We start from the raw sequence: 62,408 nt of genomic DNA on the forward strand, positions 1-62,408 counted from the left end.
GGTCGGAATTTCACTTCCTGTGATAGGGTGCAAGGTCGGAATTTCACTTCCTGTGATAGGGTGCAAGGTCGGAATTTCACTTCCTGTGATAGGGTGCAAGGTCGGAATTTCACCTCCTGTGATAGAGTGCAAGGTCGGAATTTCACCTCCTGTGATAGGGTGCAAGGTCGGAATTTCACCTCCTGTGATAGGGTGAAAGGCAGGGGAGATTAAATGACAAAAGGAATGATGGAGCAAGGCAAAAGGAGGTGGTAATGGGACAAGTAAAGAAACAAAAGATGGGTCTAGAGCAGTTAAAAATGACAAAAGCAGAATCATTACTAGCAGCTGCTGTTCGAAAAATGGGGGCGGAGGATATGGTCTGAAATTATCAGAACACAAGAAATAGGAGCAGGAGTCGGCCATTTGGCCCCTCGAGCCTGCTCCGCCATTTAATACGATCATGGCTGATCTGATCACGGACTCAGCTCCACTTCCCTGCCCGCTCCCCAGAACCCTTTATTCCCTTATCGCTCAAAAATCTGTCTATCTCCACCTTAAATATATTCAATGACCCAGCCTCCACAGCTCTCTGGGGCAGAGAATTCCACAGATTTACAGCCCTCTGAGAGAAGAAATTCCTCCTCATCTCAGTTTTAAATGGGCGGCCCTTATTCTGAGACTATGTCCCCTAGGTTTAGTTTCCCCTATGCATGGAAATATCCTCTCTGCGTCCACCCTGTCAAACCCCCTCATTATCTTATGTTTCAATAAGATCACCTCTCATTCTTATGAACTCCAATGTGTAGAGGCCCAACCTACTCAACCTAGCTTCATAAGTCAACCCCCTCATCAGATGAGCCTCTTCTACAGTTCTAGCGCTCGCACAGATCGTTGGATCACCTGCAAATTTGAAAATTGTGCCACCAACCCCTGAATCCAGATCATTAATAAAAATAATAAATAGCAACGGTCCCAACACTGATCCCTACGGGACACCACTGGTGACCGGTCTCCAAAGAGATCCAAATCCATCTATAACTAGCCTTTGCCTGCGTCCTGCCAGTCAGTTCTGAATCCAGCTCAATATATTTCTACTTCCTCTTATAGGGAAGCCTCTTGTGTGGTACCTTATTAAAAGCTTTTTGGAAATCTAAGTAGATAACGTTTATTGGGCATCCTTGTTGTTTCATTGATACAGATGTCAAAGGTTGGTTCTCTTATAGGATGTTTCTACTCACAGTTATGTACAATGAGTGAAATCGTACAAACTGATTCTGATACAATAAGTATTCTCACTCCCCGGGGCCACATTTTATGCTGTATCCTTGTCAAGCGAACTATGTGTCAGAGGCCTACTCTTCATTGCAGTTTCATCATGCATTCTGCATACTGTGTGTTTCGCATGTAACAGGTCACACTTGCACACAGATCGGTATCCCAGGATGAAATATGATGGTTTCAGGCTCAAACCATTCTTGTTCTTCCAGGCTATAGACCAACAGGTCACGTGCAGCACTATGAGCACTTCCTCTTGCAAGGTCCCAATATTACAGGCAGTGGCTAGGCCTCGCAAACACTGGGAGTGAAATGGTCATTTCCGGAAGGAAAACTGCCTGCCGTATATTCTCGACTCCATTTAACAGACTGTGGGGATTTCAGAGCATGATCTCCTTTCCTGGATGTAGCGTAACTAAACAATTGTACAGTATCCCCAAATCGATCTCACTCAGGGCTGAGCAAACAGGAGTTCTGTGTTTAATTTTTTTTTTTTTTTTTTTAATTCGTAGCCAATCGTTCCAATTCTTTGTCAAATCACAAACGCCAGAGGTCACCTTGCACATGCCAAGGATCACTCTGCGCCAATGCTCTTAGCCAAAAGGCCTAGAGCCACTGCACCGTTCCTGGAAGTACTGCAATACCAGGTTCGTGCCATGGAGGTGGATGGGTCAAGCCACCCCACACACCTCCGTGGAGGTGGATGGGTCAAGCCACCCCACCCACCTCCTGTTTCCAAAAAAGCAAGCATATACCTTCCTGACCAGGGAGAAACCACCCGGAGGTCATGGTGGCTGGTCAGGTCAGTTACGCATGATCTTAGCCAAAAGGAGGAGTTCTGTGTTTAATGCACTTACAGTTGTCGGGATCATGTATCTCACAAGGCTGTCGGGTGTGGACAAGTATTCCCATCCCATCCCAATGTCACTTCACAGTAATGGCTCCTCTCCCCACTTCTTTCTTTCTCTAAACACCCAGCTGACCAAAGCAGGGATTCCCAGACTGTGCTCCTGTCTTACTCCCCGTGTAACATAACGCAAGTATCTTCTGTATAAAAATTCATTAATAGCTCTATTTACATTTTAAGTAAAGAGGATTTATTAAATCCCAAATCTACATACGCAAAATACTACAGCCGCTGGAAATCTGAAATAAAAGGAGAAAGTACTGGAAATACTCAGCAGGTCAGGCAGCATCTGTGGTGAGAGAAACACAGTTAGCAATTGTTGATGTTGAGTCCAGGAGGCTGTAAAGTGCCTAATCGAAAGATGAGGTGCTGTTCCTCAAGCTTGCGTTGAGCTTCATTGGAACAGTGCAGGAGGCCGAGGACGGAGAGATCAGAGTGGGAGTGCAGCGGGGAATTAAAGTGACAGGCGATCGGAAGCTCAGGGTCACACTTACAGACTGAACGGAGGTGCTCTGCAAAGCGGTCACTCAATCTACACTTGGTCTCCCCAATGTAGAGGAGACCACATCGTGAGCAGCAAATACAGTATACTACATTGCAAGAAGTACAAGTAAATCGCTGTTTCACCTGGAAGGGGTGTTTGGGGCCCTGGATAATGGGAAGGGAGAGAATAAAAGGGCAGGTGTTGCATCTCCTGCACTTGCACGGGAAGGTGTCGTGGGAAGGGGAGGGGTGCTGGGGGTGACTGCGGAATGAACCAGGGTGTCGCAGAGCATCACAGTGCACCAAACAACAATGAGGCCACCCTTGTCAGCAGGCTTAATGTTGGGGTTAGACCTGAGAGAGCGAAGTGCTACAAATTCAGTAGGAGGTAGATTCAAGTAAGTGAGTGGAGGAGAGAAACTGAGACGGCCAATGTCCCGCCGACAGTTCCCAATGAGAAGATCAGGAGCGGGTCAGAGACTAGAGGGAGGGGGTCAGGTGGAGTGAGAGTTCTGAATACTGGGGAAAGCGGGAGAAGACTCCTGGCCAAAGAGGTGGACGAGGAGGCAAAGGAGGGACAGCCTGAATTACTGCTCAAATAGATTTTTGTTGGACATTTATCCGAGCATTTTATAGTTATCCCCAAGTTGTTTTATGAAAGATCATCATTATAGGCAGTCCCTCGGAATCGAGGAAGACTTGCTTCCACTCTAAAAGTGAGTTCCCAGGTGACTGTAGAGTCCAATACGAGAATTACAGTCTGTGTCACAGGTGGATCAGACAGTGATTGTCAGGGGTCAAGCAGGGCTGTGTCATCGTACCAATGCTGTTCTCGATCTTCCTCGCTGTAATGCTCCATCTCACTCTCAACAAACTCCCCGCTGGAGTGGAGATAAACTATAGAACCAATGGGAACCTGTTCAACCTTCGCCGCCTCCAGACTAGATCCAAAGTCATCCCATCCTCTGTCATCGAACTACAGTACGGCTCATTGCAGACTTCTCAATGATCTCTCTCTCTCTAACTAGTAAAAAGGAGTTGGCAGTATATGTGAGAACTCGGTATATGTGTGCAAGCAGGACATGTATATGTGAGTAATCAGTACATGTATATGTGAGTACGCAGTATATGTGTAACCAGTACACTGTGCTTTATTTGCAGTCCACAGTGTTCGGTATTGGCCAACATTAGTGGGACGGACATCTACAGAAACAGGAAAGACTATGTGAATGTAAGGAAGTGACTTTATCTTCATTCAGCACTACTGCTTTTCACTCTTTGCTGGGTTTGCACATGTAACAATTGAACATTTTTATCACAGATTTATGAGCCCGAGGGAGTAAAGATCTTTAGATGCCCGTCACCAATTTTCTTTGCAAATGTAGAATTCTTACGGACCAAGCTTACTGAGGCTGTAAGTTGTTCTTATCATTCAGTTTCTAACACTACCCAGTTTCTCTATGATTGCTGCTTTAAATTTCAGTGAAATTAAAAATGCTCTGTAATGAATATTTAACAGTTCTAGAAGTACTGGATTGATCCCGAATGCAGTATGTTTTGATCAGATTCAAACGATTCTCTGACTGAAAGTGAGATTACATTCTAAATCCGCACTGTAACTAAACTGCTTACAATCTGTGTATTGTAGATTGGGTTTAATCCACTCCGAATCCTGCGGAAACGGAATAAAGCCCTGCGGAAGATCAAGAAAATGCTACAAAAAGGAGAGTTAATGATCACATCAGTAAGTTGTTCGAGCTGTACAACAACCCAGTCCAAAAAAGAGAGGATCCAAATATAAAATATACTCAATGAGTCTCATTACATGTTACACAGAGTGGGGAATTGGGCTACTATCAACAGCATGGTTTTATGAAAGGGAAATCATGTTTGACAAATTTGCTGGAGTTCTTTGAGGATGTAACGAACAGAGTGGATAAAGGGGAACCAGTGGATGTGGTGTATTTGGATTTCCAAAGGCATTTGACTAGGTGCCACATAACAGGTTACTGCACAAGATAAAAGTTCATGGAGTTGGGGGGTAATATATTAGCATGGATAGAGGATTGGCTAACTAACAGAAAACAGAGAGTCGGGATAAATGGTTCATTCTCTGGTTGGCAACCAGTAACTAGTGGGGTGCCGCAGGGACCAGTGCTGGGACCCCAACTATTTACAATCTATATTAACGACATGGATGAAGGGACTGAGTGTAACGGAGCCAAGTTTGCTGATGATACAAAAATGGGAGGAAAAGCAATGTGTGAGGAGGACACAAAAAATCTGCAAAAGGGCATAGATAGGCTAAGTGAGTGGGCAAAAATTTGGCAGATGGAGTATAATGTTGGAAAGTGTGAGGTCATGCACTTTGGCAGAAAAAAATCAAAGAGCAAGTTATTATTTAAATGGAGAAAGATTGCAAAGTGCTGCAGTACAGCGGGACCTGGGGATACTTGTGCATGAAACACAAAAGGTTAGTATGCAGGTACAGCAAGTGATCAGGAAGGCCAATGGAATCTTGGCCTTTATTGCAAAGGGGATGGAGTATAAAAGCAGGGAAATCTTGCTACAGTAATACAGTAATACAGGGTATTGGTGAGGCCACACCTGGAATACTACGTGCAGTTTTGTTTTCCATATTTACGAAAGGATATACTTGCCTAGGAGGCAGTTCAGAGAAGGATCACTGGGTTGATTCCAGAGATGAAGGGGTTGACTTATGAGGAAAGGTTGAGGAGGTTGGGCCTCTATTCATTGGAATTCAGAAGAATGAGAGGTAATCTTATCGAAACGTATAAGATTATGAGGGGGCTTGACGAGGTGGATGCAGAGAGGATGTTTCCACTGATAGGGGAGACTAGAACTAGAGGGCATAATCTTAGAATAAGGGGCCACCCATTTAAAACTGAGATGAGGAGGAATTTCTTCTCTCAGAGGGTTGTAAATCTGTGGAATTCGCTGCCTCAGATGTGGAAGCTGGGACATTGAATAAATTTAAGACAGAGATAGACAACTTCTTAACCGATAAGGGAATAAGGGGTTATGGGGAGCGGGCAGGGAAGCAGACCCGAGTCCATGATCGGATCAGCCATAATCGTATTAAATGTTGGAGCAAGCTCGAGGGGCCGTATGGCCTACTCCTGCTCCTATTTCTTATGTTCTTATTATCTGGATGTCTTTGTGCATGAAACACAAAAAGTTAGTATGCAGGTACAGCAAGCAATTAGGAAGGCAAATGGAATGTTGGCCTTTATTGGAAGGAGAATGGAGTACAAAAGTAGGGAAGTTTTGCTATAACTGGCGAGACCACACCTGGAGTACTGCGTGCAGTTTTGGTCTCCTTATTTAAGGAGGGATATACTTGCATTGGAGGCAGTTCAGAGAAGGTTCACTCGGTTGATTCCTCAGATGAGGGGGTTGTCTTAAGAAGAAAGGTCGAGCAGGTTGGGCCTATACTCATTTGAGTTTATAAGAATGAGAGGTGATCACCATACCCCAAACCCTTACACTACTGTACCCCAAACCCTTACACTACTGTACCCCAAACCCTTACACTACTGAACCCCAATTCTTACACTACTGTAACCCAAACCCTTACACTACTGAACCCCAAACCCTTACACTACTGAACCCCAAACCCTTACACTACTGAACCCCAACCCCTTACACTACTGTAACCCAAACCCTTACACTACTGAACCCCAAACCCTTACACTACTGAACCCCAAACCCTTACACTACTGAACCCCAACCCTGACACTACTGAACCCCAACCCTGACACTACTGAACCCCAAACCTTGCACTACTGAACCCCAATCCCTTACACTACTGAACCCCAAACCCTTACACTACTGTAACCCAAACCCTTACACTACTGAACCCCAAACCCTTACACTACCGTACCACAAACGCTGTCACATTCTTGTTTCTGTGCAGAAAGGTTATATCCACACTACGGATGGAAGTAATCTGAACGATTCGGAGAATGAAGATAGCAACAGTATTGATGAGTTGGATAAAGCGATAGATATGAAAGAGTTGCCGATGCGGATAGATTGGAAATCTCCTCTCCCAGCCAGTATTCCTGTTCCCAGTGTGGAAACACACAGCATTGTCCTGGACTTTGCTGCAGTATCGTTCCTGGATGTGTCTGCGATGAAAGGCTTGAAATCGGTAAAAACAAGTTCTCACTGCAGAATAAAATGTTTACCAAAGTCTATTACTGTGGAGAAGTGCGTGGTTTCTCTCCTTGTTAATCTGGCGATTCCAGTTAGATATATTTTGTCACGAGTCCATGTTGAAGTACGATGGTGGCATGATATTCAGCGATGAGCGGGAGAGGGCCCCATTCTGTCCACACACTGAACTTTCCAGGAGGGTCACTGTACAGTAACCGAGATCAGGGCAATGTTCTATTGCCTGGCCTGGAGGCATGGAGGCCAACAGCCTTAGTCCCACTATTGCCAATCAGATCCTTCACACAAATAGCGGGTGGTCATATTTCAATCACAAATCTGCCTTTGCCTTGGCTTATGAATAACAGTCTCAGCAAGTTCCACCAGTTTCTGAGTGGCCTACTTGAAATAATTTGCCAAAGTGTAACAAACGACATTACGGCATAGTAACTGCACCATCGCACCCCCTGCCCCCCGCCCCCGCCTCACCCCCCGATGTTCCAAGCTGCTCTGGGCATCTAGTGGAGAAACTAGGAAAGATCATTGAGTTAAAAGTTTACTGAACTTTCGAATATCAATTGTACAGAAAGTGACCTCTTAACCCTCTCTCTGTCGCGACAGATCTTGAAAGAATTTGTTAGGATTGAGATCGATATCTACATCGCTGCTTGTGACAGTAAGTTCCCTTTTCATTAACCTTCTGCCAATACTCGAAAAACAAACAATACCCAGTTCAGGAGTGTGATGGAACACACTCCACTTGCCTGGATGAGTGCAGCTCCAACAGCACTCAAGAAGCTCGACACCATCCAGGACAAAGCAGCCCGCTTGATTGGCACCCCATCCACCACCTTCAACATTCACTCCCTCCACCACCGGCGCACCGTGGCTGCAGTGTGTACCATCTACAAGATGCACTGCAGCAACTCGCCAAGGCTTCTTTGCCAGCACCTCCCAAACCCGCGACCTCTACCGCCTAGAAGGACAAGGGCAGCGGGTGCATGGGAACACCACCACCTCCACGTTCCCCTCCAAGTCACACACCAACCTCAGTTGGAAATATATCGGCCGTTCCTTCATCGTCGCTGGGTCAAAATCCTGGAACTCCCTCCCCAACAGCACTGTGGGAGCACCTTCAGTACGAACCCCACCCCCGGGACTAACCCCCCCGCTCCCCCAGGACTAACCCCCACCCCCCAGGACTAACCACCTCCCCCCACCCCCCCAGGACTAACGTTCCCCCCGAGACTACCCCGCCGACTCCCGGGGCTAACGGGAGGCGCTAAGCTGCCAAATTTCTCCCCCTTGAACTATAAATATTTGAATATCTAATTATTTTGTTTATTCTCAGATCTAATCCTGGAAAAATTAGAAAGATGCGGATTTTTTGATGATGAAATCACTCCAGATATATTCTTCCTTACAATCCACGATGCTATGCTCTGCATATTGGATAGACATGAGCCCAGCAATTCTCTGAGCTTCATATCTGACAAGGTTTGTTGCTACTTGATGATTTAATGGAACCAGGATCATCATTAGATATTTAAAACCACTTCCTGGTTTGGACTATAGCGGGGACGGTACACAAATGGACAACGAGAACTGGGAGGGGTGCAGCAGAGCAGTTCTCCAGTTGTCTTGGGTAACCCTTGCCACTGGACCAAGACCTAGCTCTGTCAAGCCCGTGTGGTGGCTGGTGTGCAACGGTCACCCAACGTTAAAAAAATCCACACACAGGCATCTTCCACCCTTCAGGATGTAGTTCAGGATCTGGAATATTGGGTCCTTCATTGAAACACCTGTGAACTCATCCCTTTTTGGCGTGGAAGCAAGTCATCCTCGATACGTGGGACCACCTAAGAATGAACGGTGGATCGAAGCGGCAACTTGTATTTGGTCAATGCCTGCCCTCAGGGTTTCCCAAACTGCACAGAACGTTTTAAATGTAGCCACTTGCCCCGCCCAGCCCACTGTGCTGCTCCCCCCGCAGTCCTCTGTGCCCCCCGGGCCCGGTCCTCTCTGCCCCTCCCCGCAGCCCTCTGTGCCACCCTCCAGCCTTCTGTACCCTCCCCCCCCCCAGCCCTCTCTGCCCCCCCGGCCCTCTGTGCCCCGCCTCTCAAGAATCTACAAGGCACAAGTCCATCAATACGATTACAAAGTGACTCACAGATTATATGGGCAGAATCAGAGACACTGGTTCAAAATTAAAAGGCAGGATTTTTGTGCCCACACATAGTGAATATAATGGAGAAGAGGTAGTTACTCCTTCACAACAGAGCTTAATGTGATATAAAAACAGAAATGCTGGAAATCTCAGCAGGTCAGGCAGCATCTGTGGAGAGAGAAAGCAGAGTTAACGTTTCAGGTCGATGACCCTTCGTCAGAACCCAGAGCTATACGTGGATCTGACTGGTAATGGGTGTAATGGTTGGGGGAGTCGCTGGTAATGGGTGTAATGGTTGGGGGAGTCGCTGGTAATGGGTGTAATGGTTGGGGGAATCGCTGGTAATGGGTGTAATGGTTGGGGGAGTCGCTGGTAATGGGTGTAATGATTGAGGGAATCACTAATAATGGGTGTAATGGTTGGGGGAGTCGCTGGTAATGGGTGTAATGGTTGGGGGAAATCGCTGGTAATGGGTGTAATGGTTGGGGGAAATCACTGGTAATGGGTGTAATGGTTGGGGGAATCGCTGGTAATGGGTGTAATGGTTGGGGGAATCGCTGGTAATGGGTGTAATGGTTGGGGGAGTCGCTGGTAATGGGTGTAATGATTGAGGGAATCACTAATAATGGGTGTAATGGTTGGGGAGTCGCTGGTAATGGGTGTAATGGTTGGGGGAAATCGCTGGTAATGGGTGTAATGGTTGGGGGAGTCGCTGGTAATGGGTGTAATGGTTGGGGGAGTCGCTGGTAATGGGTGTAATGGTTGAGGGGGTCGCTGGTAATGGGTGTAATGGTTGAGGGGATCGCTGGTAATGGGTGTAATGGTTGAGGGGATCGCTGGTAATGGGTGCAATGGTTGGGGGAGTCGCTGGTAATGGGTGTAATGGTTGGGGGAGTCGCTGGTAATGGGTGTAATGGTTGGGGGAGTCGCTGGTAATGGGTGTAATGGTTGAGGGGATCGCTGGTAATGGGTGTAATGGTTGGGGGAGTCGCTGGTAATGGGTGTAATGGTTGGGGGAGTCGCTGGTAATGGGTGTAATGGTTGGGGGAGTCGCTGGTAATGGGTGTAATGGTTGAGGGGGTCGCTGGTAATGGGTGTAATGGTTGAGGGGATTGCTGGTAATGGGTGTAATGGTTGAGGGGATCGCTGGTAATGGGTGCAATGGTTGTGGGAGTCGCTGGTAATGGGTGTAATGGTTGAGGGGATCGCTGGAAATGGGTGTAATAGTTGGGGGAGTCGCTGGTAATGGGTGTAATGGTTGGGGGAGTCGCTGGTAATGGGTGTAATGGTTGGGGGAGTCGCTGGCCCTGTTCCCCGAGCTCGGGGTGGTTCCTGGGGAAAGCAGCGGCTCAGGGTGCAGTGGGAGAGATTCAAAGAGAGACCAGTATATGGAGTTTTTCTGGATCACTCAGTGGGATATTTATGCTGAATTTTTCCTCGGATTAAGGAAGTGGCGTGGTGTCAATTGAGCAAACAGCCTTTTCTCATTTCATCATTTCTTACGCACATCTGTATAGGCACAAAAGAGGCAAGCTAATTATTGTAACATCAGACGATTCTTAACTAACCAACTAACCATGTGTAGAAAACTATTAACTAACCAATTAACCACATGCAGACCATTAACCACATGCAGACTATTAACTAACTAACTAACCACATGTAGACCATTAACTAACCATATGCAGACCATTAACTAACTAACTAACTACATATAGACCATTAACTAACTAAGTAACCATGTGTAGACCATTAACTAACTAACTAACCATGTGTAGACCATTAACTAACCACATGCAGACCATTAACTAACTAACCAACCACATATAGACCATTAACTAACTAATTAACCATGTGTAGACCATTAACTAACTAACCATGTGCAGGCCATTAACTAACCAAGTGCAGAAAACGAGTAATTTAGAGAATGCAACCACTGTGCTAATTCCCCAGTGTTCAGGCATCTGGATTACTGTAGCTACATCAGAAACATTTTATAATATGGAACAATTGGCGCATGCTGAGTCCTCAAATTACAATCCCTTTCAATATTGTCGTAGGTACAAGGGACTAAGGAAACATTACATTCCGAAGGAGATTTAAAAAAGAGGGAGTGCGTGGTAAGTTGGAAACATATCCTTTGTCAGTTTTAGTAGCCAATATTATTCTTGTCAAGTTAATGGCTCCATTATCTGGTTTACTTCCAGGTGCAATCAGATACACAGTTCTGATAGGCTGAGCATTTGAAATATGAAAGAAAACTGATGCGGAAAGTATATACAACCCTATATTGAAAACTCAACCATATTCAGAAAGGTCTATCATTTGGGATTAATTTGTGTTGGCCCTTTGTACAGAATTAGTTCTGCATTAAACTATCGCAATGCTGAGTTCATGTTGAAGCTTTGGATCATCAATATATAATTGTAATTTTTTAAGACAAGGATGTGACAATGTTATGCATCATAAAGCAATACAGAAACAAAGACCCAGTAACAGCCAGTATCCTGCAGTGTTGCATTATCGCAGGTGGTGAGAGATCTGCCCGTGAGCATCGAGAGCACTCTGCCCCAGGTCTGCATACATTCATTTGGAGCTGCTCTACTGACCCTCCAGCTCCAGTATCCCAACCTTCTCATCCCCATTTGGGTACTGTATAAAAACAACATACCGTCTGCAACTGTACGTTTAGTCACAGCAACAAACAGCAATTTATGGAAGGAATGCCTGTTATTAGGCCAATCACCCTTTGACTCTGGTAGGGTAGCCCAGGAGTAATGTTATAGGACTAGCAATTTACTGACACTGGACCATCACAGTCAGTGGGAGGGTCGGTGGGTTGATGACAGGACGGTCAGAGTCGGTGGGTTAGTGACGGGACGGTCAGAGTCGGTGGGTTAGTGATGGGACGGTCAGGGTTGGTGGGTTAGTGATGGGACGGTCAGGGTCGGTGGGTTAGTGACGGGACGGTCAGAGTCGGTGGGTTAGTGATGGGACGGTCAGGGTCGGTGGGTTAGTGATGGGACGGTCAGAGTCGGTGGGTTAGTGACGGGACGGTCAGGGTCGGTGGGTTAGTGATGGGACGGTCAGGGTTGGTGGGTTAGTGATGGGACGGTCAGAGTCGGTGGGTTAGTGATGGGACGGTCAGAGTCGGTGGGTTAGTGATGGGACGGTCAGAGTCGGTGGGTTAGTGACGGGACGGTCAGAGTCGGTGGGTTAGTGATGGGACGGTCAGGGTCGGTGGGTTAGTGATGGGACGGTCAGTCGGTGGGTTAGTGATGGGACGGTCAGGGTCGGTGGGTTGATGACAGGACGGTCAGAGTCGGTGGGTTAGTGACGGGACGGTCAGAGTCGGTGGGTTAGTGATGGGACGGTCAGGGTTGGTGGGTTAGTGATGGGACGGTCAGAGTCGGTGGGTTAGTGATGGGACGGTCAGAGTCGGTGGGTTAGTGATGGGACGGTCAGAGTCGGTGGGTTAGTGACGGGACGGTCAGAGTCGGTGGGTTAGTGATGGGACGGTCAGGGTCGGTGGGTTAGTGATGGGACGGTCAGAGTCGGTGGGTTAGTGATGGGACGGTCAGGGTCGGTGGGTTAGTGATGGGACGGTCAGGGTCGGTGGGTTGGTGACGGGACGGTCAGAGTCGGTGGGTTAGTGACGGGACGGTCAGTCGGTGGGTTGGTGACGGGACGGTCAGAGTCGGTGGGTTAGTGATGGGACGGTCAGTCGGTGGGTTAGTGATGGGACGGTCAGTCGGTGGGTTAGTGATGGGACGGTCAGTCGGTGGGTTAGTGATGGGACGGTCAGTCGGTGGGTTGGTGACGGGACGGTCAGGGTCGGTGGGTTGGTGACGGGACGGTCAGGGTCGGTGGGTTAGTGACGGGACGGTCAGAGTCGGTGGGTTAGTGACGGGACGGTCAGGGTCGGTGGGTTAATGACAGGACGGTCAGTCGGTGGGTTGGTGATGGGACGGTCAGGGTCGGTGGGTTGGTGACGGGACGGTCAGGGTCGGTGGGTTGGTGACGGGACGGTCAGGGTCGGTGGGTTAGTGATGGGACGGTCAGGGTCGGTGGGTTAGTGACGGGACGGTCAGTCGGTGGGTTAGTGATGGGACGGTCAGGGTCGGTGGGTTAGTGATGGGACGGTCAGGGTCAGTGGGTTGGTGACGGGACGGTCAGGGTCGGTGGGTTAATGACAGGACGGTCAGTCGGTGGGTTGGTGACGGGACGGTCAGAGTCGGTGGGTTGGTGACGGGACGGTCAGAGTCGGTGGGTTGGTGATGGGACGGTCAGGGTCGGTGGGTTCGTGACGGGACGGTCAGGGTCGGTGGGTTAGTGACGGGACGGTCAGGGTCGGTGGGTTAATGACAGGACGGTCAGTCGGTGGGTTGGTGATGGGACGGTCAGAGTCGGTGGGTTGGTGACGGGACGGTCAGGGTCGGTGGGTTAATGACAGGACGGTCAGTCGGTGGGTTGGTGATGGGACGGTCAGGGTCGGTGGGTTAGTGATGGGACGGTCAGGGTCGGTGGGTTGGTGACGGGACGGTCAGGGTCGGTGGGTTAATGACAGGACGGTCAGTCGGTGGGTTGGTGAAGGGACGGTCAGGGTCGGTGGGTTGGTGACGGGACGGTCAGAGTCGGTGGGTTGGTGACGGGACGGTCAGTCGGTGGGTTAATGACAGGACGGTCAGTCGGTGGGTTGGTGATGGGACGGTCAGAGTCGGTGGGTTGGTGATGGGACGGTCAGGGTCAGTGGGTTAGTGATGGGACGGTCAGGGTTGGTGGATTAGTGATGGGACGGCACTGTTTACTGACACTGAACCAGAATATCTCCCAATGTGCATGGAGTGTGAAACCAGTGGCTGGTGCTTTGGTGGAAGGAGAGGGAGAGAGAGAGGGAGGGAAAGTATCAGTCTCCATTAGTGGATTTTGGAAAATCTCTGAATCCCTGCCCCTCCCCCTTACTTTACTGTCATTGGTCTATTTAACTGACAGGTCTCTGAACTTACCAGCAGCCAATGAAATTTGTTGGTTATAAATGAGCCATGTGCTTACTGGCCAATGAGATTGCTGGAAAGCAGCATAGTGACACTCAGGATTCTTTGATCAATCGCTCTCATCTCCTGATTCTGACCATGACACACATTGTTTTCTGTATTTCCATAGACGCCTGGCTGTAGTTACTTTGACGATTGTATCTGAGTTATGAAGCGCTGTTAATTACGTGGAGAAATGCAGATGGTACTTTGTACCGTCTGTAACCCTTGCTCACTCTGTGTGATGTGTCTCACGGAGGATCACAGTATCAATGGGACAGGTGAAGGAAAATACATCTATTGTGACCAGAGATGAGATTCGTGGGTTTATCTAATTGTTTGTTATATAGAAGCAAAAACTATAATTAAATAATTGTATTTTTTCACACCTGGTTCATGCAACTTGTGGGAGCAGGAATGTTGGATACGGTTTGATCATCACCATGTTGTGATCACCAGCTTCCCTGCAATTCTGTTCTTTGAAAATATGTTTTGGCGAGTATGCTTTCTTTAAAACTGAGTTTTTTGAAAGATGCAAGTGAAATATGTTATACACAACCAGGTAAAAAATAAATCGCCAATGGTCTAAACAACTCGCTGTCTGTCTTTAACTCATCACCTTCTCAACACTCACTAAATTGGTGGTAAGGCGGGTTGAATGCATTGCACGGGCTCCATCAGCAGCAAGGTACAGTTCTGCACAGCCCTGTGCTGGCAGCAGTATTCCTCGGGCCCTGTACATTAGGGTGTCCATCTTTTCTAAACTCAACCCGGGTGCACAGCAACACTGTGCAGGTTCATCCCCCAGTGTCTGAGGTCACACTGGACCCCACTCCCCCCAGTGTCTGAGGTCACACTTGACCCCTTCCCCAGTGACTGAGGCCACACCTGACCCCTCCCCCCCCCCCCAGTGACTGAGGTCACACCTGACCCCTTCCCCAGTGTCTGAGGTCACACCTGACCCCTTCCCCAGTGTCTGAGGTCACACCTGACCCCTTCCCCAGTGTCTGAGGTCACACCTGACCCCTTCCCCAATGTCTGAGGTCACACTGGACCCCACTCCCCCCAGTGTCTGAGGTCACACCTGACCCCTCCCCCCCAGTGACTGAGGTCACACCTGACCCCTTCCCCAGTGTCTGAGGTCACACCTGACCCCTTCCCCAGTGTCTGAGGTCACACCTGACCCCTTCCCCAATGTCTGAGGTCACACTGGACCCCACTCCCCCCAGTGTCTGAGGTCACACCTGACCCCTCCCCCCCAGTGACTGAGGTCACACCTGACCCCTTCCCCAGTGTCTGAGGTCACACCTGACCCCTTCCCCAGTGTCTGAGGTCACGCCTGACCCCTCCCCCCAGTGACCGAGGTCAGAGGTCACACTTGACCCCTCCCATGACTGAAATCACACATGTCCAGCACTCCCCCGATACTGCCCCTCCGACAGTGCGGCGCTCCCTCAGTGCTGCCCCTGCGACAGTGCGGCACCCTCAGTACTGCCCCTTGACAGTGCAGCACTCCCTCAGTACTGCAATTCTGACAGTGCGGCACTCCCTCAGCACTGCCCCTCCGACGGCGCAGCAGTTCAAGTTTTAACATTGAATTCATACTAAAATTGATCAAATATTTTTAATTTGTTTTTGGTTTCTAACACTGCACGATATAAATCTTGCTGTAAAAGATTGCAAGTTGTATGTTGACATTGTGTGATGCCCTGGCCGTACAGTTAGTGTAAATACATACAGAGGCTGAACTCCAGGACATAGTCGTCGGATTTACCAAGGCGTACGAAAATATGGGCCTTACGCTAAACATCCGTAAGACAAAAGTCCTCCACCAACCTGTCCTCACCGCACAGCACTGCCCCCCAGTCATCAAGATTCACGGCACGCCCTGGACAACGTGGACCATTTCCCATACCTCGGGAACCTCTTATCAACAAAAGCAGACATTGATGACGAGATTCAACACCGCCTCCTGTGCACCAGTGCAGCCTTCGGCCACCTGAGGAAAAAAGTGTTTGAAGACCAGGCCCTCAAATCCGCCATCAAGCTCATGGTCTACAGGGCTGTAGTAATACCCACCCTCCTGTATGGCTCAGAGACATGGACCATGTACAGTAGACACCTCAAGTCGCTGGAGAAATACCAATGATGTCTTCACATGATCCTGCAAATCCCCTGCGAGGACAGCTGCACAAACATTAGCCTCCTCGACCAGGCCAACATCCCCAGCATTGAACACACTTGATCAGCTCCGCTGGGCAGGCTGCATGCCAGACACAAGACTCCCAAAGCAAGCGCTCTACTCAGAACTCCTTCACGGCAAACGAGCCAAAGGTGGATAGAGGAAACGTTACAAGGACACCCTCAAAGCCTCCCTGATAAAGTGCAACATCCCCACCGGTACCTGGGAGCCCCTGGCCTAAGTGGAGGAAGTGCATCTGGGAGGGCGTTGAGCACCTCGACTCTCGTCGCCGAGAGCATGCAGAAACCAAGCGCAGGCAGCGGAAGGAGCATGCGGCAAACCAGTCCCACCCTCCCTTATCCTCAACCACTGTCTGTCCCACCTGTAACTGAGACTGTAGCTCTTGTATTGGACTGTTCAGCCACTTAAGGACTCATTTTAAGAGTCGATTCCGAGGGACTGCCTATGATGATGACGGTTAGTGTGATCGGTGCAGGTGCTGCCGCCTTGGGGACCATCGTGTCTGTTACTCCTGGCCTTGTGCTGTCAGCATTGCTGCTGTTTCATGGGCTGCACCAGCCGTTTAAAGGTAAGTGCCATCAGCAATTTAACAAATGGAGACACACAGAATATGGAGATGAAAATGAAGGTGGGGACACCGAATGGAGTAATGGCCAAGCGGTGCAGCAATGGAGGAACTGTTCTATGAAGCGTATTCAGCAACATCAGTGCAAGGAAGGTTGTCTTGCTGAGCACTATATAGAGAGCAGTATAAGATGGAAAGCAGTCAGATCCAGGATCAGCGTTATGTACAGCAGCCAAATCGGGAAACTGATGCAGAAGAGGATAGTAACCATTAAAGACGATGCCAACAATCCCTTGGACAGGTAGGTGGCCCAAGTAGATCTTCTAGCAAGAGCTGCCTAGCGACCACGTACAAAGCCCTCAGACAAGCTTACATCCCTTTCATTCAGAGTTTACTATTGCTACACACAGCATGTATTATGTATTTATCTACCTGCAGGTGATCAAGAGAACATTTTATTTTCCCCAAGAAAATAAAGCCTTTAAAAAAAATACACAGGATTCTTGGCTTTATTGACAGGGCCATGAGTACAAGAGCAAGGAAGTTATGCTAAATCCGTATAATCTCAGCTGGAGGATTGGGTCCATTTCTGGGCACCATGCTTTAGGAAGGATGTCACGGCCTTGGTGAGGGTACAGAGGAGATTTACTCGAATGGTACCAGGGGTGAGGGGTTTCAGTTATGTGGAGAGACTGGAGAAGCTGGGGTTGTTCTCATTATAGAGATTTGGTCGAGGTGTTCAAAATCATGAGCAGTTTTGTAGAGTAAATAAGGAGATAGTGTTTACAGTGGCCGGAGGGTCGGTAACCATGGGGCACAAATTTATGATAATTGGGAAAAAAAATTGTGGGATCTAGGATGGCAGGACGGGGGGGGGGGGGGGGAGATGTGGAGAAATTGAATGGCAGTGAGTTATGGTGATCAGGAACGCACTGCCTGAAAGGGAAGCAGATTCAATAGTAACTTACAAAAGGGAATTAGATAAATACTGAAGGGAAAAATGACAGGGCTTTGGGGGTGGGACTAATTGGAGAGCTGGACCACAGAGCCGGCACAGGTACGATGGGATCAATGGCCTCATTCTGTGCTGTAAGATTCTATGATTCTAAGAAGCAATGAAAAAAAACACAGCACTCGGTCTCAAATCTTTTACAAAGCAGTTTTCAAATTCTTGCCCTGTAAATATGCAAAGCCCAGCTTCTTTGGCAGCACTGACGCCACAGGAACTCTGCTGGGAACAGTGGAGAAGCAGAGCAGCTCTGTGCTGCCAGGATCAGCACTGCTTCACTGTGTCAAACATTGGGAAATGAAATAAATGAGACAATGCCGAAGACTTGATGTACAACATTGAATCAATGGCAGCCAAGTTTGGTTATTTCCTACTGATTTTCACCAACCATCTAGGTCCAAATAGGTAGTGTTGAAAGTGCCTGTGGGTTAGTTTACAACACTGAATCTCTGGGTTATACAGACCTTGCACGCTGTTAATGTAAAGTTAATCCCTCTGCTATTAGGATGACAGACAATTGATAAATACAGATTAAGCGGATTACAGAAAGTATATTTTCGTCACAACAAATCGTACAATTACCCAACACCCTGGAAAACTGGCAGGTGTTAAAAAGTCAGCATTGAGAAGGTTGTAAGTTTTGAAAATAGTCACTACAATCCAAACATAATGGGTTAGCTGTAAATATTCACCAATGAAATTATATTTGCTTTTCATTTAGAATTGTATTTGAACAAATATTGCCGCACAGAAAATCCGATATTTTGTTCGGTACAAGTTAGTTCCACCTACAGCATACTGGCTCAGCTACTTCAACAATGTCAAACAATACTGTATTGTACAAAACAGATAAGAATTGAATAATTTTCTATGGAAAGAAGGATGTGCAAGTATTGTAAAACAAGCAGAGGCCATTAAAACCAGACAGTAAATCAATACAACTCTCATTATCATTTTTAATACATCTCTATTAACAACAGTAAAGTGCTTGGGAGGAATTTCACATTAAATGGTAAGGGTCAGAAGCCGGTTAGCACACTCGCAGGCTGATGGGATTTTCTTACATGGGTTCCGACAGGCACAGCTGAACATGAGGCTTCCCATCGGTCTTTGCTGTGACTTGTGGTTTTGGGAGGTTATAGTATGGATGTACCCCATGTACACTTCGGTCCCAAAGCCTCTCTTGCCAACCTGTGCACGAGTAAGAGGGGCTTGTCCTACATCAGGCTGTACCGATTGCTCTGAATCTTGGTTTGCAGATTTCCACAAATGGCACGAGTTTCTCAGCATCACTCAAATGATCAAAAGACTGTTCTGGGCATGGCAATCAAGAGCTTTCTAATACTTAGTATGGACACACACAGTACAATATGGTCAGACAGTATTATACCCATGCAAATTGAACAGTGAAAAGTCTGCATAAACTGCTAGATTAGCTTTGCTATGTAATGATCATTAATCCTTTAAACTATGATTTTTTTCCAAAGGTTTTAACTGTGAGCTTTTACACTTGGAGCCCCTCCTGACAAATGACAATTATCTTTTGATAACCAACACAACAGCCTGGAATTTGCGGTGGGTACTAACATCAAACGAATAGCGTTCACTGCTATTACCCCTTTGAAACTGACCGCAACTTCAGGATGTAGCACATGGGCATCTGAACATGGTAATCCTGAAGATGCTTTCAGTCATTCACTGCTCCGACATTGGCTGCGCACCCCCCCCCCCCCCGCAAACCAGGTGTAATTGGCGTTTAACAGGGTATTGACCGCTAAACAAGATATGGCCCTAAAAAATAATTTTAATTTTGCGAAGTGTTAAATTTCTCCGATGATAAAAATTACAATCTTTAAGAAACTTTAAAAATGTTTCATATCTTTTCAAAGTTTGTTGATCGTTATTTCAGGTATACCTTTCCCCATGTGAGAGCACCAATCGGTGTTTTGCTCTCCATAACATTTCTAAAAATCTGAATAAAAACAACTTCTTCACTTCCTGGTTTGGAGTGTGAGAGAATTCTGCATTGTGATTGGCTGCTTAGACAGCTAGTTGGTGTCACAGCAGCTGGCGTTAGGGATTCCCCACTAAACCGCATGGGTCTCACGTTAAAAAAGACAAACTTCGCGCCAAAGGTGGCGAGACCTTTATGGGTAGCTTTGTTCGGGGTCAGCGGCAACCTTTGCTTCCCTACTGACTGCAAACCCCAAGCTTACATTCATATAGTGCCATTAACGTGAGAGTGAAAGGACTTCCCCAGCTGGCTGTTACTTTATGGTTTTTTTTTGGGGGGGGTGGGGGAAGGAAACTCACTTGCAATATTTAACCTGCAGATGGGATGTTAAAAAGATTTTTGTTTGGGATGGATTTAAATCTGCTCATAGCTTCCAAATATTTAGATTTTTTGTTTTCCCATGGGTAAGGAATGTCAGAGCTATAGAATGCAACACATTTCAACTTTGGAAGGGAACAGCGTTAGGGTCAAACACCCCACAGTCCACGTAGACCAATAAAGTATCACAGGGCAAGTTATGAATTGAATTCAATAAATCTGCTCATTCTTGGGGTGACACCAGAGAATGTAAACCCTCTGCGGGTCACGGGAAGGGGACCCAAATCCTTCCCCGTCTGGCCAACACACGCTTCCAGTCCGACACTATCTGGTGGGCCTTTAATGTATTGAGTGACAGAGCATCAGGTTTACAAACCATGCCCAACAAAAAGAATCAGCCCCACCTCTGCAGGGACACGGGATGGGCAGTAAACACAGCTGTGTGACTGTGGCCACACCCCAGAACAAAGAACCTGTCTAGCTGTCACAGGGTGCACACATCCCATCCTCGACTCCTCTTTATATTCAGACAGTACAACTATTTCACTTTCATAAAGCTGCAGTTTATGGTCACGGGGTTTATACTCTTCATTTGCTGCAATGCTGACCAAGCACATTGGGGCTACATTGTCAACGGACGATGTGCTGAAGGCAGGAGAAATAATCTCATTCATTCTTCAATCTGACAGTTTGAGCCAGCTTACTCATTCAATCAGCAAATTCAACTTAACTTTCAAAAGAGAATTGTATGTATACTTGAAAAGGAAACATTTGCCGGTCTGTGGGGAAAGAGCGGGACTAATCGGATCGCTCTTTCACAGGCACGATGGTCCAATTGGTGGCCTCCTGTGCTGGAAGATTCTCACTGGATGCAAATTACATCTAAAATAAAACCCACGCCTGTTATGAAATGTTAGTTAAACTTCTCGCCCATACACAGCACAAATGTCATGCAACTTCCTCCAGCAAAACGTGCAGTTGGAAGAGGCGTGTAGTTAAACTATGGCTCGTTGACCCAAGCATCATTTGATGGGTTTGAAGACAAGTGTTACACTGAAACAGAGGCCATTGTTTCTGTACCTCAGTTACCTGAAACACAACGAATGGGACAGACAGAAACCACCTTCCTTATTCACTCCTCAAACCATCACTATGTACAGCACTTTTATTTGAAATTAAACAATACAAGAAAAGTCTTTAACCTTGTTCGGAAGTTTATTCTGTCCTTCTCTTGGAAATTAAAAAAGATATTCTCAACAATGAAACCTAACAGTATTAAGCTGGGGAAAGAAACCATTGACCCAGGCCACAACACAATACACAGAATGCAAAACCCTTAAAAGCTGGCAACGTATACTGGCTTCAATATTCCAGTGGATTATACATTAACAGAAAGAAACAAACACAATGCCATGTAACCGCAGAGCGGCTACAGCTTACAACATCCCTACTGCTGGCAACTTTTAAGGGTTTACAGAAAGGTGAACATATATTTGCAACACTGAGATGCTTACACTTGTGGATTTATTTACACAACAAGTTTCAGATGGTAGTTACAGTGTTAAGCACAAATGAGCCAAAGAAAGACCTGTAAGATATGTATTTAATATATAATATATACTAATTACATGCTCTCGAAATGGTGAAAAGCATAGTTGTGGCACTTGTTGGGCTGCCTTTGAGCACCACGTTAACTGTTAATCCCAGTACAATCTACCTAGGACTGTCTCCAATGCTCAGTGATAATTTCCTCACACAGGCTCCAAATTGCACAATAGACCTTACAGACTGGTTCCTTTCACTTTCATAAAAAATGTAGTTAGTATATATTGTGTAAAATAACAAACTGTACAGGCAGTAAAGCATGAAAACTCAATCGCCGAGTTTTGCTGACACACAAACCGTTTGAGCTGTATTCATTTATTGCATCAAAATCCCCGCAGGACCATCCCAATTAGCCTTCGTCACTGCCACCCCCAGTCTGCAGGCTCCCTTCAAAATATAAAGAAAAGTTCCTTCTGAGGAAGCAAAGTTAGACAGTGGGACTACGGAGCAGTTGCACACAATCCGTCCACAACTCACTGATAATATGGCCGATATCGTGCCTGATCAGGGTGATGGGGTCCAGGCAGTGGTGCCTGTGGAGGAGGAGGGACTTGAATCCTCGGTGGAGGGGGGCCTCTGGGAGCAGGCCAAACACCAATGCCTGGACTATGCCCTCCAGGCTGAGAAAACGGAGGACTAAGAGTTCCCTGGTCTTCTGTATACTGCGGCATTGAGGAGGCAGAGTAATGGTGGGGAGGAGGAGTGTTTACAGGGGGACCAGTGTGCTGCGGAGGGGGAGGTCCATGGGGCGGATGGTTCATATACGGTGGCATCTGAGCCAAGATGTGCCCCGGAGGCGGGTTGATTGGTGGAGGAGCGGCTGACAGCGGTGGAGGCGGAGCCTGGTTGTACACCATGTGGGGGTTGCCAGCTGCCTGGGCCGGGTGCTGCATGGGGTGGTTTATTGGTGGAGGAGGGGGAGGAGGCGGAGCATAGTGCTGCTGTGGAGGCAGCATGTGCAGTGGGTGAGCCACCACTGGATTGTTCTGGTATTCAGGATGATGATGAGGTGCAGCAGGAGGGGGCTCCCGACTGCCTGTACTCGAAGAGTCGTCTTGAATAGGAACCGTGATCAGGTTGCTGTGTTTCCTTGTTGTCACTGTTGAGATTCGAAAGGTTTCCTGACTCACCGACCTAGGTGGTGGAGCAAGAGACATCTCGGAGGGCGGGGGGCGGATGTCCTCATGAGCCTGGCTGTAGTGATCGTGGGACACGTGCTGCAGAGGGGGTGGCGGCATCATGATGGCATGTTGCTTGGGAGGAAGGTGAGAAATATGGTGCTTGTCTTGTGGTATCAGAAAACGCTCTGGAATCTCTGCCGGAGGTGCCATGGCAGGGTGGAGTGCTTCTGGCTGTGATCTAATGACAGCCTTGCCAGTTCTCATGTGCCGGTGGTTGATGTGAGCTTGCAAGTCCCTCTGAGAAAGGTACGTCCGTTTGCAGCCTTGGACAATGCTACACATGAAGAGGGAGCCCCGTGAACACTGCTCAATGCGTTGCACTGGGTCATTGCACCTAAACAATGGAAAGGACACAGTTCGGTCAGCCCACACATCATTGCAGCTCCTTTCAAAAACACAAACCCTTCTGCTTTTAACCAGTCATGCCATAATTAAACACCGTGTCATATTTAATCATTGTGGCCGCTGTTGAACCATCCCATCTGACATTTTAATCCAGTTCTGATCACCAAAAATATGCTCAATGATCTTTCCCAAGTTTATAGAAACAGAATCAAGATTCAACATAAAGGACCAAGGCATTTATTTTCACAAGCAGTAAAGTCAGTTTATAAAGTAACATGTGAAGTATGGTCAGTCTGGCTTAGTTAGCAGCTCCAGAGTCGAAGGCTGTGGGTTCAAGGTCCACTCCAGGACACATGCTTGGAACCTGGCACGGGGCCAGTGAGGGACTGGAGGTGTCACCTTTCGGATGAAGTGTATGACCAGACCTCGCCTGCCTATTCCAATCTCATGACATTTTGTGAAGAACAGTAGCGAGTTTATAAAATGGCTAACATTTATTGATAAATATACCTACAGCCACTGCATTCCAACACAACGTGTGTGTGCACTCCAATGTGAAAGCCACTATATAAATGCAGGTAATAGAGGAAACCAGAGGAGGATTCAGTCAGTGGCTGAGAGAGTTCATAGAATCATGGAAATTTACAGCATGGAAGGAGGCCATTTTGGCCCATCGTGTCCGCGCCGGCCGACCAAGAGCTGTCCAGCCTAATCCCACTTTCCAGCTCTTGGTCCGTAGCCCTGTAGGTTACGGCACTTCAAGCACACATCCAAGTACTTTTTAAATGTGGTGAGGATTTCTGCTTCTACCACCCTTTCAGGCAGTGAGTTCCAGATCCCCACCACCCTCTGAGTGAAGAAATTTCCACTTAAAACCTCCCCTAAACCTTCTACCAATTACTTTAAATCTATGCTCCTTCTGCTAAGGGAAATAGGTCTTTCCTATCCACTCTATCTGGGCCCCTCAATTTTATACACCTCAATAAGATCTCCCCTCAGCCCCTCTGTTCCAAAGAAAATATACCCAGCATATCCAATCTTTCCTCATAGATAAAATTCTCCAGTCCAGGCAACATCTTCATGAATCTCCTCTGTACCCTCTCCAGTGCAATCACATCTTTCCTGTAATGTGGTGACCAGAACTGCACACCGTACTCCAGCTGCAGCCTAACCAGTGTTTTATACAGTTCAAGTATAACGTCCCTGCTCTTGTATTCCATGCCTCGGCTAATAACGGCAAGTATTCTGTATGTCTTCTTAACCACCTTATCTACCTGGCCTGCTACCTTCAGGGATCTGTGGACATGCACTCCAAGGTCCCTTTGTTCCTCTACACTTTTCAGTATCCTACCATTTAATGTGTATTCCCTTGCCTTGTTAGCCCTCCCCAAATGCATTACCTCACACTTCTCCAGATTGAATTCCATTTGCCACTGTTCTGCCGACCTGACTAGTTGATTGATATCTTCCTGCAGTCCGCAGCTTTCTTCTTCATTATCAACCACACGGCCGATTTTAATATCATCTGCAAACTTCTTAATCATATCCCCTACATTAAAGTCTAAATCATTGATATATACCACAAAAAGAGGGACCCAGTACTGAGCCCTGTGGAACCCCACTGGAAACAGCCTTCCAGTCACAAAAACACCCATCGAACATTACCCTTTGCTTCCTGCCTCTGAGCCAATTTTGGATCCAACTTTGTCCTGGATCCCATGGGCTTTTACTTTTGTGACCAGTCTGCCATGTGAGACCTCATCAAAAGTTTTCCTAAAATCCATATACACTACATCATAAGCATTGCCCTCATCGACCCTCCTTGTTACCTCCTCAAAAAATTCTATCAAGTTACTCAGACACAACCTTCCCTTAACAAATCGGTGCTGACTGTCCCTGATTAATCCGTGTCTTTCTAAATAGCAGGACAATCCAGTAGGGACGAGATCAGCATTCCTTTCCAGCCTCTAATTGCTTCCATATAACATACACCCTTTCTCTTAAAAAACAGAGTCAAAGTGCGCATTATATGAGAATACATTAGATGAGGGAAGAGCTCGTACAAAAACAAGTATGGCAGGAGTCGACAGTTAAAGAAATGGATAAAGGAAACCCCCAAATACTGAAAATAAGGTGCTGTCCTGGAAAAATATTTTCTAACAATATTCTCACCAGAGTGAGTTTGTTTCCTCTAACTGGCTCTTTCCTAGGCCTGAAATTCCCTGTTTTACACAGCAATATACTCCAATGCAGACAATGCCTCACAGTGCATATGGATTATAGAACTTAAATGTGACCAGTTTTAGAATCATAGAATCATACAGCACAGGGGCCATTTGGACCATCGTGTGCGACAGAGTGATCCGACTGACCCACTCCCACACCGTTACCGAGCTGTGTCTCTCCCACACCGTTACCGAGCTGTGTCTCTCCCACACCGTTACCAAGCTGTGTCTCTCCCACACCGTTACCGAGCTGTGGATTCTCTCCGTCCATTAGTTAATGCACTGCTCCAAGCTGCACACACTGACAACCACAATAAGTCTGCTGTAAAGCTGCTTAAATAAATAGCTCTCGGACTTTCAGCCTTTTGTAAACTTCAATAAAATGTTACTGCATGGAATACAATTCTACCCGCTCTAGTATAGTATATCATGTAAAAGCATTCTTTTCTCGTCACTTTTTAACCTAGGGAAACATAGAATCATAGACAAATCATAGAAATTTACAGCGTTGAAGGAGGCCATTTCGGCCCATCGTGTCCACACCGGCCGACCAAGAACTATCCAGCCTAATCCCATTTTCCAGCTCTTGGTCCGTAGCCCTGTCGGTTACGACACTTCAGGTGCACATCCAAGTACTTTTTAAATGTGGTGAGGGTTTCTGCCTCTACCACCCTTTCAGGCAGTGAGTTCCAGACCCCCACCATCCTCTGGGTGAAGAAATTTCCCCTCATATCTCCTCTAAACCTCCTACCAATTACTTTATATCTATGTCCCCTGGTTGTTGACCCCTCTGCTAAGGGAAATAGGCCCTTTCTATCCACTCTATCCAGGCCCCTCATAATTTTGTACACCTCAATCAGGTCTCCCCTCAGCCTCCTCAGTTCCAAGGAAAACAAACCCAGCCTATCCAATCTTTTCTCATGGCTAAAATTCTCCAGCCCCGGCAACATCCTCTTAAATCTCCTCTGTATCCTCTCCAGTGCAATCACATTCTTCCTGTAATGCAGTGATAAGAACTGCACGCAGTACTCTAGCTGTGGCCTAACCAATGTTTTATACTTAACCCCCTTGCTCTTATATTGTATGTCTCGGCTAATAAAGGCAAGCATTCCATATGCTTTCTTAACCATCTTATCTACCTGGCCTGCTACCTTCAGGGATCTATGGACATGCACTCCAAGGTCCCTTTGTTCCTCTACACTTCTCAGTGTTCTACCATTTAATGTGTATTCCCTTGCCTTGTTAGCCCTCCCCAAATGCATTACATCACATTTCTCCGGATTGAATTCCATTTGCCACTGTTCTGCCCACTTGACCAGTTGATTGATATCTTCCTGCAGTCCGCAGCTTTCTTCTTCATTATCAACCACACAGCCGATTTTAGTGTCATCTGCAAACTTCTTAATCATACTCCCCTACATTCAAGTCTGGATCATTAATATATACCACAAAAAGCAAGGGACCCAGCACTGAGCCCTGTGGAACCCCACTGGAAACATCCTTCCAGTCACAAAAACACCCATCGAACATTACCCTTTGCTTTCTGCCTTGAGCCAATTTTGAATCCAACTTACCACTTTGCCCTGGATCCCATGGGCTTTTACTTTCGTGACCAGTCTGCCATGTGGGACCTTATCAAAAGCCTTGCTGCATGCACGCATCCCCACAGGAAGGATATTCGCAGGGCAGGGATTTGGGCTATTTGTGTATAGCCTACCAGTACAAGAGTTTTAAAACATAGAAAAATTTAATTTTAACTAATATTAAAAACCCTATCCATTAAGGCAAGTTTATTTTTAACCCTATTAAAACATATTTTAAAACATTTCAAAAAAATATTTTCTAATTAATTTCAATGAATTTTAAATATGCAAGGCTTTTGTTAAATGTACTGTGTTGTGTTTGTTTTTGGGGGTATTATCTGATAGTAATGGGAGCTGGTAGAAATGGAACTCACCATTATCATCACTGTACATGTTGATTGGTCCAGCCCTGTACGCTGGGCTGCGCATCGAGGCCTCGGACCGCAAGGAAAAGTTCCTCCGGGACCACGGAAAAACATTTCGGTCGGAGGCGTCAGCCCATATGAAGCCTCCAACCACAAATTTCGAGCCAATATGACTGTATATAATTCAGATTGAGGTAATATAAATGCAAGCAACAATGAACCTCTTAATAAAAGGCACGGGAATTTCCTAGATATTTATTGTTTACCCTGCATATACACTTTACACACAAGGACAGCCACAGTTCCTGGAACCTTCTCATCTAAGTGACTAAGATAACTTTCTAAAGTGTATTCAATGCTACATTTTTGCTACTTTGCTGTCAGCAAACCTCTACAGCCAACTTAGTAATAAATGGCCAAATTCAGATTTATTATAGGATTGTGGATTTGTGGCCGTTCATGGTTTTGTATCAGAGACACAGAAGCCAGTTAATTTCATTGCAACAATCTTTACCAAAGTAACAGTGTGAGTGGTGGGAGCTACAGCTAGCGATAGCACACTTTAATTGTCTGTGGCATTCCTCCCTCCGTGGTCAATAGAGGAGTCAATCAGTTCATTTTTGTGTTTTAAGTTAATATGATGCAGGTTTTGCAGTGAATATTGTAGAATCATAAAATAATACAGCACACGAGCCCATTGGGCCCACTGTGCCTGTGCCAGTTCTTTGGTCGAGCTATACACTTAGTCCCACTCCCCGCTCTTTCCCCACAGCCCTCTCAGTGTTTTCCCTTCAAGTATTTATCCAATTCCCTTTTGAAAGTTACTGTTGAAGCTGCTTCCTGCACCCTTTCAGCCAGTGCGTTCCCAATCACAACTCGCTGTATATTTCTTCCCCCTCATGTGACCTCTGACCGATCTTTCTGCCACTGGAAACAGTTCCTCCCAACTTACAAAAGATTTTGAACACCTTTCTCAAAGCTCCTCTTAACCTTCTCTGCTCTAAGGAGAACAACCCCAACTTCTCCAGTCTCTCCACGTAGCTGAAGTCTTTCAACCCTGGTAGCATTCTAGTAAATCTCTACTGCACCCTCTACAAGGCCTTGATATCCTTCCTAAAGTCCTAAAGATTGGGACAGTCAGTTATTGGATGCGGCGCAGAGGATGTTCAACTATTGGGGTTCAGAGGATATTCAGTTATTGGGGTACAGAGGATATTCAGTTATTGGAGGGGGTTCATAAGAACATAAGAAATAGGAGCAGGAGTAGGCCATTTGGCCCCTCGAGCCTGCTCCGCCATTTAATAAAATCATGGCTGAACTGATCATGGACTCAGCTCTACTTCCCTGCCCGCTCCCCATAACCCTTTATTCCCTTACTGCTCTTAAATCTGTCCATCTCTGTCTTAAATATATTCAATGACCCAGCCTCCACAGCTCTCTGGGGCAGAGAATTCCACAGATTTACAACCCTCAGAGAGAAGAAATTCATCATCTTAGTTTTAAATGGGCAGCCCCTTATTCTGAGACTATGCCCCCTAGTTTTAGTCTCCCCTATGAATGGAAATGTACTCTCAGGATCCACCTTGTCGAGCCCCTTCATTATCTTATATATTTCGATAAGATCACCTCTCATTCTTCTGAACTCCAATGAGCATAGGCCCAACCTACGCAACTTATCTTCATAAGTCACCCCCCTCGTCTCCGGAATCAACCTAGTGAACCTTCTCTGAACTGCCTCCAATGCAAATATATCCTTCCTTAAATACAGAGACCAAAACTGTACGCAGTACTCCAGGTGTGGCCTCACCAATACCCTGTACAGTTGTAGTAGGACTTCTCTGCTTTTATACTCCATCCCCCTTACAATAAAGACCACCTTCAGGGCTGCTGATCCAGGGCCGTACGGCTGTGTCGGCCGGCGTGGACACGATGGGCCGAAATGGCCTCCTTCTGCGCTGTAAATTTCTATGTTTCTTTCCATTTGCCTTCCTGATTACTTGCTGTATTTGCATACAAACTTTTTGTGTTTCGTGCACAAGGACCCCCAGGTCCCTCTGTACTGCAGCACTTTTCAATTTTTCTCCATTTAAATTAAAATTTGCTTTTCTATTATTTCTGCCAAAGTGGATAACCTCACATTTTTCCACATTATACTCCATCTGCCAAATTTTTGCCCACTCACTTAGCCTGTCTATATCCCTTTGCAGATTTTGTGTCCTCCTCACAATTTGCTTTCCCACCCATCTTTGTATCATCCAAGTCATTAATATAGAATGTAAATAGTTGAAGCCCCAGCACTGATCCCTGCAGCACCCCCCCCCCCCCATTTGCCAACCGGAAAATTACCCATTTATCCCGACTCTCTGTTTTCTGTTAGTTAGCCAATCCTCTATCCATGCTAATACATTACCCGCAACCCCGTGAACTTTTATCTTTTGCAGTAACTTTTATGTGGCATCTTATCGAATGCCTTCTGGAAACCCAAATACACCACATCCACCGGTTCCCCCTTATCCACCCTGCTCGTTACATCCTCAAAGAACTCCAGCAAATTTGTCAACCATGATTTCCCTTTCATAAAACCATGTTCAGAGAAGAATATTCAGTTATTGGAGGGGATACAGAGACATATATTCAGTTATTGGAGGGGACTAATGTCGGTCCCTTGCAGTCAGAATCAGGTGAATTCATAATGGGGAACAAGGAAATGGCAGACCAATTGAACAAATACTTTGCTTCTGTCTTCACTAAGGAAGACACGAATAACATCCCGAAAATACTAGGGGACCGAGGATCTAACGAGAAGGAGGAACTGAGGGAAATCCTTAATAGTCAGGAAATAGTGTTAGGGAAATTGATGGGATTGAAGGCTGATAAATCCCCAGGGCCTGATAGTCAGCATCCCAGAGTACTTAAAGAAGTGGCCCTAGAAATAGTAGATGCATTGGTGGTCATTTTCCAACATTCCATGGACTCTGGATCAGTTCCTATGGATTGGAGGGTAGCTAATGAAACCCCACTTTTTAAAAAAAAGGAGGGAGAGAATACAGGGATTTATAGACCGGTCAGCCTGACATCAGTAGTGTGGAAAATGCTGGAATCAATTATTAAAAGATGTAATAGCAGCGCATTTGGAAAGCAGTGACAGGATAGGTCCAAGTCAGCATGGATTTATGAAAGGGAAATCATGCTTGACAAATCTTCTAGAATTTTTTGAGGATGTAACTAGTAGAGTGGGGATAAGGGGGAAACCAGTGGATGTGGTGTATTTGGACTTTCAAAAGGTTTTGACAAGGTCCCACACAAGAGATTAGTGTGCAAAATTAAGGCACATGGGATTAGGGGTAATGTATTGACATGGCTAGAGAACTGGTTGGCAGACAGGAAGCAAAGAGTAGGAATAAACGGGTCCTTTTCAGAATGGCAGGCAGTCACTAGTGGGGTACCGCAAGGTTCAGTGCTGGGACCCAAGCTATTTACAATATATAATAATGATTTAGACGAAGGAATTGAATGTAATATCTTCAAGTTTGCAGATGACACTAAGCTGGGTGGCAGTGTGAGCTGTGAGGAGGATGCTAAGAGGCTGCAGAGTGACTTGGACAGGTTAGGTGAGTTGGGCAAATGCATGGCAGATAACAGTATAATATGGATAAATGTGAGGTTATCCACTTTGGTGGCAAAAACAGGAAGGCAGATTATCTGAATGGTGACAGATTAGTAAAAGGGGAGGTGCAATGAGACCTAGGTGCCATGGTACATCAATCATTGAAAATAGGCATGCAGGTACAGCAGGCAGTAAAGAAAGCAAATGCCATGTTGGCCTTCATAGCGAGAGGATTTGAGTATAGGAGCAGGGAGGTCTGACTACAGTTGTACAGGGCTTTGGTGAAGCCACACCTTGAATAGTGTGTGCACTTTTGGTCTCCTAATCAGAGGAAGGACATTCTTGCTATTGAGGGAGTGTAGCGAAGGTTCACCACACTGATTATTGGGATGGCACGACTGACATATGAAGAAAGACTGGATCGACTTTGCTTATATTCACTGGAATTTAGAAGAATGAGAGGGGATCTCATAGAAGCATATCAAATTCTGACGGGACTGGACAGGTTAGATGCAGGAAGAATGTTCCTGATGTTGGGGGAAGTCCAGAACCAGGGATCACAGTCTAAGGATAAAGGGGAAGCCATCTAGGACCAAGATGAGGAGAAACTTTTTCACCCAGAGAATTGTGAACCTGTGGAATTCTCTACCACAGAAAGTTGTTGAGGCCAGTTTGTTGGATATATTCAAAAGGGAGTTATATGAGGCCCTTACGGTTAATGGGATCAGGGGGTATGGAGAGAAGGCAGGAGTGGGGTACTGAAGTTGCATGATCAGCCATGATCTTATTGAATGGTGGTGCAGACTCAAAGGGCCGAATGGCCTGCTCCTATTTTCTATGATACAGAGATGGATATTCAGTTATTGGAGGGGGTACAGAGCTGGATATTCAGTTATTGGAGGGGATACAGGGATGGGTATTCAGTTATTGGAGTGGGTACAGAGACGGATATTCAGTTATTGGAGGGGGTACAGAGACGGATATTCAGTTATTGGAGGGGGTACAGAGACGGATATTCAATTATTGGAGTGGGTACAGAGACGGATATTCAGTTATTGGAGGGGGCGAAGGATACAGTGAAAGATTACACGGTTGTTTACAGAATTTAAGGGAATGATATACAAGGAAAGATCGAGGACCCTGGTGTCTTTTCTCCGTTGACTGGGGATATGATAAAAGTGTTTAAAATGACGAAAGGTTTGGATAAATTGGATCCAAGTGAGCTTTTCTGCTGTGTACGGAATTTAAACGCGGGGGTAATATTTTCAAATTAATGACAACTAAAGATAATGGGAAATGCAGGAGGAGCGTTATTACTAAACGGGTGGGGAGTTTGTGCAACACATAACCAGTATGGGTGGCAGAACAAGAAATCTTGATGGGTTTCAAGAGGATTTCAGGATTATTAGAAATACACCAAGGGAATGCTGAGGATAGGTGGGCTAGATGGGCCCAAGGCCTCCTTCCTGCCTGAAACTACCACCTCGATTTCCTTCGCTCCATTGGTGGCCATGTCTTCAGCCACTCAGGCTCCAAGTTCTGGAATTCCCCTCCTAAACCTCTCTGCCTCTCTCTCCTCCTTTAAGATGCTTCTTAAAACCTACCTCTTTGACCAAGCTTTTGGTCATCTGTCTTAACATCTCTTTATGTGGCTCGGTGTCAATTTTGTTTTGATAGTCGCTCCTGTGAAGCGCCTTGGGACATTTTACTACATTAAAGGCACTATATAAATACAAGTTGTTGTTGTAGAACTCTAATTTAAGGTTATTATCTACCCTTTTTCTGGTTTAGTTCTGATTTTAAGATTATGTCCCCATGATGTACATCATTCGTATTAGGTTAGCTATATACTAGAATATTTGGCTTTATCAGGGCTTACTTACTCTGGAAACCCCATTGAGTTTAACTACATTTATTGAACTTGAGCAAGAATAAAGTGCAGAGTCTGACTGGAGGTTTAGACTCGTGACATCTGCAGTGTTTTAAGGAAGAAACAATAACCCTTGTTTGGTATTGTTATACCATATGAATGCAATAGCTAATTGACTACATCTCGTCTTCTGATGGGGCTGTGAAAATCTTACTTTTATCAATTCTTCAGACAGTTATCGTGTGTTCCTCGTCCAACCTCCAGCTACCACTTGATACTTTCGAATGGCCTTTTCCATCGATCAGCACCCTAGATCCTCAAGTGCAATATATCTCCATTGCTAAAACTGCCCCAAGAAATCAGTTTCCAATTTTGTACCAAACCTCGTTGTACTAAAAACTATTACATCCCTATAAAACTCAGGTCCATCGAAAACCTAAATATTGCTCCCATCTCTGGCGAAACTCTTCCAAACTTCTTGCACCATCAGAGAAGATTCCGACACAGAAGGAGTCCATTCGGCTCATGAACAAAGAAATGGCAGACCAGTTGAACAAATACTTTGGTTGTCTTCACTAAGGAAAACACAAATAACCTTCCGAAGTATTAGGGGATCGAGGGTCTAGTGAGATGGAGGAACTGAAGGATATCCTTATTAGGCAGGAAATTGTGTTAGGGAAATTGATGGGATTGAAGGCCGATAAATCCCCAGGGCCTGATAGTCTGCATCCCAGAGTACTTAAGGAAGTGGCCCTAGAAATAGTGGATGCATTGGTGATCATTTTCCAACATTCTGGATCAGTTCCTATGGACTGGAGGGTAGCTAATGTAACACCACTTTTTAAAAAAGGAGGGAGAGAAAGCGGGTAATTATATACCGGTTAGCCTGACATCAGTAGTGGGGAAAACATTGGAAATCAATTATTAAAGATGAAATAGCAGCGCATTTGGAAGGCAGTGACAGGATCGGACCAAGTCAGCATGGATTTATGAAAGGGAAATCATGCTTGACAAATCTTCTGGAATTTTTGAGGATGTAACTAGTAGAGTGGACAAGGGAGAACCAGTGGATGTGGTGTATTTTGACTTTCAAAAGGTTTTGACAAGGTCCCACACAAGAGATTAGCGTGCAAAATTAAAGCACATGGTATTGGGGTAATGTACTGACGTGGATAGAGAACTGGTTGGCAGACAGGAAGCAGAGTCGGGATAAACAGGTCCTTTTCAGAATGGCAGGCAGTGACTAGTGGTGTACCGCAGGGCTCAGTGCTGGAACTCCAGCTATTTACAATATACATCAATGATTTAGATGAAGGAATTGAGTGTAATATCTCCAAGTTTGTAGATGACACTAAACTGGGTGGCGGTGTGAGCTATGAGGGGCACGTTAAGAGGCTGCAGGGTGACTTGGACAGGTTAGGTGAGTGGGCAAATGCATGGCAGATGCAGTATAATGTGGATAAATGTGAGGTTATCCACTTTGGGGGCAGAATCACGAAGGCAGCTTATTATCTGAATAGCGGCAGATTAGGAAATGGGGAGGTGCAACGAGATCTGGGTGTCATGGTACATCAGTCATTGAAAGTTGGCATGCAGGTACAGCAGGTGGTGAAGAAGGCAAATAGTATGTTGGCCTTCATAGCTAGGGAATTTGAGTAGAGGAGCAGGGAGGTCTTACTGCAGTTGTACAGGGCCTTGGTGAGGCCTCACCTGGAATACTGTGTTCAGTTTTGGTCTCCTAATCTGAGGAAGGACGTTCTTGCTATTGAAGGAGCGCAGCGAAAGTTCACCAGACTGATTCCTGGGATGGCTGGACTGACATATGAGGAGAGACTGGATCGACTGGACCTTTATTCGCTGGAGTTTAGAAGGATGAGAGGAGATCTCATAGAAACATATAAAATTCTGACGGGACTGGACAGGTTAGATGCAGGAAGAATGTTCCCGATGTTGGGGAAGTCCAGAACCAGGGGACACAGTCTAAGGATGAGGGATAAGCCATTTAGGTCTGAGATGAGGAGAAACTTCTTCACTCAGAGAGTTGTTAACCTGTGGCATTCCCTACTGCAGAGAGTTACATAAAAACATAGAAAATAGGTGCAGGAGTAGGCCATTCGGCCCTTCGAGTCTGCACCACCATTCAATAAGATCATGGCTGATCATTCCCTCAGTACCCCTTTCCTGCTTTCTCTCCATGTTGATGCCAGTTCATTGGATATATTCAAGAAGGAGTTCCAGACCCCCACCACCCTCTGGGTGAAAAAAGTTCTCAACTTCCCTCTAATCCTCCTACCAAATACTTTAAGTCTATGCTCCCTGGTTATTGGCCCCTCTGCTAAGGGAAATAGATCCTTCCGATCCACTCCATCCAGGCCTCTCATAATTTTATGCACTTCAATCAAATTTCCCCTCAGCCTCCTCTGTTCCAAGGAAAACCACCCCAGCCTATTTAATCTTTGCTCATAGCTGAAATGCTCCAGTCCAGGCAACATCCTCGTAAATCTCTTCTGTACCCTCTCTAGTGCGATCACACCTTTCCTGTAATGTGGTGACCAGAACTGCATGTAGTACTCCAGCTGTGGCCTAGTGTTTTATACAGTTCAAGCATAACCTCCCTGCTCTTGTGTGCTCATAAAGGAAAGTATCCCATGTGCCTTCTTAACCGTGACTGGATAGACATTGTCCTTCGGTCTGAACCATTCACACCTCTATTTAATCCACCATCATGGGTGCTCATGAACTTCCCCTTGTTCCTCTTAAATCTCAAGTATACCTTCAGACAGGCTCTTCCTGCTCCCTACATGTCATCACTGTGTTGAAATCAAGACCTAATGCACATTCTCTCCAACTCATTCTTTCCCAGGAGATTAAAACGGTGAGGCTTTGCACTTTCTTTTCGCCTGTAATCTTCAAAGTCAAGCTTGGAATTAGAAACTCACGACTTGCCAAATGACCCCATCTTCTCTTTCATCCTTGGTACTGTCCCTCTAGCGTGGGCTTAGGCCATTTCCCTTGGTTAAAATCTCAATTCAAAATAAGCAGCCAATCAAGTCGTGTTGTGAGCAGACCAGCATTGACTAAACGGCCTGATGAAGCATTTTCATGTTAAGGTCAATTCTTTATGGTCAATTAAGACTTGAACTTAGTTTAAAACAGAAAAAACCCCATCATGGCAGAGTTGATAGATATAGACGCAACCACAATTGTGCATTCATCTTGTTGATAATGTGTGTTTCCTGAAGCTCACCTACATCATGGCAGCTGTCGTCACTGTCACCAGTGAATCGTCCGAATTCTTCTGTTCCTCGTTGGTTAAATATTAGAGTTTTGTGGAATAACAGCACATCAATGCCTCAACATGACGAAGTCTGCTAACTCCTCTACTAAACTAGCAGACAATGAAATTTCAGACAAAATGCATTAAGCATTCTTATACTTATAATAGCCCGTATTTTTTCCCTTTCCAATTTCATTATGTAATAATTATATTGCTTAAAACCCTTCAACCCCATTTCAATTGTCTCCAGGATCTCACTCCACCAAAGCTGAACAATTCAGGGAGGTATAGCTATCAGTGATCCCACCCACCCCTTTCCCCCCGACTCCAACAATTTCCTTCCAGGCACCTCAATGTTCTCGAGTCTTGATGCTCACCAGCAGCAGACACGCTCAAATCTGTCTATCGCAACCCCTACACTACAATCCTCAGAAGCCTTTGTAGCTTTCCCTAGAGGCACTGCTTCCTGAAGCCAGCATGTGATCACCTCTTGCATCCTTCCCACCAAGTCACGCAAAGGACTCCAACTGCTGGACTTTCATCTCGCTCCCAACCCAATCCCGTACTCTCTCCGAGTCTCACCCTCACCACCGTATCCTGCTTGTTTCAAGGTTTGCCCTCCCTACCTGGCAGTATCCTGACAACTGTGAGCACAACAGGAAGTGGGGGAAGCAGGCTTGTTTTAGATACGAAACAGGAGAGAGAAAAGTCAAGAACATAAAAGAAAAAACACGGGGAAAATAAAAACAATTCAAGAAAATTGTTGAGGTAAATTGAAAATGTTTGTTAGGGAAGGGTAGTAAAGGTTATGGAAACAAGGCGAGCAAATGGGAGTTAAAATACAGATCAGCCATGATCTGCATTTAGGGTTAGGAACAGGGTCGAGGGGCTGAATGGCCACCTCCTGTTGTGATATTAGCCACCTTCATGTCCAAGACATACCAGTTTAATTCTGCGCCATGTGTACTCATCAGCAACTGTTAATTTAGGTCCACATGCGAAGGGCTTTGGCAGCAACATTCCCTCACTGAAACCAACCCCCACCCCAGGATTCTCAGCAGGAGGTTGGTGTAGGCTGAGCCCCCCATCACAACCACTTCCCATTGCAGTTTGGTGCTGAATCGCCCAAGTGAGCTGGATAAAGCCCCTGAATGGCATGCCTTGGACTCCTGAACCACAAAGGAGAACTGATTGGACATCTATAATCAACTCTATGCCAGTGTTTTCTCCACTTACTCCAATCTCCTGCTCCTTCCCCACACCCCTCAATAGCGATCCTTCTCAAGTAACTATCTAATTCCATTTTACAATAATTGTTGGAACTCAGCATTGCGGTTTAGAGAATCCCACATTCTAACCACCACTGTGTGAAGACTTTTTCTAACCCCTTTTTAATGATTATCTCAAATGTGTGCCCTCTCGTTACCATCTCCCTGACCAGTAGAAACAATCTCTCATTATTTTCCTTGTGACAAACCTTCATAATCTTTGACCTCGATAAGCTCACTCCAAAACTTTCTCATCTCCAGTGAAAACAGTTTTCACTCAAGACTCCCTTCATAAGTGTAACCTGGGAACTCCTTCCCAAAGCTGTTCATAACACTCCAACTGCAGCCTATAGTCTTGTACAAGGCTTCCCAGACTGCAGCTTTAAACCAGAAACAGCCTGCCAATGTTTCTTTGCTCTGAACCTGAGCCCAGAAGAGCCGAGGGCCCAGGGGCAGCACTGTGATATGTGTGCACAATAGCTCCGTGCAGCAGAGCTCGTCTCCAGTCGTCTTGGTTAATCCTTGCCACTGGATAAAGGCCTAGCTCTGTCAAGCCCGTGTGGTGGCTGATGTGCAACGGTCACCAAACGTTTAAAAAATCCACGCACAGGCATCTTCCACCCCCTTTACTGGAGTTCAGGACTGGAACATCGGGTCCCTCATTGAAACATCTGTGAACTCATGTGGAAGCAAGTCATCCTCGTCCGAGGGACCGCCTATGATGATGATGACAAGTTTAACACCGCCTGCTTATTTTCATATTCTCTGCTTCTACATACAAACCAAGGATTCCATTTGCCTTTCTATTGCTTTATCCACTTGCAGGTCACCTTTAATGCCTTGTGTACCTCTGTTTCTGTACTCCATGTACAATTTCAGCATTTAAAGTGTACTTCTGTTCCCTATTCTTGGGCTCAATTTTCCCCAAAGCATTCTTTTGGCGTACTTGAAAAGTTGCGGCCGATTTTTGGGGGCCAAAGTACGGCAAAAAAAAGAGCTTCTAAGTTTCCCCGTTGGATTTGTTCATTTTGGAGAGGCTTGCTTTCTTTCTCGTGTTTCATAGAAACATAGAAAATAGGTGCAGGAGTAGGCCATTCGGCCCTTCGAGCCTGCACCACCATTCAATATGATCATGGCTGATCATTCAACCTCAGTACCCCACCCCTGCCTTCTCTCCATACCCCTAATCCCTTTAGCCGTAAGGGCCACATCTAACTCCCTCTTGAATATGTCCAACGAACTGGCCTCAACAACTTTTTGTGGTAGAGAATTCCACAGGTTCACAATTCTCTGGGTGAAGAAGTTTCTCCTCATCTCGGTCCTAAATGGCTTACCTTTTATCCTTAGACTGTGACCCCTGGTTCTGGACTTCCCCAACATCGGGAACATTCTTCCTGCATCTAACCTGTCCAGTCCCATCAGAATTTTATACGTTTCTATGAGATCCCCTCTCATCCTTCTAAATTCCAGTGAGTATAAAGGCCCAGTTGATCCAGTCTTTCCTCATATGTCAGTCCTGCCATCCCGGGAATCAGTCTGGTGAACCTTCGCTGCACTCCCTCAATAGAAAGCATGTCCTTCCTCAGATTAGGAGACCAAAACTGCACACAATACTCAAGGTGTGGTCTCACCAAGGCCCTGTACAACTGCAGCAAGACTTCCTCTGTTCCCCATTATGAATTCCTGTGTGTGAGAACCGGGGACAGAGAATGGGAGCGGCCAGCCTTCGGGCGGGGTTGGAGGCAAGTTGCTGCTATGTTTTTTTCAATTCTTTTAGTGTGTCCGGGCAGCTGCTGAGCCGCTTTCCTTACCTGCGCCGATTTCCTTAACTCTAGGGAAGGTTTTTCAGCAGAGGCCACTTACGCTGGTCTCATCAGAACTGGAGTAACTCTCAGTCGGCCAAACTTCCCTAAATGGCGTAAGTGGCTGGTTACGCCCCCTTTGGCTGAAAAAAAAAACTGACCTAAAAAAATCATAACTGAGTTACACTTCAACTTAGGCCAAAAAAAGCAGCCTACTCCAAAAAACAGCGCAAATCACTGGGGAACATTGGGTCCCTTATTTCCAAAATATATTACTTTGCATTTCCTTACATTAAACTGGGCTGGGATCAGTGTCCTGGCGAATCGAGTAACTAGGAGTGTAAGTAGGGCTTTAAACTAAAAAAGGGGGGAGGGGGCAGATGAGGGGAAATTTAGTAATCTAAAGAGAAAAATCAAGGCAATAGAACAGAGTAGTGAATTGGGTAAAGATAAGCAGTATGTGACAGGAAGGGCAGAGACTTTAATGGTAATTATGTATCAGCGAATAAGGTGAAAGCAGGGAATAATGGTAAACGGTTAAAGCTAAAGCCTCTTTACCTGAAATCACAAAGCATTCTTAACAAGATAGACGAATTAGTGGCACGAATAGAGATAATCTATCTAATAGTATGATCCAAAGCTCCAGTACAGAAAAATGGTTGCAAGGTGACCACGGTTGAGAACTAATAGGTACTCAAAGTTTCAAAAAGACAGGCGGGTGGTAGTCCTGATAATAAAGGATGGCATAAGGACTATAGTGAGAAAGGATCTTGGCTCGGAAGATCAGGAGGTAGAATCAGTAAGGGGCAGAAAACAGTGGTGAGAGTAATTTTATAGGTCCCTTAACAGAAGCTATATCGTGGACAGAGTATTAAATCAACAAATAATAGGAGCTTGTAACAAAGATAATGCAATAATTGTGGGGGACTTTAATCTTCATATAGACTGGGCAAATCAAATTGGTAAAGGTAGTCTGGAGGACGAGTTCATGGAATGCATTCGGGACAGTTTCCTCGAACAATACGTCATGGAACCAACCAGGGAACAGGCTATTGTAGATCTTGTGTTGTGTAATGAGTCAGGGTTAATTAGTAGTCTCATAGTAAAGGATCCTCTGGGGCAGAGTGATCATAATATAAAATAATTTCACATTGCTTTTGAGAATGACATTCTTTAGTCCAAAACTAGTCTTAAACGTAAATAAAACCAAGTACATACATATGAGGAGTGAGTTGGCTAAGGTAGATTGGGAAATTAGATTAAAAGGTATGACAGTAAATAAGCAGCAAATATTTAAAGAAATACTCCAAAATTCTCAACGAGTTTACATTCCATTGAGAATAAAATATCCACAGGAAAAGTGATCCCTGTGTGGCTAACTAAAGAAGTTAAGGATAGTAGTAGATTACAAGAGCATCATGTTGCAAAGAACAATAGTAAGAGTGAGGATTGGAGGAGCTTTAGAAACCAGCAAAGGATGGCCAAAAAATGGATAAAAAGGGAGAAAATAGAATGCAAGAGTAAATTAGCAAGAAATATAAAAACAGATTTAAGAACTTCTACATATGTCGAATAAAGGAAGAGAATAGGCAACGTAAGCGTGGGTCCCTTAGACAGGAGAAATGACATTGGGGAACAAGGAAATGGCAGAGACTTTAAATAAATATTTTGTATCTGTCTTCACAGTAGAAGACACAAAAAGCATACCAAAAATAGTGGGGAACCAAGGGATTAATGAGAGTGAGGAACTTAACGTAATTAATATAAGTAGAGAAAAAGTACGAGAAATTAATGGGACTAAAAGCCGACAAATCCCCTGGATCTGACATCCTACATCCTAGGGTTCTTAAAGAGGTGACTGCAGAGATAGTGGATGCATTGGTTGTGATCTTTCAAAAATCCCTAGATTCAGGAATGGTCCCAGCGGATAGGAAGGTAGCACATGTAACATCGCTATTCAAGAAAGGATGGTGAGAGAAAACCAGGAACTATAGGTCAGTTAGCCTGACATCAGTCGTCAGGAAAATGCTGGAAACCATTAGTAAGGAAGTGGTAACAGGGGACTTAGAAACTCAAACTATGATTAGGCAGAGTCAACATGGTTTTATGAAAGGGAAATCATGTTTGTCAAATTTATTAAGAGTTTCTTTGCAGATGTGACTAGCAGCGTAAAGGGGAAGCAGTGGATGGAGTATATTTGGATTTCGAAAGGGCATTCGATAAGGTGCCACATAAAAGGTTGTTATACAAGATAAGGGCTCCTGGGGTTGGAGGTAATGTATTAACATGGATAGAGGATTGGTTAACAGACAGAAAACAGTGTAGTGATAAACGGATCATTTTCAGGTTGGCAGGCTGTGGGGTACCGCTAGGATCAGTACTGGGGCCTCAGCTATTTACAATTTATATTAATGACAGATGAAGTGTAACGTATCGAAGTTGCTGATGGCAAAGTAAGCTGCGAGGAGGACACAAAGAGCCTGCAAAGGGATATAGACAGGTTAAGTGAGTGGGCAGTAAGGTGGCAGATGGAGTATAATGTGGGGAAATGTGAGGTTATTCACTTTGGTAGGAAGAATAGAAAAACAGAATATTTTTTTACATGGTGAAAAAATAGCAAATGTTGGTGTAGAGAGAGATTTAGGTGTCCTCATACAGAGTTAGTATGCAGATACAGCAAGCAATTAGGAAGGCAAATGGCATGTTGGCCTTTATTGGCAAGGAGGTTGGAGTACAAGAGTAAGGAAGTCTTGTTACAACTGTACAGAGACCACACCTGGAGTACTGTGCACAGTTCTGGTCTCCTTGTCTGAGGAAGGTGGAACAAAGGTTCACTAGACTGATCCCTGGGATGTGAGGGTTGTCCTGTGAGGAGAGATTGAGCAGGTTGAGCCTATAGTCTCTGGAGTTTAGAAGAATGAGAGGTAATCTCATTGGAATGTATAAGATTCTGAGGGGGATTGACTGGGTAGATGCTGTTTCCCGGGCTGGAGTGTCTAGAACCAGGGGTCAGTCTCAGGATAAGGGGGAAGGCCTTTTAAGACAGAGGTGAGGAATTTCTTCACTCAAAGGAATGTGAATCTATGGAATTCTCTGTCCCAGAGGGCTGTGAATGCTCAGTCATTGAGTATATTCAAGGCCGAGATAGATAGATTTTTGGATTCAAGGGAAATCAAGAGATATGATTATCGTGTGGGAAAAATTGGAGTTGAGGTTAAAGATCAGCCATGATCTTATTGAATGGCGGAGCAGGCTCGAGGGGCCATATGACCTACTCTTGCTCCTAATTATTATGTTCTTAGTAAATTGTATCAGCCCAACCTGCTAGCCTAACAATGCTTCACATTATTTATCACAATCGGTCACCACCCCCACTTCCCAATTTGGTATCAGCAAATTCCAATGTTGGTACTCGGTTACTAAATCCAGTATATAGGGCCCAAGTTTCCACAGGATAAAAAACGCGCGCCCCTCCGAGCTGGGCGGCCGTTTTTCGCGCCTAAAACGGCGCCAGAAAAAAAACGCGCTATTCTCGAGCGCTTTGCAGCTCCTTCTCTGTTTGGCGCGGCGCCCAGGGGGGCGGAGCCTACACTCGCGCCGATTTTGTAAGTGGGAGGGGGCAGGTACTATTTAAATTAGTTTTTTTCCTGCCGGCAACGCTGCGCGTGCGCGTTGGAGCGTTCGCACACGCGCAGTGTGAAGGAAACATTGGCATTTGGCCATTTTTGTAGTTCTTTGTAGCTGTTTAATTTTTGAACATTTTTTAATAAAAGCACATTGCCATCAGCACATCAGCACTGAGGCTACCCTTCTCACTGTCTCCTTCCCCTCCCCACCCTCCATGGCAACAAACGGCGGTTTCCTCCCCCTCCCTCCCCTCCGCGGCGGCAACAAACCGCTGTCTCCTTCCCCTCCCTCCCCTTCACGGCAACAAACCGCTGTCTCCTTCCCCTCCCTCCCCTCCGCGGCAACAAACGGCGGTTTCCTCCCCCTCCCTCCCCTCCGCGGCAACAAACCGCTGTCTCCTTCCCCTCCCTCCCCTTCACGGCAACAAACCGCTGTCTCCTTCCCCTCCCTCCCCTCCACAGCAACAAACAGCGGTTTCCTCCCGCGGCAACGAACGATGGCTGAAGCACTTTCACACAGGTAGGAAGATGGTTTATTTAATCTTTTCTTTGCTTATAAATGTTTATTCAGGTTGAATTATTTGTATAATATTTGTAGAAGTATAAATAAGGATTGACTGTAGAATGTAATGACTTCCCCCCCCCCACCCCATCTCGTTCTGGACGCCTAATTTGTAGCCTGCGCCTGATTTTTTAATGTGTAGAACAGGTTTTTTCAGTTCTACAAAAATCTTCACTTGCTCCATTCTAAGTTAGTTTGGAGTACGTTTTCACTGTGGAAACTTTGAAATCAGGCGTCAGTGGCCGGACACGCCCCCTTTTGAAGAACAAATTCTGTTCCAAAGTAGAACTGTTCTACCTCACTAGAACTGCAGAAAAAAAAATGTGGAGAATTGCGATTTCTAAGAAAGTCCGTTCTCCACCAGTTGCTCCTAAAAATCAGGCGCAAATCATGTGGAAACTTGGGCCCATAGTAAGGCAGCGACTGCTGCCAGCGCAGTGGAAGTAGTTGCGAAAGCGCAATTTCAAAAAGTTTTTTTACACAGAGCTCTCCCAGCGATAGAACAGGCCCTGTATTTATACTGCAGGTACCTGCGGTGGCGGTGGGGTGAGTCAGTACCACCAGGCCGGTGATGGAGATGGAAAGTGGAGAGCAGATTCCAGAGCAGGGAGGAGGCAGTGAGGCAGTGGGGAGGTTTAGCCTCAGGCCCTGCTTTTGCAGCAATGCTCCTGCCGAACACAGCCAAGTCAGGAAAAGAAAATCTGTGCCAGCAAAATTCGGCAACAGGCCATATGATTCATTCTCTTCTCCTTTCCCTTCAGGTGGAGCTCACGCTCCAAACAAATAAATATCCACAACCACTCCCCCCACCACCCCGCAAAATTATTACACATTAATACTTCAAACCAACCCGCGATATTATTATACATTATTAAACCACAACTCCACAGACTGATGCGATTATTACAGTATTATACATTAATACTTAAACCAACAGAGATTTGTGCGCAGGATGTTGCTGTGCAGCTTCCGGTCGTTGGCAGCAGTTACTCTGATATAGTAAGTAAGAGAAGCCCCAACACATGCTGTTGCAAAACACCACACTCTGCATTCATACAGGCTGACAAACTTCCCTTTAGCTGTATTCTGGGCTGTCTGCCTTCACAACCACCTCAATCTGGCCACATTCCCCTACATGCCATGTGCCACTATCTTTGCTGCAAGTGTCCTACATGGTACTTTGTTAAATGCCTCTTAAAATCCATACAAACTGTAACACTCCATTTCTTTCTTTATCCTGTGTTATTTCTTCAAGGAATTCAATAAGGTTGGTCAAGCATCTGGTGCCATTTAGAAATTCATTCTGACTGGTCCACTTGATTCTCCAAGTGCTTGCAATTTAGATAGTCCAGTTGATCTATAGCTGATTATGACCAATAGGCCTGCAATGTCCTAGATTGCCCTTGCCTCCTTTTTATGGAGAGAGAATTCCCATTTCCTATGCCCTGGACCTCTGGCTTGGGTATAAACAATCAAGTCCCAGTCATTTCTTTACCTTCAGCCCGAGTACCTGTTTTAGTTTGGTCTGTCGGAACAACCATTTCCACCCGCCTCCAATAACCACCTCCTATGGGAAAATGTGACAAACCACATATTTGGTATCCCTACATTACCCTCCATTACAAAATTGCTACCTTTACCCCAGTGACCCTAGCACTACCTCTTACTGCTAACGTGTCTATGGAAAGTTGTACTATTTTTTATTTGCTAATTTTCTCTCTACGCCTGCTTAAACTTTCTAAATTTTCTTTTTCTAACTTTCCTATATATTCTTTATATTTACCTTGACTTTCATTTTATGTTCCATAGACAAGTTAAGCAACAGCCTGACAGTCATATTCACAGAATCATATCCATCAACCAATATCACAGACTCCTCCATCACCATCCCTGGGTAAGTCCTGTCACATCAGCAGGACAGATTCACCAGGAGTCCTCAACATTTATTCCGTACCTCATGGCTTCAGGTGAAACATGGGCAAGGAAACCTCCTGCCGATTACCTCCTACCGCCCTCCCTCAGCTGATGAATCAGTACTCCTCCATGTTGAACACCACTTAGAGGAAGCACTGAGGGTAGCAAGGGCACAGAATGTACTCTGGGTGGGGGACTTCAACGTCCGTCACCAAGAGTGGCTCGGTAGCACCACTACTGACCAAGTCCTGAAGGACAGACTGGGCTTGTGGCAAGTGGTGAGCGAACCAACACGAGGGAAAAACCTACTTGACCTGGTCCTCACCAACCTACCTGTCGCAGATGCATCTGTCCATGACAGCATTGGTAGGAGTGATAACGGCACAGTCCATGTGGAGACCAAGTCCCATCTTCACACTGAGGACACCCTCCATCGTGTCATGTGGCACTACCACCGTGCTAAATGGGATAGATTAAGAACAGATCTAACAGCTCAAAACTGGGCATCCATGAGGTGCTGTAGGCCATCAGCAGAATTGTATTCCAGCACAATCTGTAACTTCGTGGCCCGGTTTAGAATCATAGAATCTTACACCACAGAAGGTAATTCGGCCAGTCGTGTCCAATTTAGTACCACACCCCAGCCGTTTCCCCAGCACTCTGCAAATGAGTCCATGTCCAATTGCCTTTCAAAGTTCCTTTCAAGTACTGCGTTCCAGATTTAACTACGCTGTGTAAAGAAACGCCTCTACATTTCCTCTCTAGTTCTTTTACTGCTTATTTTAAATCTATGACCTCTGGTTACTGACCCACTTGCCAGAGGAAAGTTTCTCTCTACTTGCTCGATTAAAACCACTCATCATTTTGAATACCTCTCTTCGGTCTCCCCTTAACCTTCTCTGCTCCAAGTAGAGCAATCCCAGCTTCTCCAATCTCTTCACATAACTGGAGTCCCTCATCCCTGCCAACATCCTGATAAACCTCCTCAGTACCTTCTCCATGGCCTTGATGTCCTTCCTAAAGTGGTGAAGTTGAAATATCCTATATGCTTTCTTAACTGCCTTATCAACTCAGCCTGCCACCTTCAAAGATTTGTGAATATTCATCTCCGGGTCCCTCTGTTTTTGTATCCTCTCAAAATAGTACCATTTAGATGATTTCACGTTTGTCTGCATGGAATTGCAACTGCCATGTGTCTGCCCATTTCATCAGTCTGGCTCTGCATTATCCTGCTCACTATTTACTACATTGCCAAGTTTTGTATCATCTGCAAACTTTGAAATTATACTCCTTGCACTCAAGTCCAGATCATTTATATATAACAAGAAAAGCAGTGGTCCTAATACCCACCCTGGGGGGCCCCATTGCAAACATCTCTACACTCAGAAAAACATCTGTCTCCTATCCCTTAGAAAATTATAAATCTAAGTTACCACCGCCCTTTTAATATGTACTTCTATTTTCCAAACAAGTCTTATATGGTTCAAAACCCTTTTTAAAGTCCATATATACAACATCAATTGCACAACCTTCATCAACCCTCTCCGTTACTTCAAATAATTCATATCAGAATAGTCAGACATGGCTGCCCCTTATTGACCCACGCTTCTCCAAGTGAGAATGAATTTGGTCCTCGACGATGGTCTCTAGTAATTCCCCACCACTGATGTCAGACTGACTGGCCTGCACTTACCAGGTTTATCAGAACAGGGGGTAACGTTTGCAATCCCCCAGTCCTCTGGCACTACTCCCATATCCAAGGAGGATTGAAAGATTATGCTCAGAGCTTGTTTCCCTCACAACCTAGAAGGCATCCCATCTGGTCCATCGTTCCTGTGCCGGCTCTTTAGTAGAGCTTTCCAACTAGTCCCACTCCCCAGCTCCTTCCCCATAGCCAAGACATTATTACACAAAATTAGGGCTCATGGAGTTGGGGGGAATATATTAGCATGGATAGAGAATTGGTTAATGGACAGAAAGCAGAGTAGGAGTAACCGGGTGATTTTTGGGTTGGGTTGAAGTGGGGTACCGCAAGGATCAGTGTTTGGGCCTCAGCTATTCACAATCTATATCAATAAATCTTGGCCTTGCCAGCGATGCCTAGATCCCAAGAATGTATTTTTAAATTCCCTCACTATTATTGGCCTTTTTCCAGTCAAGCACCGTTGCCCATAACTTTTCTATTCTTACACTGACCCGAATTATATTGTGGTCACTTCAAATGACCCACTCTATTTAGATTGCCTACTTGCTCGACTTCATTACCAGGTCACCCCTCCTTGTCGAAGCAACGAGAGAAAGAGTCCTGAACATCACTACCTCACTACAAACATTTACCTTATCCCAGTATATCTTTGCAAAATCTACAAATTTCAGTTTTCTTTCCACTGACCAGTGCTCTAAAAGATGCTCCCAGAAATGTGACTAAGCTCAATCCAAAGGTTGTGTTGATTACAGAAGACAATGCTAAGTTACCATTACTACATTGTGGTGCTCAAGTTGGAAGTGTCCAATTGGTGCCAATATAGTCCTGGCTAGAATTAAGGGTCTCAAAACAGCTGTCCCTGACTGCATTTGACCAAGGGAATGCAAAGAAATGTGGCCTTTTTGCTCATATCTCACAGCTCACTGGCATTGTTCCCAGGGACTGCACAGAAGTGTGGTGCCAATATTACAATGACCTGCAAAATGACAGGCCCATTAGCTTGACTTTGGCTATAGGCAAATTGCTGGATCATTAGAGATGCTCTGGACAAAGAAGGGGTTGTAAGAGACTCCCAACATAGGTTCTGGAAAGAAGGGTTATCTCATGAGCCTGGCTGGATGTTTATGAGCAAGTTCCTAGGTTGGCGGATGTTGGTAGTCCAGTCGACTTCACAGAACCCAACTTTCTAAATGCCTAAACTATAGCTTAATTGATAAGGCTGCAGCTTGTGAGATTAGCAAGCACATTTTGTGTTGGATAAGGAATTCGTTGCATTCTCGTAGACAGAAAGTCATTATTTATAGCTGGGTTTCTGCATGAGGACTGGTTACTTGTCAAGTTCTACAGGGAATCGGCGGCAAGTGCATTACCCTTCATCGCCTTGATTAATGACCTGAATGAAAGCACCAAGGGGGAACAGTCGCCAGCTTCACGGATGATACAAAGATATGTGCAGGTGTTAGGTCCTTACACAAGAAAATAGATTACAGGCAGATTTCAATGCAATGTGAGAGCAAGCCTACATCTGTTGGATGTCGTTTAATAGAGAGAAACGTGGTATTACGCACACGGAGATTCACGTGCTTAAGGTTGTTGAGTGAGAGAAAGGCCTGGATGTTACAGTATGTTCATCTCTGAAGGCCAGTGCTGCAGGACTACTGCAAAAGCAAGTAGAGTTAGGTTGTATTGCCGGGACAATCAAATACACAAAAGATACTACACTATGTTTGTGTAACACCTTATTTAGACTAGTTTTGGTCCTCTCACTTGATGGGTGATAACAGAAAAGAGTCAGAGAGTCACTGAATTGATACATCGTTTAAAGGCTCTTCGTTGACTTGGAGGAGATTTGATTGACTCCTTTAAAATATTGAAAAGATTGATTTGTGATAGGCTAGGGAGGACCAGGGGACATGATTAGAACTTTCACAAGCAAGGTGCCAAGAGGTACTGCTACCAGCTCAGTTAACGAGTGTGATTTGTTGCACATGTTCTGAAGGGACGGGTTCCCGAGTGTGAGCAACATAACCACACAGAAAGTGGGTGATGTGGGGCAGTGTACACCATATCACCATGGTCCCCTCAAACTTGTTTAATTGTGTGTGGGGGTTGGAGAGGAATTTCTCTATCCTATATTGCCCAAGATTTCTCCCTCCCCCAGGAGATTGTGTGGCTGGGGCCTGGGGTCATGCATGAGGGTGATGATTTGCATAAGTTGCACTATGATAGTATGGGGCAGACTCAATGGACCAGTTGTCTTTTCATGCCCTTTGTTTTCATATAAATTACACATCTTAAGTATCATATCACAAGCTCAGTCTGCATGGAGACATTACTGCAGTGAAGGAGGGCCAAACTGCAGAAAAGGCCAAGAGGAGGTGAAGAAGCCTGGACTATTTCCTCTGATTGGGCATTCATTTACAAAGGGTCATCAATTAAAACCTTAAAGAAAATGAAGGGGGGTTAGGAAATATGTATATACACAGCAAGTTGTTGGCAAGTTCATGGAATAAAAGGGACAGTGGCAGCATGGATATGGAATTGTCTCAGTGACAGGAGACAGAGAGTAGTGGTGAACGGTTGTTTTTCGGACTGGAGGAAGGTATACAGTGGTGTTCCTCAGGGATCGGTTCTGGGACCGCTGCTTTTCTTGATTATATTAATGACTTGGATTTGGGTGTACAGGCCACAATTTCAAAATTTGCAGATGATATAAAACTTGGAAGTACAGTGAACAGTGAGGAGGAGAGTGATCGACTTCAGGAAAACATAAATAGGCTGGTGGAATGGGCAGACACGGGGCAGATAAAATTTAACGGAGAAATGTGCGAAGTGATATATTTTGGTAGAATGAGGGGAAATATAAAAAAAGCGTACAATCCTAAAGGAGGTGCATGAACAGGGAGACCTAGGGGTACATGTGCACAAATCGTTGAAGGTGGAAGGCCAGGGCAGGGCAGGGCAGGTTGCAGTTAAAAATGCTTACGGGATCCTGGGCTTCATGAATATCAGTATAGAGTACAGAAGCCTGGAAATAAAACACTGGTTCGGCCCCAGCTGGAGTACTGTGCCCAATTCTGGGCACCACACTCGAGGAAGGATGTGAAAGCCTTAGAGAGGGTGCAGATAAGGTTTACGAGAATGATTCCAGGGATAATGGACTTCAGTTACGTGGATAGACTGGAGAAGCTGGGGTTGTTCTCCTTTGAGCGGAGAAGGTTGAGAGGAGATTTGATCGAGGTGTTCAAAATCATGAGGGGTCTGGACAGAGTAGATAGAGAGAAACTGTTCCCATTGGTGGAAGGGTCGAGAACCAGAGGACACAGATTTATGGTGATTGGCAGAAGAATCAAAGGCGACATAAGAAAAACTTTTCTACCCAGCGAGTGGTTAGGATCAGGAATGCACGTCCTGAAAGGGAAGTGGAGAACGCAGACTCAATCACTGCTTTCAAAAGAGAGTTGGATAAATATCAGAAAGAAAAACATTTGCTGGGGAGTGGGACTAGCTGAAGTGCTCTTGCAGAGAGCCGGCACGGGTTCAACGGGCTGAATGGCCGCCTGTGTTGCAACCATTCTATGAGTATGAAATGCTTTGCCAAGGGGAGTGGTTGAGGTAAAGACCACTGCACTTTATGAGAAAAATTGGTAAATACTTGAAGAGGAGGATACAGGGCTATGGGGAGAGTGGGTTAGTGAGATTAGTTTGGGATTGATACTGGGCAATGGAGAGCGGGGCAGTGGGATTAGTTTGGGGTTGATACTGGGCAATGGAGAGCGGAGCAGTGGGATTAGTTTGGGATTGATACTGTGCAATGGAGAGCGGAGCAGTGGGATTAGTTTGGGATTGATACTGGGCAATGGAGAGCGGGGCAGTGGGATTAGTTTGGGATTGATACTGGGCAATGGAGAGCGGGGCAGTGGGATTAGTTTGGGATTGATACTGGGCAATGGAGAGCGGGGCAGTGGGATTAGTTTGGGATTGATACTGTGCAATGGAGAGCAGGGCAGTGGGATTAGTTTGGGATTGATACTGGGCAATGGAGAGCGGGGCAGTGGGATTAGTTTAGGATTGATACTGGGCAATGGAGAGCGGGGCAGTGGGATTAGTTTGGGATTGATACTGTGCAATGGAGAGCGGAGCAGTGGGATTAGTTTGGGATTGATACTGGGCAATGGAGAGCGGGGCAGTGGGATTAGTTTGGGATTGATACTAGGCAATGGAGAGTGAGGCAGTGGGATTAGTTTGGGATTGATACTGGGCAATGGAGAAAGAGGGGCAGTGGGATTAGTTTGGGATTGATACTGGGCAATGGAGAGCGGGGCAGTGGGATTAGTTTGGGATTGATACTAGGCAATGGAGAGTGAGGCAGTGGGATTAGTTTGGGATTGATACTGGGCAATGGGGAAAGATGGGCAGTGGGATTAGTTTTGGATTGATACTGGGCTATTGGGGCGGGGGGGGGGGGGGGAAAGACTGGGGCAGCGTAGTTCTGAACTGATACAGGGCTATGGGGAGAGAGGGGCAGTGGGATTAGTTTGGGATTGATACTGGGCAATGGGGAAAGAGGGGCAGTGGGATTAGTTTGGGATTGATACTGGGCTATTGGGGCGGAGGGGGGAAAAGACTGGGGCAGCGTAGTTCTGAACTGATACAGGGATGTGGGGAGAGAGGGGCAGTGGGATTAGTTTGGGATTGCTCTAGTCTAGAAGTGGCACAGATACAAAAGACCAAGGATGACTTCTGTACTATAAAATCAAAAATTCCCCATCTTTAATGCAATGGATGAAAAATAGCACAATTGGCTTACGTGCTCTCTTATACAAAGCCATTTCAATCTACAATTGGGAATTAAGCCATAGAATAAGCCATAAATTAAGCAAGTCTGTGGAGCCTCACTAGATGGGAGCACGAATCAGAGGGTTAGGGATATAATGCAATAGCCAATGACCGAGCTACAGGACAGCTGTTGATTGCACTGTGTCCATACTCTGCACTGTTTCCTTTCTGTATGTTGCTGCACCATGGTTCTCGTTGGCATCATGATCAACAGTCAACAATGTACACAGTTGTGCCAAATTCTGGGTTTGGAGGGAGGAGCACACAAATACTATCTGTTGTGCTGAGGACAGGTGTATAGTGCTCAGCTAGTCTACAGAATATAATATAAATAGGGCATGGAAACATTAGTGAAATAACTGGCAATATTACGGAGCTGTGATTTGTGTTACAAGCATTCCGTCTTATACGGAGAAAAAAAGTTTTAAATAATTTTGATATTAAGAAACCCAGGCAGTGTAAATTCTAGTTGCTAGCTAAATAATAGAACACATCTTACCCGGGACACATCTTGTCACCCTTTTTCTCATGCAAACTTGCACAGTTGAAACAGAACACATGTTTACATGGAATCTGTGAAGAAATGCACAATTATGAGGTAACAGAAAATTAAATTCACCTTCCCTGTGTACATCACACAAAAGTGCTAAATTTATAGTAAAGACATTCTGAGCCGTAGTGTTTCACCCCAGGAGTTAGATAAGTCCATACTACTAGGGGGATCAAGGGGTATGGCGAGAAAGCAGGAATGGGGTACTGAAGTTGCATGTTCAGCCATGAACTCATTGAATGGCGGTGCAGGCTAGAAGGGCCGAATGGCCTACTCCTGCACCTATTTTCTATGTTTCTATGTCTATGATATGAAATGGTTTGAAAGGAATGGTCAGCTTGTGAGCCAATTATCTTTGGCCTTTTGGAAGATTTTTTTAAACACACAATTATACTGTTTACCATTGAATTGTAAAACCGGGAATGTCAGGTGATCTGCTAAAAGAACTGGAAATCTGAATGTAACACATCACTGGGACTAATGCGCAGGAAGTCCCCCCTGAGTGGGTTACTGTCCCCAATTGGGTGCAAGGCAATTTCACCCCCTTCACATTTTTCAACAAAATTACAATTTCTGTTACTAGTTTCCATGTAACTCTTTAAATACCAAATCGGGAGAAAGCAGGAAACATACAACGCCACATTCTGCTCATGAGGAGAATCCACCAAATTCTAGCTGAGAATATTGCGATGACATCACTCACCATGCGTCCGTATATCTTGATTGGCAATCCACATTTATCACAGAAATGAATGGGAGTATCATCTTTCTCACCCAACAGATTTATCTATAAAACATGTTCAAACTCCATGACTTATATTATTCCAATATCTATAGGTATGTGTTCATTTATATCAATATTCAAATATTACCTTAAAATCCCAGAAAAACTGCAGAGGCAATCGGCGCTGGCTCCCAAACAGCTCTCCACCCTTGCATTCATAGCTCTCATCTTCATTGTAGTCAAATCCTTCTGCAATATATCAGAAGCAATGAAAAGCTTTACAACAGAAGCTTTTCTCAATTTATAAAAAGTAGCGAACTCTGGAATATCACAAGTGATGCTACCTGACAGCTGGTCTGGGAGTTGCTGGACACAGGACAGGAACAATCCACAAGTGGGAGAGGGAGACAGCCCACCAGCTCAGTGTTAACAACCACTCATCTGCTCGACAGTGCAACTGGCAAGACCTGGGCACAGGTCACCATCTCAGGAGCAGCTGAGAGATGCCCACTGACACCTGAACAGGGCAAGAGAGGAATGGCATACCCTCATTTAAAGGGCAAGGTCAGCAAATCTATAGCTATGCATCCTTTACCAATTGCCAATCTGTTCTTAAGAGGAAGCTGGATAAACACACGAGGGAGAAAGGAATAGAAAGTTATGAGGATAGGGTGAGATGAAGTAGGGTGGGAGGAGGCTCGTGTGGAGCAGTGGGGCCGAATGGTGTTTCTGTGCTGTACATTCTGGGGTAAAGTTCTCACTAGGTTGTGCTGTTTTTTTCAGCACAATTCGCCTGAAACCAATCCCACGCAAAAGATTGAGAAATTTCAACCTCAAGTTACGTCCAGTGCCAACGGATTTTGTGTGACCTTAGGTGCACGGGCACTAGTAGGCACCTATTTAAAGTTATTGCATTTTTTTAAATATTTAATTTATTTAAAAACTGACTAGTATACACCAAAGGAACTAGTAAATGGTTCAGTATCATATTCAAAGCCATTTTCAGTTTATTTAAAATCAGGTTACTCACAGGTGGCAGACACTGATGAAAAATGCTGATTTGTGATAAACCCATTTCCAACAGCATTAAGAAAACTGCAACAGGTTAGCGCTCTTAAATATATCACGGAATATTTTTAATGCAAGGAGAAAAAATAAAGACAGCCCGCTTGTGCTCATTCATGGAAGGTTTTAAGTTTATAATTATGCAAGAGTTTGGATGGAACCGTGAACCGTAACTATATGCGCCTGGATTGTCGCATGCACCCACAACGGAAATTCTATCCCATGATGGTCAATTTCCTGGAGTGTATTAGGGATGGTTTTCTAGACCAATATGTCGAGGAACCAACTACAGGGCTGACCATCCGAGACTGGGTGTTGTGTAACAAGAGAGGATTAATTATCAATCTTGTTGTGCGAGGCCCCTTGGGGAAGAGTGACCATAATATGGTAGAATTCTTTATTAAGGTGGAGAGTGACACAGTTAATTCAGAGACTAGGGTCCTGAACTTAAGGAAAGGTAACTTCGATGGTATGAGACATGAATTGGCTAGAATAGACTGGCGAATAATACTTAAAGGATTGATGGTGGATAGGCAATGGCAGACATTTAAAGATCACATGGATGAACTTCAACAATTGTACACCCCTGTCTGGCGTAAAAATAACACGGGGAAGGTGGCTCAACCGTGGCTAACAAGGGAAATTAGGGATAGTGTTGAATCTAAGAGGCAGATAAACTGGCCAGAAAAAGCAGCAAACCTGAGGACTGGGAGAAATTTAGAATTCAGCAGAGGAGGACAAAGGGTTTAATTAGGAGAGAGAAAATAGAGTATGAGTAAACTTGCAGGGAACATAAAAACTGACTGCAAAAGCTTCTGTAGATATGTGAAGAGAAAAAGATTAGTGAAGACAAATGTAGGTCCCTTGCAGTCAGAATCAGGTGAATTTATAATGGGGAACAAAGAAATAGCAGACCAACTGAACAAATACTTTGGTTCGGTCTTCACTGAGGAAGACACAAATAACCTTCCGGAAATACTAGGGGACCGAGGGTCTAACGAGGAGGAACTGAAGGAAATCCTTATTAGTCAGGAAATGTTAGGGAAATTGATGGGACTGAAGGCCGATAAATCCCCAGGGCCTGATAGTCTGCATCCCAGAGTACTTAAGGAAGTGCCCCAAGAAATAGTGGATGCATTTGTGATCATTTTCCAACATTCTATAGACTCTGGATCAGTTCCTATGGACTGGAGGGTAGCTAATGTAACCCCACTTTTTAAAAAAGGGAGAGAAAAAACAGGGAATTAAAGATCGGTCAACCTGACATCGGTGGTGGGGAAAATGTTGGAATCAACTATTAAAGATGTAATAGCAACGCATTTGGAAATCAGTGACAGGATCGGTCCAAGTTAGCATGGATTTATGAAAGGGAAATCATGCTTGACAAATCTTCTAGAATTTTTTGAGGCTGTAACTAGTAGAGTGGATAAGGGAGAACCAGTGGATGTGGTGCATTTGGACTTTCAAAAGGCTTTTGACAAGGTCCCACACAAGAGATTAGTGTGCAAAATTAAAGCATCGGGGGAAATGTACTGACGTGGATAGAGAACTGGTTGGCAGGCAGGAAGCAGAGAGTCGGGATAAACGGGTCCTTTTCAGAATAGCAGGCAGTGGCTACTGGGGTACCGCAAGGTTCAGTGCTGGGACCCCAGCTATTTACAATATACATTAATGATTTGGACAAAGGAATTGAATGTAATATCTCCAAGTTTGCAGATGACACTAAGCTGGGTGGCAGTGTGAGCTGTGAGGAGGATGCTAAGAAGCTGCAGGGTGACTTGGACAGGTTAGGTGAGTGGGAAAATGTATGGCAGATGCAGTGTAATGTGGATAAATGTGAGGTTATCCACTTTGGGGGCAAAAACAGGAAGGCAGAATATTATCTGAATGGTGACAGATTAGGAAAAGGGGAGGTGCAACGAGACCTGGGTGTCATGGTACATCAGTCATTGAAAGTACTGGTATGCAGGTACAGTAGGCGGTGACGGTAAGTTGCATGTTGACCTTCATAGCGAGAGAATTTGAGTATCGGAGCAGGGAGGTCTTACTGCAGTTGTTCAGGGAATTGGTGAGGCCACACCTTGAATATTGTGTAGTTTTGGTCTCCTAATCTGAGGAAGGACATTCTTGCTATTGAGTGCAGGGAAGGTTCACCAGACTGATTCCTGGGATGGCAAGACTGACATATGAAGAAAGACTGGATCGACTGGGCTTGTATTCACTGGAATTTAGAAGAATGAGAGAGGACCTTATTGAGACATATAAAATTCTGACGGGATTGGACAGGTTAGATGCAGGAAGAATGTTCCAGATGTTGGGGAAGTCCAGAACCAGGGGTCACAGTCTAAGGATAAGGAATAAGCCATTTCAGACCGAGATGAGGAAAAACTTCTTCACTCAGAGAGTTGTGAACCTGTGGAATTCTCTACCACAGAAAGTTATTGAGGCCAGTTCATTAGATATATTCAAAAGGGAGTTAGATGTAGCCCTTATGGCTAAGGGGATCAAGGGGTATGGAGAGAAAGCAGGAATGGGGTACTGAAGTTGCATGATCAGCCATGATCATATTGAATGGTGGTGCAGGCTCGAAGGGCCGAATGACCTGCTCCTGCACCTATTTTATGTTTCTATGTTTCAATACCGGCCCAGTCAGTCTGGTGAAATGCCATTCAACGGCACCAAACTACTTTTTTATTCATTTTGTGCAATTCATCTATGATTCCGTCACCTTCATCTTGGGGTAGCGACTTTGAAGAACTTCGGCTCATATTTCTCTGACTTCGAGAAGAGACTCTATTGCGGTTCGACTGTTTGGAGATTAACTTGATGGGGATCCGCCTTCGAACATCAATCCCACCCAGAGCTCCAGGACCATCCGTGCCTTGGAGATCTTTATCTTTCGAAAGAAAAAGAAAAAAGCCTTACATTTCTATAGCACCTTTCACGTCCCAAAGCACTTTACAGCCAATGAAGTACTGTTAAAGTGTAGTCACTGTTGTCACGCAGGTGATGCCGCAGCCAATTTGCGCACAGCAAGCTCCCACAAGCAGCAATGTGGTAAAGACCAGATAATCTGTTTTTGTTATGTTGGTTGAGGGATAAGTATTGGCCGCAGGACACCGGGGATAACTCCCCTGCTCTTCTTCGAAATAGTGCCATGGGATCTTTTACGTCCACTTGAGAGAGCAGACGGGGCCTCGGTTTAACGTCTCATCCGAAAGACGGCATCTCCGACAGTGCAGCACTCCCTCAGCACTGCACTGGGTGTCAGCCTAGATTTTTGGGACTTGAACCCACAACCTTCTGATGTTAAAAATGAACGGATTGTTGATCATGTTTAACGTTGCACGGTTATAGTATAAACGTGAAACAATTAAACAGGTCAGCACCAAGCTGATTCCAATATCATTCCTGAGCAGAAAACTTGTCTTTGGTCACACAGATCTGCACAAATCACAGAACTGAACATGTATATTCTTTGTGCACACACCGACCACGATCCCTCTACTTCATAAGGACATGTTGGTTGTGACCAGGGAATGAGAACAAGTGACTACACACCACTTTGTGAATACTTCCCTACTGCTCTAGTTATTTATATGAAATTTATGACTTCTAATTATTTATTAAAATGTGTATTTCTTACATTAGTGGAACAATTTTTTTGTTGAATGTCAATGCTAGAACTGTAGGTCATAAGAACATAAGAAATAGGAGCAGGAGTCGGCCATTTGGCCCCTCAAGCCTGCTCCGCCATTTAATATCATGGCTGATCTTATCCTGGCCTCAACTTCACTTCCCTGCCCGCTCCCCATAACTCTGGACTCCCTCATCGTTCAAAAATTTATCGATCTCCACCTTATATATATTCAATGACCCAGCCTCCACAGCTCACTGGGGTAAAGAGTTCCAAAGATTCACAACCCTCAGAGAAGAAATTCCTCATTTCCGTTTTAAATGGGCGGCACCTTATTCTGAAACTATGCCCCCAGTTCGAGATTTCCCCACGAGGGGAAACATCCTCTCTGCATCAACCTGTCAAATCTCCTCAGTATATTTTATGTGTTTCAATAAGATCATCTCTCATTCTTCTAAACTCCAAGGAGTACACCACTCACTTAGCCTATCTATATCTTTTTGCAGATTTTTTGTGTCCTCCTCACAACTTGCTTTCCCACCCAGCTTTATATCACCAGAAAACTTGGCTACATTACACTCCAAGTCATTAATCTAGATTGTAAATAGTTGAGGCCCCAGCACTGATTGCTGCGGCACCCCACTAGTTACTGTTTGCAAACCTGAAAATGACCCATTTATCCCGACTCTCTGTTTTCTGTTAGTTAGCCAATCCTCTATCCATGCTAATATATTACCCCCAACCCCGTGAGCTCTTATCTTGTGCAGTAACTGTACATGTGGCACCTTATCGAATGCCTTCTGGAAATCCAAATACACCACATCCACTGGTTCCCCTTCATCCACCCTGCTCATTACATCCTCAAAGAACTCTAATAAATTTGTCCAACATGATTTCCCTTTCATAAAACCATGCTGACTCTGCTTGACTGCATGATGATTTTCTAAATGTCCTGCCATTACTTCCTTAATAATGGACTCCAGCATTTTCCCAATGACAGATGTTAGGCTAACTGGTCTATAGTTTCCTGCTTTCTGTCTCCCTCCTTTCTTAAGCAGAGGCATTACATTTGCAGTTTTCCAATCCACTGGGACCTCACCAGAATCCAGGGAATTTCGGTAGATTACAACCAATACAGCCACTTCTTTTAAGACCCTAGGATGCAGGCCATCAGGTCCAGGGGACTTGTCCACCTTTAGTCCCATTAGTTTGCCTAGTACTTTTTCTCCAGTGATAGTGATTATTTTAAGTTCCCCCTTCCTATAGCCCCTTGATTCTCAATTATTGAGATGCTTTTAGTGTCTTCTACCATGAAGACTAATACAAAATATTTGTTCAAAGTCTCTGCCATTTCTGTTTCCCATTATTAATTCCCCAGTCTCATCCTCCAGGGGACCAATGTTTACTTTAGCCACTCTCTTTTTATATACCTGTAGAAGCTCTTACTGTCTGTTTTTATATTTCTTGCTAGTTTACTCTCATAAACTATCTTCTCTCACTTTTTTTTTAGTCATCCTTTGCTGGTTTCTAAAAATTTCCCAATCCTCTGGCCTTCCACTAATCTTCACAACATTTGATTTGATCCCATCATTTATTCCTTAGTTAACCACAGATGGTTCATCCTTCTCTTAAGAGTGCCTCTTTCTCACTAGAATATATCTTTGCTCAGAGTTATGAAATATCTCCTTAATGTTTGCCACTGCTTATCTACCATCTTTCCCTTTAGTCTACTTTCCCAGTCCACTTTAGCCAACTCTACCTTCATACCTTTGCAATTGCCTTTATTCAGGACACTTGTTTGAGACCTAGCTTTCTCGCCCTCAAGCTGAATTTGAAATTCTACCATGCTATGATCACTCTTCCAAAGAGGATCCTTTACTATGAGATCATTAATTAATCCTGTCTCTTTACACATTACCAGATCTAAAACAGTCTGCTCCCTGGTTGGTTCCACAACATATTGCTCTAAGAAACCGACCCAAATACACTATGAACTATTCTTCAAAGCGACCCTGGCCAGTTTGATTTGTCCAATCAATATGAAGATCTCTCTCTAACCCGTGTTCCAGGAGTCTGGTGCTCGAGTTGTGGCACTGATCCTCACCTCAGGGAACAGGTTTAAAACCATCAAATGATACCCTGACTGTGGGCAATGACGGGGGAGAGGGAGAGGAGGGGACGATGGGGGAGCGACGGCCCGGGCTGGGAGGAGGGAGCCGCGGGCCGGGGCTGGGCGGTGCCGCGGGCCCCAGCAGTTATAGGCCGTGGTCCGGGCTTGTTCCCACCCGGGGCCTCAGGTTCCGCCCGCGGCCTGCGCCTCAGACCCGGAGCATCGGCACCAACCCCAGCGCCACCCCACCGAGCCCCCGCTCCCCGCTCCGGGGAAACAAGGCCCGAAATCCGAGTGACACCGCCGCCACTTACCCGCCTCGGCCATGGTCAGAGTGCATTGTGGGAGCGTGGGGGAGGGGCGGTTACCCCGGCAACCGGGGGAGGGAGACGGGGAAGAGAGACTGAGGGAGGGTGAGTGAGAGGGAGGGAGAGCGAGGTAGAGTGGGTGAGAGAGCGAGGGCAGGGAGGGTGAGGAGTGAGTGAATGAGGTAGAGAGGTAGAGAGAGGTAAAGAAAGTGAGGGAAGGAGAGAGAAAGGGTGAGTGAGTGAGAGGAAGAGAGTGAATGAGAGTGAGGGAGGGAGGAAGAGAGTGAATGAGAGTGAGGGAGGGAGGAAGAGAGTGAATGAGAGTGAGGGAGGGAGGAAGAGAGTGAATGAGAGTGAGGGAGGGAGGAAGAGAGAGTGAGAGTGGGAGGGAGGAAGAGGGGGGGAGAGAGAGGAAAAGGGAGAGAGAGAAGAGATAGTGAGAGGGAGGGCGAGGGAGAGAGTGAGGGAGGAAAAGGGAGTGAGGGAGGTAAAGAAAGAAAGATAGATAGAGTGTGAGAGAGAGAGTGAGGGAAATGGATTGAGGGAGGGAGCGAGGGGGGAATGATGGAGGGAGAGTGAGTGAGCGAGGGAGGAGATAGGGAGAGTAAGTGTGTGTGAGGGAGAGAGAGTGAGGGAGGAGAGAGAGAGAGGGTGAGTGGGGGAAGGAGAGTGAGGGAGGAGAGAGAGTGGGGGAGTGAGTGAATGGGAGAGAGAGAGGGAAGGAGAGAGTGAGAGAGTGAGGGAAGGAGAGAGTGGGAGGGAGAATGAGTGAGCGAGAGGGAGGGACAGAGTGAGGGAGGGAGTGAGTGTGAGTGAGGGAGGGAGAGAGTCAGCGAGTGAGGGGAATGAGAGGGAGAAAGAGTGAGAGTGAGGGAGGGAGTGAGGGACAGAATAGGGAGGGAGAGAGTGAGGGACAGAATGAGGGAGGTGAGGGAGAGAGAGGGAGAGTAAGGGAGGGAGAGAGTGAGAGGGGGGAGTGAAGAGGGAGGGAGAGACAGTGTGAGGTAGGGAGAGAGAGAGAGAGAGAGATGTGGCAGAGAGAGAGAGTGAGTGAGGGAGGGGGAGAGAGGGCATGAGTGAGGGAGAGGGTATGAGGGAGAGAAAGGGAATGAGAGGGAGAGAAAGGGAATGAGAGGGAGAGGGAGTGAGGGAGAGGGTATGAAGGAGAGCAAGGCTATGAGGGAGAGAGAGGGAGGGAGGCAGAGAGAGTGAGGGAGGGGGAGTGAGGGAGAGAAAGGGAGTGAGAGGGTGCGGGAGAGGGAGAGAGAGTGAAGGAGGGGGGAGAGAGAGAGACTGGGGCAGAAAGAGAAAGTGAGAGAGAGTGATGGAGGGAGAGTGAGGGAAAGAGGGTGGGAGAGGGAGGGAGAGGGGGAGTGAGGGAGAGAGGGAGGGGGAGAGAGGGAGTATGAGTGAAGGAGGGAGAGGGAGGGAGTGAGAGTTAAGGAGGGAGGGAGAGAGTGAGTGAGGAAGGGAGTGAGTGAGAGGGAGAGGAAGGGAGGGAGATGGAGGGTGAGTGAGACAGAGATTGAGGGAGAAAGACAGTGAGGGAGGGAGTGAAAGATAGTGAGGGAGGGAGGGAAGGGAGAGTCAGGAGGGGGAGGGATGATGGGGGGGAGAGGGAGGGATGGTGTGTGAGGGAGAGAGAGTGAGGGGGTGAGTGGGGGGAGGGAGAGTGAGGGAGGAGAGAGAGTGAGGGGGGAGTGAGTGAGTGGGAGAGAGTGAGGGAAGGAGAGAGTGTGGGAGGGAGAATGAGTGAGCGAGAGGGAGGGACAGTGAGGGAGGGAGAGAGTCAGCGAGTGAGGGGATGAGAGGGAGGGAGTGAGGGACAGAATAGGGAGGGAGAGAGAGTGAGGGACAGAATGAGGGAGGTGAGGAAGAGTAAGGGAGGGAGAGAGTGAGAGGGGGGAGTGAAGAGGGAGGGAGAGACAGAGTGAGGGAGGGAGAGACAGAGTGAGGGAGGGAGAGAGAGACTGTGGCAGAGAGAGAGAGATGTGGCAGAGAGAGAGTGAGGGAGGGCATGAGTGAGGGAGAGGGTATGAGGGAGAGAAAGGGAATGAGAGGGAGTGAGGGAGAGGGTATAAAGGAGAGCGAGGCTATGAGGGGGAGAG

The 62,408-nt window shown here is 45.8% G+C and overlaps 2 protein-coding genes across 5 annotated transcripts in view; one reads left to right on the plus strand and one right to left on the minus strand.

The window, feature by feature from the left end:
• LOC139278115 (chloride anion exchanger-like) overlaps positions 1-14,189 on the plus strand; it is a 125,031-nt gene extending 110,842 nt beyond the window's left edge. Inside the window, exons 13-20 of the mRNA XM_070896772.1 lie at positions 3,809-3,878; positions 3,969-4,061; positions 4,296-4,391; positions 6,585-6,821; positions 7,445-7,499; positions 8,175-8,320; positions 11,051-11,110; positions 14,154-14,189. Of these exons, the coding sequence (XP_070752873.1) occupies positions 3,809-3,878; positions 3,969-4,061; positions 4,296-4,391; positions 6,585-6,821; positions 7,445-7,499; positions 8,175-8,320; positions 11,051-11,110; positions 14,154-14,189 (793 nt within the window). The remainder of the gene's footprint in view (positions 1-3,808; positions 3,879-3,968; positions 4,062-4,295; positions 4,392-6,584; positions 6,822-7,444; positions 7,500-8,174; positions 8,321-11,050; positions 11,111-14,153) is intronic.
• Positions 14,190-21,323: 7,134 nt separating this feature from the next.
• Positions 21,324-60,544, minus strand: cbll1 (Cbl proto-oncogene-like 1, E3 ubiquitin protein ligase). 4 transcript variants are annotated; one of them, XM_070897652.1, is made up of 7 exons: positions 60,307-60,544; positions 56,974-57,141; positions 53,329-53,429; positions 53,160-53,243; positions 52,406-52,479; positions 45,696-45,821; positions 21,324-23,252 (listed from the first exon to the last, which is right to left on the minus strand). In XM_070897652.1, the coding sequence occupies exons 1-7, from the start codon at positions 60,317-60,319 to the stop codon at positions 22,211-22,213; spliced, it is 1,608 nt and encodes a 535-aa protein (XP_070753753.1). In that variant the 5' UTR covers positions 60,320-60,544; the 3' UTR covers positions 21,324-22,210. The 4 variants fall into 4 exon arrangements, with proteins under 4 accessions (XP_070753753.1, XP_070753752.1, XP_070753755.1 ...); XM_070897651.1 differs by lacking the exon at positions 60,307-60,544 and adding an exon at positions 59,941-60,244; XM_070897654.1 differs by lacking the exon at positions 60,307-60,544 and adding an exon at positions 59,987-60,242.
• Positions 60,545-62,408: the final 1,864 nt, after the last annotated feature.

The sequence above is a fragment of the Pristiophorus japonicus genome, chromosome 13 (genome assembly GCF_044704955.1).
Source record: "Pristiophorus japonicus isolate sPriJap1 chromosome 13, sPriJap1.hap1, whole genome shotgun sequence".
NCBI classification, from domain to species: Eukaryota; Metazoa; Chordata; class Chondrichthyes; family Pristiophoridae; genus Pristiophorus; species Pristiophorus japonicus.

Coding starts and splice junctions, on each gene's coding strand:
- cbll1 (XM_070897651.1), bottom strand. CDS start 60,010: ATGGTTTTAAACCTGTTCCCTGAGGTGAGGATCAGTGCCACAACTCGA. Junction 45,822..52,405: donor GGTGACAAGATGTGTCCCGG/GTAAGATGTGTT, acceptor TATCCCATTTAG/CACGGTGGTAGTGCCACATG. Junction 23,253..45,695: donor GACAGATGCATCTGCGACAG/GTAGGTTGGTGA, acceptor TCCATTGTTTAG/GTGCAATGACCCAGTGCAAC.